Source organism: Macaca thibetana, chromosome 13 (assembly GCF_024542745.1).
Source record: "Macaca thibetana thibetana isolate TM-01 chromosome 13, ASM2454274v1, whole genome shotgun sequence".
In the NCBI taxonomy this organism is placed as follows: Eukaryota; Metazoa; Chordata; class Mammalia; order Primates; family Cercopithecidae; genus Macaca; species Macaca thibetana.
Genome location: NC_065590.1, coordinates 99,499,892 through 99,571,980, shown reverse-complemented (window position 1 = coordinate 99,571,980; position 72,089 = coordinate 99,499,892). Strand labels below are relative to the sequence as shown.

Below are 72,089 nucleotides of genomic sequence, written 5' to 3'. Positions count from 1 at the left end.
TGCCTGTTATAAAAGATCCAGGTTCTCTGAACTCAGAGTTTCTGGCCCATAATGCGTCTCATTGATTATTCAGATATCATATGGCCTTCTTTGCATCTCTCCGTGGGAATCGTTGCCTGGGTGACTGCCTAAAAAATGTTAATCTTTTGCTATTGCTACTGTTGTGAATAACGTACTGTCCTTCACCTCTGACCTTGGAGTAACATGCTGTTTTCTAGCACCCATGAAATCATGGGAGGCTAACACGTTGGTTTGTAAGTAAGGTTATTTCCAGGCTTCCACCAACAGCTCCTCATTACTCAGGCTATACTTAAATGTCACCTCCCTAGAGTGGCAATATCCCCTCATCCTCAGTCATCCTCTATCCCATGAACATTTTTCTTTTCCCTGTAGCCTTTGTTGTTTCCTTATATTAGTTCTTGGGTTTGCATTTATCTTCTGTCTCCAATTGAACGTATGCGTTGAGAGCGTAATGGCTATGAATACCTGTGAATGACTAGAATGACTATGTGTATTCTATTTTCCATGCCTAAAATAGTGCCTGGCATTAAGTAGGGACACAATATATATATTTGTTAAATTCATTGGGTTTTTTAAGGAAATCATAGTGATTTATAAAACAAAGATTTCATATGCTCTCCCTTTTATGTATGGCCGAACCATAGAAGACATATATCACATAGAGAAACATCTTCTGCTGCAGATATTTGCATATTTGTATTCAGTAACAGTTAACTTGCTACAGAAGGAGGCGTTTTTATTAAAGGAGGTTTAGCTGAAATATGGAACTTTTTTATATCATGCTATCATGGAATGTTTAAACAATTGTAAACAATCCGCTCATAAAAGAGATAATTATTCCATAACTTTATCTCCAATCCTACAAATCCACATGGATCACCAAGAACAACATAACTTTTCTATTATAATGACTTTTACTAGGAAAACATAAATTTTCATTGAAGTAAAAATCCCTATTGACAAAATAACTTGCTGGGATACAATTACATAGTGTAATCAGAAGCAGAGTTTTGGATCATTTCAATGGAAACAGTGGATAAAATCAGAGATCAATCCACCACATCAAAAACAAGTGAAACAAAATATTTGATCAAAATTAGATTTATAGTAAGCACATGAAACATAACAGTCAATAATATGATTAAATGCAAGAGGCAGAAATGCAGATAGAGTTTGGATACAGACCATTCTGATTTGATTGGCTCTATATTTCATTGTTTTTATCTCATTTTGACATTCTTAGCAATTGTCGTAGGATTGTACTTTGAAGAAGCAAAAAGTCACAGTAAAAATCACAAAGAGCTCATAATTAGGCATAATGCTAAAGTTTTAAGAAAGACCCAAATCATTATGCTTTTCTAACCAATAAAGAAGGTGACAGAGGCCCACCTTCCCATTCCCCAAAGGGACTCCCACAGGGTCACTTCAAACACTCTCAAAGAAACAATTATTATCATCAGGTTAATAATTCTTCAGGTCACTCACTGTTGTTTGATTTTTGTTTGTGTGTTGTTTTAGGGATTTACGTTATTTCTTAGAGTAGTTTTAGGCTTAGAGAAAAGTTAAATAGGAAAAACAGAGAGTTTTCATACACTCCATCCTCTCCTCTCCCCACAATTTTCCCTATTACTAACATCTTGTGTTGGCATGTTATATTTCTTACATTTGATGAACTAGTATCAATACATGATTATTAAAGTTTGTATTTTACATCAAGGCCTCCTTTTTGTGTTGCATATTCCATGTGTTTGCCGAATTCTATGATATAATGTGGCTAGCATTTCTGCATCTTACAGAGTATTTTCACTGCAAGAAAAAGGTCTTGCATTCATCCACTCAACCCTTGATGACAAACAATCTTTTTATACACTTTAGTTTTGCCTTTTCCAGAACGTCATACAATTGAAATCATACAGTATATAGCTTTTCAGACTGACTTCTTTCACTTAGTGATACAGATTTAAGGTTCCTTGACATCTTTTCATGGCTTAATTGCCATGATGGTCTTTTAACTTTTGTAATAGGGTTATTTGGTGCACAAAAGCTTTTGATTTTCATGAAATCCAAGTTATCTGTTTTTTTCTTTTGTTGCTCATGCTTTTGGTGTTATAGATAAGAATCCATTACCAAATCCAAGGTTATGAAGCTTTACCCTACATTTTCTTCTAAGAGTTTTATACTTTTAGCTCTTATACTTAGGTCACTGATCTACTTTGAGTTAATTTTGTATATGAAGGGAGGAGGGGGTTCAACTTTGTTCTTTGCATGGGAATTCCACTTGTTCTAATGCTTTATTCTTTCCGCATTGTATGGACTTGGCACCCTTATCAAAAATCAATTGGTCACAGATGTATGTATTTATTTATGGACTCTCAGTTATATTCCCATTGGTCTACATGTCTATCCATGTACCAGGACCACGTTGTTTTGATTATTGCAAATTCATAATAAGTCTTGCAATTGGAAAGTGTGAGTCCCCCCACTTGGTTCTTTTTCAAGATTGTTTGGCTGTTGGTAGTCTCTTAAGATTCCATATGAATTTGAGGATTGGCTTTCCTATTTCTGTAAAACAGACTTAGAATTTTCATAGGGATTCTGTTGAATTTTAGATCACTTTGGCTACTAACGACATCTTAAATATATATATATTTTTATGTTATATATATTATATATATTTATATTATTTTATATTATATATAATATATCATATATATAATTTTATATTATATATATTATTAATATATATTAATATATTTTATATATACATATATTATATTATATATAATATATACACATATATGTTATGTATATATAATTAATATATTATATATTATATATAATTAATTATTATTATTTATATATAATTAATATATTATATATAATATACACATATATAATATATATTATACTTTAAGTTTTTATATATATATTATACTTTAAGTTCTAGGGTACATGTGACAACATGCAGGTGTGTTACATATGTATACCAGCCAACAGACACATGAAAAAATGCTCGTCATCACTGGCCATCAGAAAAATGCAAATCAAAACCACAAGGAGATACCATCTCACACCAGTTAGAATGGAGATCATTAGCAAGAAGGAAACAACAGGTGCTGGAGAGGATGTGGAGCAATAGGAACACTTTTACACTGTTGGTGGGACCGTAAACTAGTTCAACCATTGTGGTGATTCCTTATGGATCTAGAACTAGAAATACCATCTTAACAATATTAAGTCTTCCAATACATGAATATGCATGTCTTTCCATTTATTTAGATCCTTAATTTCTTTCAGCAATGTTTTGTAATTTTCAATGTACAACTCTTCCACCTCCCTGGTTAAGGTTATTTCTAGGTATTTTATTCCTTTAGATGCTATTGTAAGTGGAATTTTTTTTTTTTGATTTTCTTTTCAATTGTTTGCTGGAATATAAAAATGTAGCTGATTTTTGCCTATTTATTTTGTATGCTGCAACTTTGGTATTTAATTAATACATGTATTAATTTTAACTGATTTCTTGTGGATTCCTCGGAGTTTTCTAAATGTAGGATCAAGTCCTTTGCAAACAGAGATATTTTTACCTCATCTGTTCTAATTCTAATGCCTTATATCTATGTTTTGTGTTTAATTGCTTCGACTAGAACTGAAGTACCACGTCGGATAGGAGTGATGAAAGCCTTCATCCTTGTCCTGTTCTCGTTGTGGGGAGCTTCAGTCTTTCACTCCTGAGTAAGGAGTTGTCTGCATTTTTCCACAAATGTATTTTATCTTATTGAGGAAGTTCACTTCTATTCCTACTTTTCTGACTGTTTTTCTAATATGGAAGGATATTAGATTTTATCAAATGACTTTTATGTGTCATTTGAAATAATCATGTTTCTCTTTTTGTTTCTTTGTTCTAATATTGCGATGTATTACATTGATTAATTTTCTTATGTTAAACCACATTTGCATTCCTGAAATAAAACCCACCTGATCATGATATACAACCCTTTTAATATACTATTGCATTTCATTTGCAAGTATTTTGTTAAGGATTTTTATATCTGTATTACTAGGGGGTAATGGTCTATACTTTTCTGGCCTATGATGTTTTTACCTGGCTTTGGTATCAGGGTAATTTTGTTCTCATAGAATGAGATTGGAAGTATTCATTCATTTTCTATATTTTGAAAGAGTTTGAGAATGATCAATGTTATTTGTATTTTAATGTCTGAAAGAACTTACCAATGAAGTCATTTTGTCTTGGACTTTTCTTTGTCAGGGTATTTTTGATCACTGATTCAATCTCCTTACTTGTTACGAGCCTGTGAGATTTTCTGTTTATTCTCGAGTTATTGTAGGTAATTTGTATGTTTTTTGGAATTTGTCCATCTTGTCTAGATGGTAGAATTTTTTGACACTCAATTGTTTATAGTATTCTTCCATCATCATTATTATTTCTGTAAGATCAGTAGTAATGTTTCCACTTTCTTTTACAATTTTGGTTATTTATGTCTTCTATTTTATTTTGTGTATTCTTTGTCAGTCTAGTTAGAGATTTTTCCCATTTTGTTGTGTTTTCAAGGATCCAGCTTTTAGTTTTGTTGATTTCTTTGTTGTTTTTCTATTCTCTATTTCATTTATTTCCACTTTCATCCTTATTATTTCATTTATTCTGCTATCTGTGGCTATGTTTTGCTTTTTGGTTTTTAGGTTCCTTAGGGTATAAAGTTAGGTTGCTGTTTTGAGGTATTTCATCTTTTACAGTATAGATGTGCATACTTACAGCTATGAGTTTCTGAGTACTTCCTTCACTACATCTTATAAAATTTAGTATGTTTTGGTTTTGTTTTCATTTATCTCTAATATTTTTCCATTTCTGTTGGGATTTCTTCTTTAATATTTTACTTAAGAGTGCACCATTTAATTTCCACATATTTGTGAAGTTTTAGTTTTTCTCCTATTATTAATACGCATACCTAGGTTTATTCAATTATAGTCAGGAAAGATATTTTATATCATTTTAATCTTTATACTTTTATTAAGAATTGTTTTATAGCCTAATAAATGGCCTACCCTAGAGAATGTTCCATGTCCACTTAAGAAAAATGTGTATTCTGCTGACATAGGATACAGTGTTATATTTCTGTTAGTTCTAGTTGGTTTATAGTCATCTATTTTCTTATTGATCTGTCTAGATGTTCTGTCTATCATTCAAAGTAGCTAACTGAAGTCTTCAACTATTATTGTAGAACGTATATAGGTTAGCATAACATTTTGCAACATCCTTCCCCTTGAGATGATACATTTGGCTACTGTAGGTTTTATCTGGGGCTTGGAGGCTAATAAACTGAGAAGAATGTATTATCTAAGCGTTTGGAAAATTGAGATGAGTCTTTTGCTGCCGCACAGCGGGAAAACAAAAGACTTGTATTGAGTACCATGGTAGCGAGAAGTTCCAAAACTATAGACCATAGGAAAATGAATCACTTTTAGTGAGTTTGATCTTCTATTATACTTTCTCCGTGAAAGCATTTGCTTCTAGATGTAGAAATTAATGGAAGAGAAACTAAGTTATTACTTGAGAATAGGACAGGTTAAATGACTTGGTAATTGCTTTGATGTAAAAACTGAGAGATTGGAGGAGTCAAGAGAGAATGCCTAATTTCTCTCTTAGGCATAGCAGACCAGATATTAAGTGAAAGAGACCAAAGGAGGAGCATGTTTGGTGATAAAAATATGTTTGTATATTTGGTGTATTGAGTTGAATTTTATGTGCATTTGATAGCTCCAGGTGAAAATGTCTAGCAGAGATGAATTTAATAATTTGAACTCTAGGGCTGAGACCTGTGCTGGATATATGCATTTGGGGATTATTAACATAGCCCCTAAGAGCCTGAGGCTAGATAAAATAACAAAAATAGGCATTGAAGCAAAAGGTCAGAAGGCCAACCTCTGAAGCCAAGGGAATACTGACATATAGGGCAACTCAGAGAGGAATCCATGAAGGATTCCACCACAAAAGATTCAAAATGAGACGAGAACCGTCTTAAAGCTCAAAAGCCAAGACACTAGAGCACTGCAAGAAGTGGCTGTATCTGTCATGCAAGCAGAATGAGCCGTCAATGATGGCAACCTCAGAGCAGAAAATCCCAGGTGAGAGCATGGAGTTTGGTAGGAAAGAGTGTTTAGCGAATTGTGGAAACAGCTGATCCCAGCTCCAGATAGATTGTAGAGGAAAGAGAATCTCACTGAAGGATGATGATGTCGCAGAGGTGAAAGGGTTTAGAATTATTGTGATAAAAACAGCAGATATGGTAAAAATGAGAAATGAGAGAAGTGAAAAATTAAAATATTCAGAGAAAAGACTTGAAGAGCTTAATTTTCAGATGTAAAGCAGCTGGATAGTAATGTTAAATTCATGATTAATAGTAACATAATTAACTTATAATTAATTTCAAAACTGGGAGAAACGTGTCACATCTCATATATGCCCATTAGATTGCTGATTTATTTTTTATCTTTTTATTTCAAATTTTTGTGGGTCATAGTAGAGTCGGTGTTTATATTTATGAGGCACATGAGATGTTTTGATATAGGCACACAATGTGAAATAAGCACATCATGGAGAATGGGATATCCATCTCCTCAAGCATTTATCTTTCGAATTACAAATAATTCAATTACGCTCTTTAAGTCATTTTAATATGTTCAACTAAGTTGGTATTGACCATAGTCACCCTGTTGTGCTATCAAATAGTAGGTCTCATTTATTCTTTCTAACTTTTTTTAACCCATTAACCATCTCCACCTCCTGACCCCGACAGTCCTTTCCCATCCTCTGATAACCATCCTTCCACTCTCTGTGGCCATGAATTCAACTGTTTTGAGGTTTAGATCCCACAAATAAGTGACAACAAGTGATGATTGTCTTTCCGTTTCTTAATTATGCTGTTTATATATTCTATTTCCCCACCTTAAAACGTCGTACTTACTTTAACTACTCCATTAGTATATAATCAAAAAAACATTTAAGGTATGTAATTTTTATATTTTCCATATATTAATATACTTGTGAAACCATCACCATAATCAGTATAATGAGTAGATCCATCATTTGAAAAAGTTTCCTTAAGCCTTTTTACAATTTATCCCCCACACCACTCCTCTTCAGCCCCCTCCCTCTCCAGGAAACTATGAATCTGAATTCTTTCATTAAGGATTAGTTTGCATTGTTTAGATGTTATACAATAGAAATATAGAATACCCCTCTTTCTTTGTCTGAATTCTTTCACTCAGAATACTAATTTTGAGATTCATCCATTTTGTCGCATCTATCACTAGTCATTTCCTTTTAATTTCTTAATATCATCACATTGTGTAAATATACCACAATTTGCTTAGCTATTCACTTGTTAATATAGCCATTGGCTTGTTTTCAGTTTTGGACTATGACAAATAAAACTGAATATCTACATACAAGTCTTTATGTGGACATGTTTTCATTTGTCTTGGATAAATACCTAGGAGTAGAATGACTCAGTCAAGTGGTGGGTATATATTTGGTTTTTAAAGAAACTGTTAACTGTTTCCCAGGGTTGTTAAGCCATTTTGTTTGCATCAGTGAATGAAAATTCCAGTTGCTCTGCATTTTCATCATTTGGTGTGTTCTTTTTCATGTAGATATATGAACATGTGTGTGTAAGTGTATTGTTATGATTTTAATTTGCATTTTCTTAACAATCAATTCTGTTTAACATCCTTGAATGTATTTGACATCTTTTTTTTTATTGTTATACTTTAAGTTCTAGGGTACATGTGTACAATGTGCACGTTTGTTACATATGCATACATGTGCCATATTGTTGTGCTGCACCTATTAACTCGTCATTTACATTAGGTGTATCTCCTAATGCTATCCCTCCTCCCTTCCCCCACCCCATGACAGGCCCCGGTGTGTGATGTTCCCCTTCTTGTGTCCTAGTGATCTCATTGTTCAATTCCCACCTATGAGGGAGAACATGCAGTGTTTGGTTTTTTGTCCTGGCGATAGTTTGCTGAGAATGACGGTTTACAGCTTCATTCGTGTCCCTACAAAGGACATGAACTCATACTTTTTTATGGCTGCATAGCATTCCATGGTGTATATGTGCCACATTTTCTTAATCCAGTCTGTCATTGATGGACATTTGGGTTGGTTCCAAGTCTTTGCTATTGTGAATAGTGCCACAATAAGCATACGTGTGCATTTGTCTTTATAACAGCATGATTTATAATCCTTTGGGTATATACCCAGTAATGAGATAGATGGCTGGGTCAAATGGTATTTCTAGTTCTAGATCCTTGAGGAATCATCATGCTGTCTTCCACAATGGTCGAACTAGTTTACAGTCCCACCAACAGTGTAAAAGTGTTCTTATTTCTCCACATCCTCTCCAGCACTTGTTGTTTTCTTCTTTTTAATGATTGCCATTCTAACTGGTGTGAGATGGTATCTCATTGTGGTTTTGATTTGCATTTCTCTGATGGCCAGTTATGATGAGAATTTTTTCATGTGTCTGTTGGCTGTATGCATGTCTTCTTTTGAGAAGTGTCTGTTCATATCCTTTGCCCACTTTTTGACGGGGTTGTTTGTTTTTTTCTCATAAATTTGTTTGACTTCCTTGTAGGTTCTGGATATTAGCCCTTTGTCAGATGAGTAGATTGCAAAAATTTTCTCCCATTCTGAAGGTTGCCTGTTCACTCTGATGGTAGTTTCTTTTGTTGTGCAGAAGCTCTTTAGTTTAATTAGATCCCATTTGTCAATTTTAGCTTCTGTTGCCATTGCTTTTGATGTTTTAGACATGAAGACCTTGCCCATGCCTATGTCCTCAATGGTATTGCCTAGGTTTTCTTCTAGGGTTTTTATGGTTTTAGGTCTAACGTTTAAGTCTTTAATCCATCTTGAATTAATTTTTGTATAAGGTGTAAGGAAGGGATCCAGTTTTAGCTTTCTACATATGGCTAGCCAGTTTTCCCAGCACCATTTATTAAATGGGGAATCCTTTCCCTATTTCTTGTTTTTGTCGGGTTTGTCAAAGATCAGATGGTTGTAAGTGTGTGGTATTATTTCTGAAGGCTCTGTTCTGTTCCATTGGTCTATATCTCTGTTTTGGTTACTGTAGCTTTGTAGTATAGTTTGAAGTCAGGTAACATGATGCCTCCAGCTTTGTTCTTTTTGCTTAGGATTTTCTTGGCAATGTGGACTCTTTTTTGGTTCCATATGAACTTTAAAGTACTTTTTCTAATCCTGTGAAGAAAGTCATTGTTAGGTTGATGAGGATGGCATTGAATCTATAAATTACCTTGGGCAATATGGCCATTTTCACGATATTAATTCTTCCTATCCATGAGCATGGAATATTCTTCCATTTATTTGTGTCCTCTTTTATTTCGTTGAGCAGTGGTTTCTAGTTCTCCTTGAAGAGGTCCTTCACATCCCTTGTAAGTTGGATTCCTAGGTATTTTATTCTCTTTGAAGCAATTGTGAATGGGAGTTCACTCATGATTTGGCTCTCTGTTTGTCTGTTATTGGTGTATAAGAATGCTTGTGATTTTTGCACATTGATTTTGTATCCTGAGACTTTGCTGAAGTTGCTTATCAGCTTAAGGAGATTTTGGGCTGAGACGATCAGGTTTTCTAAATATACAATCATGTCATCTGCAAACAGGGACAATTTGACTTCCTCTTTTCCTAATTGAATGCCTTTTATTTTTTTCTCCTGCCTGATTGCCCTGGCCAGAACTTCCAACACTATTTTGAATAGGAGTGGTGAGAGAGGGCATCCCTGTCTTGGGCCAGTTTTCAAAGGGAATGCTTCCAGTTTTTGCCCATTCAGTATGATATTGGCTGTGGGTTTGTCATAAATAGCTCTTATTATTTTGAGATACATCCCATCAATACTTAATTTATTGAGAGTTTTTATCATGAACGGCTGTTGAATTTTGTCAAAGGCCTTTTCTGCATCTATTGAGATAATCAAGTGGATTTTGTCTTTGGTTCTGTTTATATGCTGGATTACATTAATAGATTTGTGTATGTTGAACCACCTTGCATTCCAGGGATGAAGCCCACTTGATCATGGTGGATAAGCTTTTTGATGTGCTGCTGGATTTGGTTTACCAGTATTTTATTGAGGATTTTTGGATCGATGTTCATCAGGGATATTGTTCTAAAATTCTCTTTTTTTGTTGTGTCTCTGCCAGGCTTTGGTATCAGGATGATGCTAGCCTCATAAAAAGAGTTAGGGAGGACTCCCTCTTTTTCTATTGATTGGAATAGTTTCAGAAGGAATAGTGCCAGCTCCTCTTTGTACCTATGGTAGAATTCGGCTGTGAATCTGTCTGGTTCTGGACTTTTTTTGGTTGGTAGGCTATTAATTATTGCCTCAATTTCAGAGCCTGTTATTGGTCTATTCAGGGATTCAACTTCTTCCTCGTTTAGTCTTGGGAGGCTGTACATGTCCAGGAATTTATACATTTCTTCTAAATTTTCTAGTTTATTTGCATAGAGGTGTTTATAGTATTCTCTGGTGGTAGTTTGTATTTCTGTAGGATTGGTGATGATATCCCCTTTATCATTTTTGGTGTGTCTATTTGATTCTTCTCTCTTTTCTTCTTTATTAGTCTTGCTAGTGGTCTATCAATTTTGTTGATCTTTTCAGAAAACCAGTTCCTCGATTTATTGAGTTTTTGAAGGGTTTTTTGTGTCTCTGTCTCCTTCAGTTCTGCTTTGATCTTAGTTATTTCTTGCCTTCTGCTAGTTTTTGATTGTGTTTGCTTTTGCTTCTCTAGTTCTTTTAATTGTGATGTTAGGGTGTCAATTTTAGATCTTTCCTGCTTTCTCTTGTGGGCATTTAGTGCTATAAATTTCCCTCTACACGCTGCTTTAAATGTGTCCCAGAGATTCTGGTATGTTGTGTCTTTGTTCTCATTGATTTCAAAGAACATCTTTATTTCTGTCTTCATTTCATTATATACCCAGCAGTCACTCAGGAGCAGGTTGTTCAGTTTCCATGTAGTTGAGCAGTTTTGAGTGAGTTTCTTAATCCTGAGTTCTAGTTTGATTGCACTGTTGTCTGAGAGACAGTTTGTTATAATTTCTGTTCTTTTACATTTGCTGAAGAGAGCTTTACTTCCAACTATGTGGTCAATTTTGGAATAAGTGCAATGTGGTGCTGAGAAGAATGTATATTCTGTTGATTTGGGATGGAGAGTTCTTATGTCTTTGAACTAGGTCTTAAAATCTTTTTCCCATTTATTTTTATATTGTATTGCTTATCATTATTAAATTATATATCATTCTCTGTGTATCCTGGATACTTTTCCTGGATCTGATGCATGATTTACCAATATTTTTTCCTTAGTCTTTGCAGCTCTTAATTTACTAAAGCACTGTTTATCAATTTACTTTTATTTTTATGGATCATGCTTTTGGTGTCATATCCAAGAAAATTTTGCCTAACTAAGGTCACAAAATTTATCTATTTTTTCTTGATGTTTGATGGATTAAAGTTTGACGTTTATATGTATAATTCATTTGGAGTTATGTTTTTACATGCTGGAAAGTATAGATCAAGTTTTATTTTATTTAATGTGTTTTGTATGTAGATCTACAATTTCTCTAATATTGGTAATACATAATGATTTGCTTTTGCTGTGTCTTGTACTTTAGAAACATCATTAATTTTATGTTTTGAAATACCTAGTATATTTTTATTGAATGCTAGACATTGTGTATTTTTTAAAAAAATGGTAGAGGCTCCAGGTGATATAAACTCTCCACCACAAAAGAGTCACCACTTTTTTACACCAGACCCAAAAAGTCAGGACTGATCATGCTAACGCAATTACAGAACAGGCTAGGTCCATTTTTTGTAAGGATCTGTTTAGCTCCAGTTTGTACCTGCATTTTTAATGTATTATACAATATCTAAGACAAGACTCTTAATGCAAAGTTCTCCAGGACTTTCCATTCAGAATCTTTGAGTATCTGCCAGGGCCCTGACCATGGGTGGATGTTGAAGCCTAATACTTGCCTTATCAGCACTTAGAGAGCTTTCAAAAATCTTCCAGCTTAGTATCTTAGCTTCCTACCACAAGATGCTTCACAATTCAGTGACGAGCTTCATGGGAAAACTGACTGCATGTCTTTCTCACCTCTCAGTCACTTTCTTCTCATCACGATCTTTCACTTTCAGTCTTTAGTTTTTCTCTCCAACTCCATAAGATCACTTTATCCTCTTAATCCTATGTCCCTGAGCCCTACAGGACCACCAAGACTGCTCCTGATCTTGTATTCTGAGCAACTGTGATCCTCTGCTGGCCAGAACCTGGATTCCCAGCTCTTGTCCTGTGTCCAGGATCAGCAAAGAAATTCCCTCAGAAACAAAGTGGCTTTAGGATGTCAATTTACTGCTTTGGGCTTATCCTTCTGAAATTTTTCTTCCTCTCCCTTGTCTTTTTTCTTCAGTAGTTATCTGATGCCTCTAAATAGTTTTATTTTATTTTTTTAATAAACTTGGACTTCTTTAGTGTTTTCCCACGGGAGTATTGGCCTCCAAGCTACTATGTTCTGTTGAAAAGCAAAAGTTTGATACAGCCTCTTCCCGTTGGCTTAGTAATTAATCTTAGCATTCGCTTGTCTGTTCTCCCTGTTGTCTCCATTTGTATTTGTCACTGTTGTTTTACTTGTTAGGCGTCCTCTCTATTATCTTCCATTGAGACTGAAATATGTGTGTATGTTATTTCTTATTCTTTCTTGTTTAAAGTTTAAATATCAGCCACCTCTAAATTTGTGGATGCAGAAAATTCACTTCTCATGGATGCAATATATCACTTTTTCCTCTGAGAAGATGATGGGGCCATTTCTGACCTATGACACTTTCTCTTGCCTCCAGATTCTATGGACTCAGAGTGACACTTCCACCTCTCATTGATGAATGTCCTGTGTTTCAGGCAGTAGAGCAGTTTCTAGGGGGGTAAACTTACAATGATGACTTAGATAAACATCTCTTTATTTTATTTTAAATCAACCCAGTCTCATCAGCTTTTTCATTTTCTTTTCTTTTTGTTTTTGGTTATGAGGGGAAGGCTAGAAAGAAAATTTTTATCATTACAACAGGAGCCTCAGTAACCAAGTACACAGACCTCCATTAGAGATTTGAGAAAGAACAGAAGAAAACACACGGATGTATATTTATTAGTTTTTTTCTGACATATCACATGTTTATCTCCAGGATTTCCCTGTATAAGATCATCAAAGGGCCTTAGGGGTCTTTGCATACCACATACCCAGGCAAATGAACTTGCATATTAGTAGGAGTTCAAAGAAAGCACGGTCGGTTGAACTGCTGCTAGAATCATGGGGCGACAAGCAGCCTATGGAGAAGCTGCCAAGAGGGTCATTGGAAACTTCTGCCAGCAGCTGAAGCACATGCAGCATAGCAGCTAACGTTGAATGAGAAGCAAGTAGGCTTTAAGAAATCAAGTTCTGCATGAAGGTGGGGAATTTTGTTATTTCACTGAACCATCTTAACTTTTCCATATAAATAAGAAATTGAAAAGTTAATGAAAATGACTCTCAGGCAGGAGTGGTAATGACTCCTGTCAGATTCGTGCAGCTCATTGTTCCTCACTAATGAGCTAGGGTGAGCTGATTCTCCCCTCTTCCTTTGGCTCTCTCTTTAATTGGTGTGATGTATTCTTGCACTGCCTTTGTGGTTTTTGTGTGGACAAGATGTTGTCGAGCTGATTTTGAATATAAAAAGGGGATAGGACAAGGACAGGAGCATGTCACTGCTTAATGTTGCATTAGTATTTCAGGTTATTCCAGCTCCTTAATTTTATGACTTTATTTGCTAATTATTAGAAAGAAAAAGCAATCAGAATCAAATTGCCTTGCCTGCACCTGCATGGGCCCAAAGTGATTTATGGCATCACTGCTACCAGGCTGTTCCCTGGGACACACCCTGCACTTTGGCAGTCTCCACCTGGCTGGGCTTCATTTGGTAGCCCGCCTGCACATCGGCCTGGGGCTGCCAGGAGGAACCGGCCACACAGAGACCTGCTTCAGCCCATGGCTGAGTTGGAGGCTGTCTTCCTTGGTAATGACCATTCAAAAGCTACTATAAGTTTTTCAATGTTGTAAACCCCCATCTATTTCAGATCCTATGCTTACTTCCAATTAATCTGAATAAGAGTTGCATAGTTCCAGTGAAATTTATTCTTATGTTATGTTTTCATGGCTTTATTTCCCCTGTAAATTCAGAGTAGAGGTTGAGACATGGCAATTTTTCACCATAATTGCAATTCTCTTGGTCTTCCAAAAACATGGAAGGGTGTGAAGAGCTTGAATAATTATCATAATTTCCTTCTTCTTTAAAATGTATTATTTACTGTCCTAAAGACATGGTGAAAGTAAATTTCTTACATGCATTTTTCAACATACAACATGTATTTACTGAGTGCCTACTCTAGGCCAAGCACTGTTCTAAGAGTAGAAAATACAGTGGTGTATTAGGTAGAATATGTTCCTCCTCTCATGAAGCATTCATTTTAATGAAGTCAGTCAATACAGAATCTTTCATAAAATAAGTATTTCCTGATACTAGAATATTATCAAAAAGAAAATAAAACACTGTAAGAGTAAGGGCTAATATTTTAGAAAGAAGTGAAACCTTTTACCTGAAATCTTAGGAATTGAAGACTTTTGGAAAGGACATCACCCAGAGATTATAGCAAGTGCATAGTGAGTCAGGAGACAGGGTGTTTAAAGATGATAAACAAGACAAACGTGGCTCAAGTATGTTAAAAAAAGAAAAGGGAGGGAGTGCATGGAATTCAGGGTCGAGATGTAAGCAAAGGTCACACCATATAGTTTCTTGTATTAGTCCATTCTCATGCTGCTAATAAAGACATACCCAAGGCTGGGTAATTTGTAAAGGAAAGAGGTTTAATGGACTCACAGTTCCACATGGTTGGGGAGGCCTCACAGTCATGATGGAAGACAAATGAGGAGCAAACTCACATCTTACATGGCAGCAAGCAAGAGAGCTTGTGCAGGAGGACATTGATAAAACCACCAGATCTCCTGAGACTTACTCACTACCACGAGAATAGTATGAGGGAAACCATCCCCATGATTCAGTTATTTCCACATGGCCCCACCCTTGACATGTGGGGATTATTACAATTCAAGGTGAGATTTGGGTGGGGACACAGCCAAACCATATCAGTCCTTGTGGTACATTGTAGGAAAAACAGACAAACATGTATACATATATATATATATGAATTATTTTTAGCAGGAAAGTGTTTTGATCTAATTCCCTCTTATAAAGATCATTGGCTGTTGGCAAGGATGTGAAGAAATCAGAACAAGGATTTATGCACTATTGGTAGGAATGTAAAATGATGCAGCTACTATGGAAAACAAAAAGCAATTTCTCAAAAAAATTAAAATAGAATTACCACATGATCCAGCAATCCACTTCTGGATATATACACAAAAGAATGAAAAAGAATGTCTCAAAGAGATATTTGTACATGTTCATAGCAGCATGACTCACTATAGTCAAAAGGTGGAAGAAGCTTAGTGTCCACTGGTGAATTAATGGATAAGAAAATGTCATATCTGCATACAATGAAATATTTAGCCTTACAAGAGAGGAAAATTCTGACATGTGCTGAGACAGGAATGAGGACATTGTGTTAAGTAAAAAACAGGAAAACCGTCACACAAAGACAAACTGTGTTTCCACTTACACGGTGTCCCTGGAATAGTAAATTTCCTAGAGACATAGGTAGACAAGAGCTGGGGGAAGAGAAAACGGAGAGTTGTTTAAAGGTTGCACAGTGTCAGTTCAGGGTGGTGAAAAAGGAGAGATGTATGGTAGTGATGTTGCACAACAATGTGAATGTACTTAATGCAACTAAACTGCACACTTAAAAGGCTAAGATAGTGAATTTTATGTTAGGCATATTGTACCAAAATTCAGAACTTTTAAAAAGGAAAAGATCATTTACTGCTCTTTAGAGTACAGACTTCAGAAGCACAAGCATAAAATCATGGAGACCTGTAGGAAGTTGTTGCCTATGTCCAGCCCCAGACATGATAGTAGCTTGGACTATTAGTCACTTGTAGCCTTTACTAGGATGGTTTCTGTGTAGGTGGAAAATACAGAGAGTTTATACACAGCCCATTCCAGGAATTTCATTGTAAAGGTAAGTAGAGAATTGCAAAGGCATCTTAGCTAGAAAAAGTGTTGGGTAATGTAAGGGGTGTGTGTGTGTGTGTGTGTGTGTGTGTCTGTGTGCATGGGTGCACACTTAGCACTAAGAATGTTGATGGCAATATCCATTAGAGAGGGAAATACTGATGAAGAAGAGAAGGAAATAGTGATTGGATAAGAGAGGGAGAGGAATAAAAAAGCAAAGCTTTGAGGTACTTTTGAATCAGATCTAGTGAAAATTTGTAAGTGTTGTCTCCAATAGGGGTAAGAAAAGGTCATTCATGGTAAAATCCATGGTAAAAAGTGGGACAGTAAAAACATGGGGGGCAGTGCCTGTACACTGGTACTCTAAATGTCAGAAAAAAGATACTATTCTCATTTAATTATTTCAGCTTCATCAGTGAAATGAGAAGTGAGATTATTACTTGGGTGTGAAGAGGGTACAAATAATTGCTGAAGGTTACAGTAGAGAGTAGAAGGGTGAAATTGTTGTCTTGGTGAGTGACAAAGCTAATTACTTAAGGGCAATGCAGTAGGATAGCATAGTAGGACTTACAATCCACTTGGGATTTGTGAAAAATGTACATATGTCATTTATTCCTCAAAGCATTCCTACAAGATAGGTATCATTTTACTAGATTTATATGTCTAAACCTGGGGCTGAGAAGGCAGAGTAAGCAGGGGACCATGTTCCTTTTGTTTGTACAAGGCCACACCTCCAGGTGCAGGATCTACTTAGGATCTGCCAATTGCTCAGCACCTGACATTTCTGTTAATCTTATCACGGCAGTAGCTTAGCTTCCGCTAACAGAGAGGATCAAAGCAAAGTTTAGGCAACTTCCCAAAGTCACATGAAGCAGAAGTAAGTTTCAAATAATTCTGGCTCCAAACCATTGTCTTCCATCTACCCACACACTCCACACAGAGCAATGTCCTGTGGCAGGGGTGGAGGTAAGCTGAGGGATAGCCCATAACCAAGTCTCTTCATTCTCCCAGGCCACAAAAAATGTATGTTGCTTTCTGTGTGTATTTAAAATGATCTAAAATATAAATTTGGGAAAGTCCACAGATTCAGATGCCAGGTACTCTTAGGTGTTTACCTCTTTGTTGAGAAATAAAATAATCTGAGGTCTAACGTTAAACAAAGTCAAAACTACTGCTGAGTTTCCAAACTTCTAGTTCCACATGATCTATCGTTGAAGTTGCCGGCAGAAGGCATTTTATGGAAATACACTGAGTTATTTGGAAATGTCCATCTTAATGTGCTCAAAGATGATGTTTTCCCAGACAAAGGGCAAAGTGCCCAAGTACAGTTAAGGGTCAGGAAAATTTGGAGTAACTGGATTTATTGCCTTTTCAATCCGGAGTTGAGGGCATAACCTTGAATAAGCTTTGTTGTTCGGTATGGTCTTTCTCGCTATTTTACCTTTTTACGAGCACCTTCAAATCAATACACCTTGTCACAGGTTGACATATGAAAATGGTTAAAGATTTTATCCAAAATAAAATATTTCATAATTCTTCCCTGCTGTAGCTTTTTCTATCATTGAATCTAAAATTAAATTGATTTATCATTTGTAAACATAACACCAAATGCAGAGTGATAGAACTGATTACATTTTTAAAAATTCATCTGTATGTCAAAAATACTATAAACAAAGTTAAATAGCAAGCTGTGAACAAAATTGCAAAGTGCCGATCAAAAAATCCAAAATGTATGATGGAAAACAGAAATACAATAATATAAATATAGACAAATCATATACAAATATAATTCACAATGAGAAATACAAATGCTCAACAGATATAAAAAAAAGTTCTTCAAATAGATAAATAGGATTACATCAAGCTAAAATGCTTCTGCACAGCAAATAAAATAATCTACAAATAGAAGAGACAATGTATGGAATGGGAGGAAATAATTAAAAACTATTCATATGACAAGAGATTAATTGCCAGAATATATAAGGAACTCAAACAACTCAATAGCACACACACACACAAATGATTTTAACATGGGCAAGAGACCTGAATAGACATTTTTAAAAAACACACACACCCATACAAATGACCAACAGGCATATGAAAAAAGGCTCAACACCTCTAATCATCAGGGAAATGCAAATAAAAACCACAATGAGATATTATCTCACACATGTTAAAATGGTTGTTATAAGAAGTACAAAAAATAACGAATGTTGGCAAGAATATGGAGAAAGGGGAATGCTCATACACTGTTAATGGAAGTTGAAAGTGCAGACACTATGTTGAGCGGAGCAGAAGTTCCTCAAAAAACTAAAAATAGAACTACCATATAATATAGCAATCCCACTCCTGGATATATATCCAAAAAAGAAAAAAGAGGAAATCAGTATATCAAAAAGATATGAACACTGTCCTATTTATTGCAACACTACACAATAGCCAAGACGAGAAACCAACCTAAGTGTCCCTCAACAAATGAATAGATAAAGAAAGTGAGTATATATACACAACAGGACATTATTCAGCCATTAAAAACAATGAAATCCTGCCATTTGTGACAACATGGATGGAACTCAAAGTCATTAGGGTAAACAAAATAAGCCAAGCAAGAAAGACAATCATGGCATGCTCTCACTCATATGTAGGAGCTAAAAAATGGGTCTCATGGAAGTAGAGAGTAGAAAGATGGTTACCAGAGGTGGAAAGGGTAGCGTGGAGGGGGAAATTAAGAAAAGTGGGTTAAGGTGTACAAAATATAGTTAGATAGAAGGAATACGTTCTAGTATCAATAGTACAGTAGGGTGACTATAGTTAACAATAATTTATTGTGCATTTCAAAACCTCCAGAATAGAAAAATTGGAATAGTCCCAACACAAAGAAAAGGTAAATGTTTGAAGTAATGACTACCCCAATCACCCCGATTTGGTCATTACACATCGTATTCAGATAGCTATTCCACTGTAGCATGTATCCCCCAGATATGTACAACTAGTATATGTCAATTTTTAAAAACTAAAAGATTCTTCAACTTACAAGCATAAAAATACGATGACTTATAATCATTAGCCACTGATTAGAAAATAATCATCTCAAGCTAATCATAAATTTACCATTATCATTAAACTTTGAAAATGCTAACAGTTTGTGAGTGTACAGAAACTTGTTATCCACTTGGTGTGGGTAAAAGTTTTATGGAGGACCACTTCAATTGATATATAAAAATTTTAAAATGTTCGTACTTTTTAGAAAGAAGTTTCACTTCCAGAAATGGTTGTAGTAACCACAGCAATAATTAGCTAAATGAGCAAACATATAATTAGAGAGTGGCAACCTTGTAGACTTGCTCACACTGCTGGGACCATTATTCTGGAAACCTCAGAATAAAACACATGGCCACACTGAGTCCTAACAAACATATGACCATTTCCTTATCTCCCTCAGGGACTCAATGTAGTGTTGCTTATATTGAGCATTTAGTCAACATCTATTTAACGGTTATGTAGTTTAACTGTAAAAGACCTATACAGGAGCTGATAGAAATGAAAAGACATATAGTAACCAACTTATTACTCGGTCCTCAAAACTTCTCTGCCAGTTGAGTTAGACAGAGTCCTTAAGTTTTATGAAAAGTATATGGAGATGTAAATGTTCAACTTACAAATATTTTAAGAGATATGTGTGTAGTGAATGGGATAATACTTGCAAAATTTCTGGAACAGTGCCTGGCACACAGCAGGGGTTCAGAACCTAATAGGTAGTGTAATAAAATTACACCAATGAGTGTGTTATTATCAAAGATTCATGGCACGTTTCCTCTATAAATGGTTTTCCCTTTCCTCTCTTCCCTCCATTTTTCTCTATTCCTCCCTTCTTTCTTTCATCCTTCTTTCATTTCTTTCTTCTAACATTTTTGAATGTCTAAGATGAGCCATGCATTTTACTAGGCACTGAAATAAGTAAAAAACAAATACCATGTTGTCGGTGTTGTTTTTCTCATAGAATTGATAACATAATTGATACAACTAGCTTTGAAAGAAGCAACGTCATACACGACAAGCAAAAGCTCTAGCATCTGAAGCTGATTCTACTTGGATAAAATTTTAAGACTTTTGTTTGAAGTGGATTTTGAAGACCAAATGGTAACACACAAGACAGAGAAGGCGGAGACGCCTGTTCTTGCCTATGACATAATTTTGCATTTGGAAGGATATAAGGGTTTTGGAGACCACAGGGACTGGAGAAATAATAGGTGGAGCTTCAGGCAAAGCAGGTGAGAATAAGTCACAGTAAGTGTGGAAAAGATATTGAAAAAGATGAAAAGGAGTTTGTGTGTGATCCTATATAAACGATTTCAAGAAAAACGATGGCCTGATCCATTCTGTTTGTGAGACTAACATGCTGACAATGATAAGGACAAATTAACTATGATAGCACCTGATTTAATATACACTTTCTTTTGAGAACATCTACCATAGACCTCGACTGGGCCTGTGTTACTCAGTGCCAAGGGTGTGCATGTATTTCCTAAAGCAGAATGAGGAATGTGTTCGTTTCTCCTGTGAGCCTTTCTTTCCTCAAGTATCTAATGGCTCAGGGATGGGCTGCTTCCTTCATTATTTATTCAATAAACATTGTATTACTCTAAGTTGAACTAGAAGAAAGAGACACAAAGAATATAAAGGCATGGTTTCTTCTCTCCCAAGTATTACAGGCAAACAGGACAGGAAGGAGTTTAACTGTCTAGCAACGGGGCATGATCAATGCTACCATAGACACGTACAGTAGAAGGAAAACGGAGGGGACATTGACTATTCTCAGAAGAAACATTTTCCCAGTGTAGGAAACACTCAAGGCAGGGCAGGTTTTGAAAGATGAAATTGGACTTTACACGGAGCTGAAGGGAAGAAATGCCTTCCAAGCCCATCTGTTTTTGTGATGCTCTTTTTCTTTTCCTGGTGCTTTATTTTGACCCAATAGGAAGGGAGGGTTGCTGTCTCCTCCAGACTCCTGTAACATATGGCCATTTTCAGTATGGCCTGGGCCTTTGAATGTGCCTGAATTTCAGGTAGGCAATCTTATTGTATCATTAGACAAGCTCTTTGAAGTGAGTAAAATAATCTTAATTTTATAAACAAGGTAAACCCTAGGAAATCTAAGTCAGTGGTCACGACGACTATATCACATATGCCTCTGTATTGACAGTTATCTCCAAGTACTACCACGTGATCTCAAGTAAGAGCAGGAGTCCCACTTATCTATGCTGCATCCCAGTGTAGCGGTGTTGAGTGTAGCCTTGGACCTGGCAGGTGTCCTAAAATATTCAAGGAATGAACAAATAAATGAATGTGCAAGCCCTAGAAATAGCTCTTGAGACTTAGCTACTTCTACGAGATACGAAGATCTTTAGTTTTACATGCTTTGTCTTCTGAACTAAATTATTTCCCTCTTGAGGGCAGAACATCGACCTTAATCTTTGTAAACCCCCATAGCACCTAATGCAGAGCCCTATCCAATGTAGGAGACCTTGACAGATATTTTTTAAAGTAAACTACCCATTTCTGATAGCTTTTGGAAAAACTTCAGTCCACCGCTTAGTTTTGTAAAACCATATCTAATCCCATTAGGTAGGATTTTGCCTTCCTGCTGTTCTGGAAGGAATTGAAATCATTGCCGCCCTCCACCCCTCTTTTTTCCCCAAGATTTTTTTTAGCTCTGGAGTTTTAAAATACCTTCACACATCCTAACCTCTGTGGCTTATATAACCCATGCAGAGACCTTCTTTCCTCTAGGGAAATTAATTTAAAACGTGGCTTTTACTGGAGCAAATTCTTAGATCCTAACAGGTTTCATTCTTATAAGAAATCTTAGCAAATTATAATTAAAGGAAAAAATTAGGGGGTAAAAAAAGGAAAAAAACTACCATCTTAAACCTTGACTGCAGTTCTAACCTACACTATCATATTGTTGTTTCTTGAGCCAAGTTAAATTGTTTTTGGAAGTAAATTTTGAAGACCACCTTCCATACCATTTAAAACTCCAAATTTCTGCCCCCCATTTTAACTTTGAGACACTAGTATCTCTGGTGAGCTTGAAACATAGTTCTCTAAGAAGAGAGCTGCCATTTTCCATGCAGCTGTTAAACTACTGTGAGTTGGCACCAAACTTGCTGGAGTAAACCTTGAGGTCCACGTGTGTCTGTGTCATGGTGAGAGCTCGGAGCCTCCCCACCTACTGTGTCCGTTAATGGTCACTCTGTCCTGAATGAAGAATTTGAGCATGTGGATTTCAAAGTGACTGCCAACTCTATCTTTATTGAAATCTTCCATTCCTGTGGGAAGACAGGTAAACAGAGATGCTGGTCAGAAATCAGTAAAGAAACCTGTAAAGAACTATTTACCAGCTGGCTGCACTAATGTGGAATCTCTGTTACTCCCACTCCCACGAAGGCTTCTGTGTCCAATGGCTAGTGAACAATTCCAAAACCGTGGTGACATCTTCTACTTCTTTTGGGGGGTTCTACCAATTTCATCACTATAAACTATGTTCAATCATTATGGCTCTTATGGATTTTTCAAATCTATCCTTCTCTCATCTGTACTATGCCAATACTTTCATTCAGGCTTTCCACAACATTTCCGTGAAAATTGTTAAAAGCATCTTAGGCTGGGCACAATGGCTCATACCAATAATCTCGACATTTTGGGAGGCCGAGGTGGGAGGACTGCTTGAGGCCAGAAGTTTAAGATCAGCCTAGGCCACATAGTAAAACCCCATTTCTACCAAAAAAAAAAAAAAAAAAAAAAAACAACACACACACACACACACACACACACACACACACACACAAAAAAAAAAAACCCCAAAAAACCAAACCAAACGAAATCAAACAAAAAACTAGTGTGCATGTTGGTGGGCACCTGTAGTCCCAGCAATGCAGGAGGCTGAGGTGGGCAGACTGCTTGAGCCCAGGAGGTTGAGGCTGTAGTGAAACATAATTGTACCACTGTACCCCAGCCTGGATGACAGAAGAAAGAAGACCCTGTCTTAAAAATAAATGGATAAATAAACGAAGAAGCAAAATCCTCTTTGCTGGTCTTCTTGGGGCACATACAACAGAGAGGAGCGAGAAAGTCATCATGTGTAGAGCTGAATGCCATGAGAAAGGAGATGTTATTACTTCTAACATCACCATAAGGTTCAATATGTTTCCAGTGTTTTACTCACCATCTCTGTGAAATCATCATAACTGTCCACTGCTTTGTGGTTTACAGTGACCTCCCCACCACACTTTCCCCATGGGAAGAAGGTTCTTTCCCATCCTGTTCGCATGGGCTCAGCCACAGGGCATGCTTCAACTAGATAAATGTGCAAAAGTGTCTAGAGCCATGTAGAAGCTGTGATAGCCATCAAGTGGTCTGGCCATGCCATTTTCCCTCTGCCAGGGGACGGGCATATTCTAGATAAGAACTGCTCCTTCAGCCAGGGTCTTGGAAAGAAAATTAGCTGGCAGAGCAGCAGCCGACCTCAGCCAACGTATAACCTTTGCAAAAGGTAAACCTTTGTTGTTTCAGCCTCTGAACTTTGGGGATTACTTCTTTTTCTTGCTGTATCACCCAGGCTGAACTCAAACTCCTGGGCTCAAGCGATACACCTGACATAGCTTCCTAAGTAACAGGGACTTGGGGGTTTTTACTCTAACAGTAGGACAAAACCATGATAATACAATGAAACTTTCATTTTTAGGCTATTTAACTCCTTGTAATTCATGATTGTGTAGCAGCTGGTATCACCTTGGCATAAGCTTTCATTGGATTTATGAAATAATGTCTTGTCTTGCTAGCATGAACTGCTGTAACAAACACCACAGATGAGATGGCTTCAAGAACATTTACCTCTCCTAGTTCTAGAGGCTAGAAGTCTGGAGTCAGGGTGCCAGCCTTGTTGGGTTCTGGTGAGGCCTCATCCTGGTTTACAGAAGGCCACCTTCTTGCTGTGTCCTCCTTGGTGGAGAGCTCATCTCTGTTGTGCTTCTTTTTGAGGACACTAGTCTCATTCATGAGGACTGCAAACTCAGGGTCTGATCACCACTCTCAGGCCCCACCTCCTAAGACCATCACGTTAGGGATTAAGGCTTCAACCTATGAATTTTGAGAGGATGCTGACATTCAGTCAGTAGCATGTCTCTTTTGCAGAACATCTGAAGATTAATGATTATGTGAGATCATACCTGGAAGGCAACATGCTGAACGTAAACTCAGTAATTTACAAATATAATCTGTATCTCTGCCCATGTCTGCTCTTTATTAATTTTCAGTGACTCAGCCATGTGTATTTAATGTCTTAGCTCATGTCAAAAAACAATGTATTCCAAAAGTCTTTCTCTTTAAAAACGATTGATTAAAAAGGAGAAATATTTCTGATGTTGAGCCTTTTCTTCACTTCTGGCTTCCGAGCAGTGAACTGTCCTCTTTTGGTGGCTCTATTAACAATTAACCATCACATAAATGGCAGCCAACCTTCCCTCTGACACTGTAATTGTTCCGTAATTCTGGCTTGAAAAAGACTATTTCATCATCAGCAGCAAACATTTGTTAAACCTCCATTAAGCACCAAGTTGAGAAACAATAAAAATGTACAATTCAGAGCCTGCCCCAGGGAAGCACATGCTGGAGGCTTGGAGGCAGAGCAGCCTGGGTGCCAAAGGGAGAAGCTCAGATGAGGCCCCAGGGCCAGGAGCAATTTCACTGCTTTCAAAATGGGCTCCACAAGGGCTTCCTGGCAAAGCAAAAAGGGAAGAAACAGCCCCAAGAATGGTGGATGGAGGAGACAGGACTGGAACGTGAAAGGAAGGTAAAAAGGAAGCAGGAAAAGAGAAGAAAAAAGACACTTTTTGAGCACCTGTTACATGATGTTAGGATTTACATTTTTTTCCTAATGTCATCTTTAAAGCAAGTCTTATGAAGTGGGCATCCTGATGCCCATTCTAAAGACAGAGAAATTGAGGCTGATCACTTACTCAATGCCTCATGGCTAGTAAGTGCCCAGGCTATGAGTTCCTGTTCTCTTTGCCTTTCAAGCAGTGGCTTTTGCAACGTGTGATTTTTCTGATCCTTGACCTCTTAAACTACATTGTCTACATATCCCTTACAACCTCCCTTGACTGTTGTAAGCCTAAAATGAGAAGTAAGTGTGTGTAACCTCTCAGCTGTAGAGTCCCCACACTGGGCACTCCTTTCTGTCCTTGCACATGCTCTTCCCTCTGCTTAGAATGCTCCTGTACCTGTTGGCAGTACATGCCAGTTCGTGCAGGCTGCAGACACTCTCGGCAATAACATTTGCATGGAAGGGAAGGGACTCTTTGAAAGTTGTGTGCCACCTTAGATACATTCCTGGCTGTCATCACAGAATGAGGTAAAGCATCTCAGCATCTGTAACTCAGCAATACATGCTTTCGTATACTTTGAATGAGAATTTACCATATCTTGTAAAAAGAATCCAATATACATTCTGATGTATCATCTGCCATTACCCGTTTATCTTATCTCCCTTTCTGAAATATCCTTTCAAGATGGAAAGTACAGCTGATTACAGAAGGTGTGTTTATAACTTGGTGACAGAGAAAGGAAAGTCAGGCGAGCACTACTGAATCAGATAGTTAGGGGTTTTATTGTGTTCTCTGAGCTACTTTTAATAAACTTTCTTGATACTCAGTAAAAGGATGTGGTCTCCATCAAAAGCTCTTTTCGGTAACCAAATCAACAAGAGGAGAAAAACACACCTACACAGTCCCAGGTGCAGCCGAACTGTGGAGAACTTTGCGAGGGTGCAGGGTGCCTCTGCTCTCACCAGCTCTGAGGGGCTCCCTGGGACCGGCAGCTCACATCTCACACAAAGTCACAGGTGTGTGGCAGCAGCGAGCTTCTTTCAGCTACAAGTTCAGAAGAAAGAGAGTGCACTGCCCTGTGCTCTCCCAACTTAGAATTGCAGCTGTCTTCCAGCTAACACTTTTCTACGCTCACCTCAATCTCAAAGCACTGGCCAAAGTCCAAGTATACTGAGCAGCCCTAACTTCATCTGCTAAATGCCCACCCATCCTCTTAGCCAGTCAAGCATTCGTAGGGTACAGGGGTGTAGAGAGGAGGCTGGTCTGGAGAATGAGGCATCAGCTTGAGGTGATGGAGGAGAAGCACATACGACTCTTGTCCCAGGATGGTCAGGATCCCCTTTGCTTGGGGCCATTGCCAGCATTCTCTCATTGAGGTTAAAGAGAAGACACATGTCCTCCTGCCAGAGTCCATGGTCAGTAAATAAAAGATGGCTGAGAGACAGTGTGTGGCTCATGGGAGACTGCTGCTCATTTCTCTTTGGAAAACCCCCCACTGCCGACAACTTTTCTTTCTGCCTCAGAATTCTTCATGCATATTTTGATGCCTCTTTAATTCTATACATGTTATAGTCAAGGTACTTTGATAGACTTCATGACGTGCCAAAATATTGTTTGTGTTTGGCTTAAAGTTGTTAGACCTCAGTTTCTTTACCATATAAGAGTGAGCATTTATCTTTATTTATTTTAAGGACTCATTAAAAGTTATTACATAGATGAAAAGTCAGCCAAACAGGGAGCATATCTGTTTGGTTGACCTCTGCTTCATCAGTTCCTAGCTCAGTGCTGTGCCAGAAAATACACAGCTAATAGATAACTACTCTCTGGTCTGCAGTAACAGTGATTTAAAAAAAAAAAAAGTCTACTCTAATGTGACGTGTCAACTCTAACACATTCATTGGCGCACTCTGGGTGCTTTCACATACACCATCTCCTCTAGGCTTCAGGGTCACTCTGAGAAATAGGTCTTACGATACTTGTTTGACAATTAGAGAAACTGGGGCTAAAAGAGTTTAAGTGAGTCCACAAAACGCTCAACATTTGTGTTGCAGCCAAAGTTTCAACCCAGACCCTTAAATCTGAGCCCAAAGCTGTTCCACCAAGCCACAGTTCTCTTCAAATAGTGAGAAATATACTCTAGTCGACAAGGTGCGGTGGCTCATGCCTGTAATCCCAGCACTTTGGGAGACTGAAGCAGGTGGATCACCCGAGGCTGGGAGTTTGAGTCCAGCCTGACCAATATGGAGAAATCCCGACTCTACTGAAAAGACACAATTAGCCAGGCGTGGTGGCACATGCCTATAATCTCAGCTAATTGGGAGGCTGAGGCAGGAGAATTGCTTGAACCTGGGAGGCGGAGGTTTCGGTGAACCGAGATTGCGCCATTACATTCCAGCCTGGGCAGCAAAAGCGAAACTCTGTTTCAAAAAAAAAAAAAAAAAAAAAGAATAAAAGAAATATACACTAGTCCACAGGAGCTAAGCACTGCTGCTAGGTTATTCTCTTCACTCTCAGCCAACATGCCTGGTGGAATTCCACTGAGCTGGGGCCTGGCCAATTTGTCCCACACTTATGAGCGATGCTGCCATGCTAGGGGCTATACCTGCATTGTTTCATTCTTCTTCAAAATAACTCTTCAAGGTGCCATCACAGCTGGGGCCATCAAAGCTGAACTGCAGGGAAGATCAGCCACGTCCCAGCATCACCCAGCTTTGCCACCAAAGCTGCTCTCTGAATCACTGTGCTCCACACACAGCCGCTGACATGTCAGCTGGTATTCAGGCACTGTGCCAAAGAGCAGGGGCTTCTCAAGCTTTGCAAGGCCCTCGGGAGGCACTCCCAAACCAGATTTACACATACAACAATGTAGTGCTCATGAGCCAATAGTACCATCACTTCTACAGCACTCATCACGTGTTGGCTGTCATTCTGAGTGCTGTAATGCTTTCTAGCACATGCGTTCCTTTTCTTTTTTTAACTGAGCCATGTTGGTGAATCTCTAGAATTATCACTTTTTTGTCATCAAAACATGAGCAATATCACAAGTAAACATTACTTTGTTCAGCATTTTATAATCACCTCTTAATATGGCCAGCATGGGACTAAATGCATGAATAAGGGGACTGCCCATGGCGATCTCACAGCTTGGAAAGCAGCAGAGTACACTGGCACGCAACCAGACACCCCGTGCACACTGTACTAAGTGCTCTATAAATGTTCCTTCAACTAAGGGCACCCAGAGAAGGAAGGATCCACTGGCCTGGTCTTTTCAAAAGGGATGCATGTAGCACCGTTTTGTCATTGATAGGTGCTCAACTGGTAGAGAAATTTACCAGTGGGGATTTCAGGATAAGGCAGAGAGGTGTCAAAGATGAGGGAGGAGCTCCATGAGACTGAGCAGGTCACAGATGTTGACAATTGGCAGGACTCTATATTCAAAGAGGAGATTTGAGCTAGATCATAATGTCATGCTAAAATAGAGCTTTTTTTTTTTTTTGAGACGGAGTCTCGATCCGTCACCCAGGCTGGAGTGCAGTGGCGCGATCTCGCCTCACTGCAAGCTCCGCCTCCCGGGTTTACGCCGTTCTCGTGCCTCAGCCTCCTGAGTAGCTGGGACTACAGGCGCCCGCCACGTCCAGCTAATTTTTTGTATTTTTTAGTAGAGACAGGTTTCACCGCGTTAGCAGGATGGTCTCGATCTCCTGACCTTGTGATCCGTCTGCCTCGGCCTCCCAAAGTTCTGGGATTATAGGTGTGAGCCACTGTGCCCGGCCTAAAATAGAGCTTTGAATCCAACAAAAACATTTACCCAGTTTCTTCTGAGGGGATAACGTGCTCTCTGGAGGCGAGGGGCAGCCTCCAAACCAATTCGGTGCACAGAGTTTCATCATCACCATGCAGGGCAGGCAGCGGCAAGAAGGTTGGACTAGAAAGGAGTTTTACACATTTCTTGTAGCAGTTGAAAGTAAAACTTCCATTTTCAATGTGTTAAAACTACATTATTTGTTTTTTTTTCTTGGTTTATAAAACATTATAAACATTTTGTAAGAATAGAGAGTAAGGCCAGGCACAATGGCTCATGCATATAATTCCAACATTTTGGTAGGCTGAGGCGGGCAGATCATGAGGTCACGAGTTCGAGACCAGCCTGACTAACATGGTGAAACCCCGTTTCTACTAAAACTACAAAAATTAGCCAGGTGTGGTGGCACATGCCTATAATCTCAGCTACTCAGGAGGCTGAGGCAGGAGAATTACTAGAACCTGGGAGGCAGAGGTTGCAGAGAGCCAAGATGGCGCCATTGCATTCCAGCCTGGGCGACAGAGTGAGACTCCCTCTCAAAAACAACAACAAAAAGCAAATAGAGACTAAAATAGTGAGTATCTAGGTACCACTCCCAACTTTATCAAATTCCAATCCGTGCCATGTTACGTTTGCTGCAGATGACTTTGGGGGAAGTTATGACATAGCTGGTGTGTCCCCTGCATACTGCACGAAATCCTTCTCCCGGCCGGGCGCGGTGGCTCAAGCCTGTAATCCCAGCACTTTGGGAGGCCGAGACGGGCGGATCACGAGGTCAGGAGATCGAGACCATCCTGGCTAACACCGTGAAACCCCGTCTCTACTAAAAATACAAAAAACTAGCTGGGCGAGGTGGCCGGGCGAGGTGGTGGGCGCCTGTAGTCCCAGCTACTCGGGAGGCTGAGGCAGGAGAATGGCCTAAACCCGGGAGGCGGGGCTTGCAGTGAGCTGAGATCCGGCCACTGCACTCCAGTCCGGGCTACAGAGCAAGACTCCGTCTCAAAAAAAAAAACAAAAAAAAAAAAAACCAAAAAACAAACAAACAAAAAAAAAAGAAATCCTTCTCCCCTGATTCTCTCATGAAGATAATCATTAGCATGCATTTGGTGTTCTTACACTTACGCAAGTGTTTAAAATCGTTTCTAGTTACCGCGAGAAAATTTTAAACGGTTTTTAGATTTGAAAACTTTTTATAAATGATATCACATTGCATACATATTTTCTTCCACTGTCTTTTTTTCTAAAGCAATGTGTTTTTGACATTTTGGTGTTGATTCACACAGTGCTACTTTGTTCATTTTAATTGTTGACTAGTAGTGTTCACAATTTTTTATTCATCTGTTGAGGGGCACTGTTTATTTGGAGGGAGGTAGGGGGTTGGCAAGGAAAAATGCAACTGTGTGGAACTTGATGTCAAAATCGGAACCAGAAGATGCAAAGTATGTGTTACAGTGTCCGTGAAACCAAAGCACTTGTTGGGTTTACTGTCAGCTTCCATGGGTCATCTCTCCAATCCTGTGATCTGTTGCTTAAATTTCTCTTCACAAAGTTGTACCAAGCAGTTGCGTGAAATACAGAGATCAGGAAAATAGTAGTTTCACTGAAGAATTTTGCAAACTTGCTAGTAAGACTTTAAATTCTATGAGGGTGTTAGGCTTACATGGTGGCATATCTGCTTGTTTGGTTTTTGTGACTAAGTTTCTGTAGCTCTATCCTGGTATATCTCTGTTATTTCTGTCTAAATTATTTTTCAGGATTATCTTCAACAATAAGCGTTAATTGCTGCATTTGATGACCAACCGAGGGTGGAAAACATTGATTGTATCAGTGTTGAATACATTATTTTCAACTTTCCTATAATCTCTGCCCTGGTGTGCTTTAGGCTGTTTCAGAGAAATCTAACCTAAGCCATTTGTTCTTTATATTACTTTTAAGTGACAGGGATCTCATTATTTATTCAGGTAAAAGTTCTGCAAAATGCAGGAGAAAGCTCCATTCTTTGGGAACTGCTGCATGTCAGACACAAGGTAGATTTTCCTTCTCTCCTCTCTCCATCTAATGGCTTTGAAACAGACAAGTCATTCCCATTTGCATGTGGGAGAAGTGACCGGGAAGGAGATTAAATTACTTGTACAATGTCATGTAGGTCGAGCAATGTGAAATAAGTACAGTTTCATCTGAATTTAAAATTATATTTTTAGTTAAATAACATTGATTTCTTTTCCCTGAATGTCATCCTAGTATGTTTTGTGGTCTGTGGCCCAGTCTGGCACCCTCTTTACACAATGGTAAGGACAGGAGAGGACTGATTGTTTGCCTTTGAACACTTTTATTCAAACACAGTTTTTCTTGAACTTGACAGGCATATTCCATGCAACAAAGCATGTTCTTTTTGAAAATTATTATTCAAAAAAATAGTAGTGGGATGACATAACTCGGAGGCTGTGTGCTTAGAAGGGCTACCCTGCCACAGCCAAACTCTTCTGCAGACATAAAAGCCAGCAGCCTGGCACTCTTCTTTGCCCATTTCCCCCACATCGCAGTCAGCCAGCTTCAGATCTAAGCAAGCCTGCCTCGCAGCCGTAGGTCCCAGGGAGAAGTGGTGTTTGCAGTTGGTTGCCACTGAAAGGCAGCGTGATGGTTAGTGAACCAGATGTCTTGACACGTAGGAGGCTTCCGGGGCAGATACCCACCCACAGATTCTCAATTAGGAAAATCTACAATTAGCATGACAGCGAGGAGAAGGATCTGGTGTGCAATTAAAATATTTTGGCTAATTCTTATTTTGCTGAGATATCAGTTATTAGCCTTCAAAATACATATGAAATCCAGTTATTTGCTAAAATATGAAAAACTGTTATAAAGAAGAGATCAGTAGAGTAATGTGATAAACTTGTGCTGGATTTGTAAAAAAAAATCTGCTTCAAGGCTAAAAATCATAGATTCTAGGATATGGTTTAGATAACACAAAGCATAATCCTCATGGATCCGAGCAGACTTGAGAAGTGAACTGGAGGTGAAAAATTCCAATCACAATGAAAAAAGATCCTTCTAATGGCTTCAGCAATTCCAATGTGTCTTGAGCCCCAGAAGATTTTGGAGTTTGCAGCTGCAGATGACAATTCCTTTTCTTTTCATTCTTTCTTTCGTTTTTTTTTTTCTTCTCAAACTGAATTTCAACAATGAAGCAAGTGATTGCAGTGTGGCAATAGACAAAAACTGTTTTCAAAGGGTTGCCTGCTTGCAGAGGCCTGGGAAATCCATGCTACCAAGTCACAAACAATAGGTCTTTTAACCTAATGCTTTGCCCTAAACTGGGTGATAAACAAGTTTCCCAAAATTGTCATGGTCCAACATATTAGGAAACCTACAATAAGAAAAGCTTAGCATAGTTTTCTGTGCTCCAATTAAGAAGAATCTTTTTAGAAGAGCTTTCACAAGCTGGAGAGCAGCTTCCTCCAATCTGCAATTGAAGTATGAGTCTCACTTTCACATGTATCCTCAGGCAACAGCATCATTACCACAACATAAAGACGAATGCATGACTCTACTGTGTGGGGCACACTGCGGGGGCGATGGCTGGGATCTGTATGGATGAAGAAACATTCCCCAGGGAACAAAGAAATTCACTTGGATTATTATTTCTCTGCTTACCCAATCCTCCAATTAAGCTGTATTTTGAAGGAAAGAAATGATTAATTTCCTTCTGCCCTGAATATCTTGTATGTTTTAATGCTACTTTAAATGTATTCAAAGAGATGGGAATGACCCTTGGCAGACAGACAAGGACATTCATCCATTCTGTCAGCCAACTGACTGAAAATGCAAAGTCACAGGATTACTGTCCTATTTTTTGCAGATACAGAAATAAATATGGGGGCTGGGGGGCTTTCCCTTGTTGTTTATCAGGGAAGGCATATATTTTAGCATTCTTACACTGGAGGGGGTTAAATGGTTGAGAAAACTGGATTTAAAATACCAAATGGTGGGAATGATCACTAGGCTGCTCAGAGAAGGCAAGAGTTGAACAGATAGTAGTTGAATAGAAACAAAGAGTGGGAGTTTTCTAGATGAGCAAGGATAGGAAGGACATTCTAAGCAGAAGGAATTGCATGAAGACACAACAGCATGAGATAATAATAAAAACTCGTATTTATTCAGCATTTACTATATGCCTGGGCTAGGTTGAGCACTTTTCAAGCACAATTTCAATTACTCATTGAAATCACCTTATGACACAAGTACTATTACTCTGCCTGCTTAATATATGATAAATTGAGGCTTTGAGAATTAAATAATGTGTTCAAGTCAAATAGTTAATAAGTAATGGAGGTGGGACTCAAACTCAGGTCTTATTTTTTATTTCTTTTCCTGAAACTGAGCTCCTGATGCCATATTGCTACATGGCACATGACCCGGAGGTGTGGAGTCAGGATAAAAAGAAGCTCCACATCAGGCAGGGATCCTCCGGCTGCATACACAGATAAGTGGAGTGTTTACTGCACTGTGAGCAAGGGAGTGAGATGACCATAGGAATGTTTTCAAAAGATTCCTTTTGTAGCAGTTGTGCAGACAGGATTGGTGAAGAAGACCTTGGAGGAAGGGAAAGCTGAAAGAATAGGTGGAATTTTCTCTCCTGATGATAAGTAATGAGAGCTAAATAAAGGCAACTGTATGGAGATGGATGTGGAGGATTGATTTGCAAAATATGTAGCATTAACGAGCTATGTGACTTGGGCAGAGGAGAGAGGACTCAGAGAAATGCCAGTGTCTTGCTTGGCTGGGAGACTTGGTGAATTGAATGACCTATAGCCAAGATTCTGTAAACAGAACAGCTAACAATGAATACCAATGATCTGCTGTCTCTCAGCACCAATCAGCTGTTCCCAGGTCCCAACGTTATGAGAGGAGGTGAGCAAATGCAGAACAACACAGCTAACTTCAGGGCTGCAGAAGCCTCCAAACAGGTCAGGAGAGAGCAAAGCAACACAAACAACCCTACAACCACACCTGGGTCCTACTTTATGAGGGGATTGAAGGGAGAACACAGGCAATGAGTACTACAGGAGATCAGGACAGAAATGCTCACTAGGGGCTAGATCTATGCAGGAGATGGAAGGGCCTTCAGCTTAGAAGATGGGAGGACACCTGAGGCATTCAGTGTGTTCATGCAGTAAGGATTGGAGTTTACCTTCCCTGTAGAATCTGTCTGCAGCATACAGATCAAATGGTACATTTCACTTGGATTGCAGAAACCCTTGAAGGAGGTCATATTGAGTGATTTGTTGTTGTGTATTTTCTGCATATGTTTATGCGTTTAAATTGCTTCTCTAGGCATTCATGTGCATCAGGATTCCATGGGGGTACACATTAAAATTGAAATAATCAGATTCCACCCCAGGGATTCCGGGACAGGTCAGGAGAGATGGGGCAGAAGCAGGTGGATCTGACCCATTAACAATAGTTGTCAAAGTGGTTCTGCTGCAAGTGTGTGAAGACCATACTTCGAGAAACACTGCTCCGGGACAGGTTTGATCAGGATAGTGACACCTGGGAAATTGCATATTAGAAAGTGTGACCAGTTAGCCTTGTGCTTTTTTTTTTTTAATTGCAATGGTCACTAGATACTATAATGTGAAATAAAAACAAAAGTCCTTCTAGATATTCAGATCAGAGCCTTCAAATCCTTTGGATGCCTTTTTAATTCCCTTAGTCTTCATCTTTCTCCCTTCTCCCTGCCTCATTGTCTCTCCTAAACTCCCATATTTTTTCTCTTTGCTTTTTCTTTGCTCCTTGCACAACTCCTGGATCTCCCTTATCTTCTCTGCATCCCTTTCATAGCTCTCACCCCCTCACTATCCTGGGTTCACCTTACATTTTCTTTCTTTTTTTGTTTTTCCTTCCATCTTCTTTTATTATTGCAGCATCCATCTTATGTGGTGATTTTTCCATTTATTCCTTTATTGCTTTCTATTGGTATTGGATTGTGTCAACTACTTTTTTGCATCTATTGAGATGACCATATGCCTTTTCTCTTAATTCTGTTGACATGGTAAATTGCACTGATTGATTTTTGACTGCTAAATCAACTTTGCATTTACTTGCTAAATCTTTGCATTTCCTTAGCCATGTCATGGCATTTTATATACCTACATATATACAGACACATGCACACACTGAATTAGCTTGTAAGTTTTAAAGTATGTAATATGTGGTATGTGTCCTTGAAGCATATTTGTCTACACTTCTTAGTTTTTGTAAAGCCTTGGTCTAGTTTTGATAGAGGGTAATTCTGGCTTCATAAAATTAGTTGAGAAGTGTTTCTTACTCCTCTATTTTCTGAACTAATTTTTGTAGCATAGCAATTATTTCTTTCTTAAATGTTGGATAGAATTCACCAGTGATGCCATCTGGGCCAGGAGTTTTCTTTTTCAGAAGGTTTTTAATTAGGAATATGATTTTTTTTAATTGACAGAAGTCTATTTTGTTTCTATTTCTTCCTAGGTTAGTTTTTTAAATTAGTGTTCTTTAAGAAATTTTTCCACTTTATATAATTTTAAAAATGTATTGGAATAGAATTGCTCATAATATTTTCCTATTATCATTTTTAATTTCTGTAGTATTTTTCATGATTTCCTCTCTTCATTGCAGATTACTAATTTACATCTTATATTTAATTTCTTCATCAGTTTAGCTGGGGGAGACTATTCTAGGTATTATGATTAATGAGTTGTGAAAATTCTGATTTCTGTGTCATACGAAAGGAGAGAAGGTTAGCACTCCCCTTGACAATGCTGGAAGGGGCCCTCGGCCTGACAACATGCATATGGTTAAGACGTTGCCACCTACTTCATGACAATGCCTTAAAGTTAAATGTTGTTGGCCAGGCACGGTGGCTCGTGCCTGTAATTCCAGCACTTTAGGAGGCCTAGGTGGGAGGATTACCTGAGGTTGGGAGTTCAAGACCAACCTGGCCAACATGGTAAAACCACGTTTCCATTAAAAATACAAAAATTAGCTATGTGTGGTGATGGGCATCTGTAATCCCAGCTACTGGGGAGGCTGAGACAGGAGAATCGCTTGAACCCGGGCGGTGGAGGTTGCAGTGAGCCGAGATCACACCATTGCACTCCAGCCTGGGTGACAGAGCAAGACTCTGTCTTAAAAAAAAATATATATACACACACACACACACACACACACACCCGCACACACACACACATGTTTTGTATGATATGTATATGATTTATAAGATATATATATGATTTGTAAGATATATATATGATTTATAAGATATATATTATATATAATATATAATACATATATTATAAGATATATATATATGTAAGTTTTTTTTTTAAAAGAATTCTGATTTTTGTTGTCTTTTCCCCCTCAATATGTCATGTTTGTTCCAGCAAAAAATTTTCTCATCTGGACTCATGTTGAAAACTATGTTTTGTTTTGTTGTTTTTAGCTCTGATCCCAGTTGAGATATTCTTTTTCTTTGGCTGAGCTGCTTTGGGTGTTTCAGCCAGAGATATGGGCAGACACAATGTGGGGAATTTCTAACCGACTCCTTTTCTTCTGTGTCTCTTTTCTCCTCTCTTTTCTTCTTCTCATTTTCCATTTGCATATGATTTCCCCATGGTCCATGGTAAAAACTGTAATCATGGCAACTCTCCATTATAATTCTCTCCACTGGTTGTGCACTACCCCTCCTACTCTGAGTGCTTCTGTGAATTCTCCAGTGCCTTCAGGTATATGTGCTTTTGTGTTATGTTCACAGTTTATAGTTGGCAGTTACAGGAAAGGTGGTCATGTATGATGCTACTTGGCCATTACCAAAAACAGATCTACGTGTTTCTCTGCCCTCATTTTTTAAAGAAGTTTTTGCTGAAAGGAGAATTTTAGCTTTGTTTTGTTTTGCTTGGGTTGGGGTGGGTTTTGCTTTCATTTGATTCTTTAAATGTCTTGGTCCATTGTATATTATCTTGCATTGCTTCTGACAAGAAGTCTGCAGTCATTCTTATATATCCGACCCTCTGTTTATAATGTGTCCTCCTTCTCTTGCTTTTTAAAAATGCTCTGTTTCACAAACTGTTCTATAGGAATATGATTATAATGTGCTTCTGCGTGGCTGTCTCTAGGCTTATCCTGCTTGGGTTTTCTTAAGTTTCTTGGCTTTGTGAATTGCAATAAAGGGTTTGGCTTTATTTTTTGAAGTTTTAGTGCTGACAGCTTTTCATCCCTTGGATTCCCTCTTCTCCTTCTGCCTGCCTCTAGTAAAACTGATAAGAAAGCCCAAGTGCTCCCTTTTTTGGTGAACCTTCACCCCTCCCCATTTCTTAACCACAATTAAAACCCAAGTCAGCTTCCTTTTCTTCCCTCTTCTCCCAAACCATTTCCAGACCAGCTTTGGAAATCTACCTTACTCTTCCCAGGTGCCTTGTTCTGTGAGTAATAAACCTTTTCACGACCTCATAGTATGTGTGAGGCATGATCAGTCTTAACATTGAAACAAAATTTTGAGTTGGGATCCATCCTATATCTTCAGATGTCTAAGATACAAGTTGATGATTCTCATCAAATTTTGAAAATGTGTGTCATTATTTCTTAAAATATTTTTCTCTTCTACTTCTGTACACAAAATAGATGTACATAATATTGTCCTACAGGACACTGAGCTTATTAAAACTTTTTTTGGTAGTTTTTATATCTGTGTCTGTGCTTTGATTTCTATAATTTCTCTTGCCTGACTTCAAGTTCTTTGATATTTTAATTCATTGTATTTAATCTTGAATTAAGATCGCTTAGTAAGTTTTTCATTTTGGATAACTTTTAGCTTTAGAAGTTCCATGAGGTTCTTTTCCAAGGAGGTTCCATAAACATCCTTATGTTCATATTTTCCTTTACATCCTTTAGCATATTTGTACTAACAGCTTTACAGTCTTGGTTAACTAGTTCCATAATTTCTGTAACTACTAGTTTCATTTGCATTGGCTAACTTTTTTTTGGTCTGGTATGTGCCACAGTTTCCTCTTTTGTAAGCTAGTGATATTTGATTGAAGTCTCGATGTATGACATTGTTATTCAGAATTTAATGTTACACTTTGTTGTTTTCTTTAAAGACTATCTAAAAACTTTGTTTTGAGAGAGATTTAAGTGATTTGTGGATCACCATGATTATTTGAAACTTGATTTTAAGTTTTTTGGGGAAGGTCTGGATAAGCCTTTACTTAAGGGTTAATTTAATCCATGCATAAAATGTGATTTTTCTGGAGCCTCTAATGAATAATCTGGGTGCTCAATAAAGTCTTTTTTACTCTGGTTGATTTGCCTTCCATTCCAAGCATGTATGTGCTCTGGGAATTGATTAGCTTATAGTTTCTCTTTTTTTATTTTTTTGGCCAATTTTGTAAAATTTTACTTTATGCATGCAAAACTTAGACTTCAGCAACAGACTCAGTGGGACTCATACATACATATATAGAATCTCTTTGTCTAAAATGCTCTTTTCTCTTTGGTACTCTGTTTTTCAAATTTTATTCACTTGAGCTGTCATAAACTACCATTTCTGCATTCTCAGCTCAACAGTTTTTCCATTCCCTGCCTGAGTTCTTCCTCTCTGCAACAAGATCCGTAAAATGCCTCCAGAAGAAAACCAAAAACCAAAGCAAAACAAAACACAAACACAGAGTAATCATAGGGCTCAACTTATTTGTTTTCCTGATCTCAAGGATCACAGCTTTAATTTTTTCCATTGACCAATATCTGAAAGAACTTTGCCATATATTTGTTCATTTATCTGCTTGTTTCTGGTGGAAGGATAAAACTAACACCAAGAACTCCTTCGCTGTTGAAAAATGAAGGTTCTTAGATCGTTTATTTTAATGCTTTTAAAAATTGTTTTAGACAAATAGAGATTTAGGTTCATCTTAAATTTTAACCATATTTGACACTTCCAATGAGAACTCAGCTGAGATGGCAGTAAAATAAACAGGAATCTTGACACATGGCTGAGTCCACAGTGCCCTGGCTAGGATAAGTCATAGCCTGTTTATCTAGCCTACAAAAAGGTTTGTTTATTGTTTGTAAAACAATTGTAAGATCTGTTTCATCAATATTAAAATTTGTATTTTGGCATGTTATAATTGAAGAGATGGTATTATTATAGGAGAGAAGGAGACAGGATAACACGAAAACAAGATACACTTACACACATACTCACAAAATAAACTTCAGTAAAATGGTAACTACTACAGAGTGATGAGTTTCCACATATCTTTTTCTTTCTTTTCAAATTTTTCTTGAATGAATGTCTTACTTGCATAACTAAATGTTGTTTTAGCAAATGGTTCTGGAACCTCTAGATACTTACATGGGAAAAAAAGTAACTTCACCCCAACCTGGTACTATGTACAAAAATTAATTTAAATTTGATAATATATTTAAGGGTGGCCAGATCTCACTACTTTTGATATCGAATTTCAGCTAGATTTTATTAAATTATTTAAATCTTCACTGAGAAATAGAGTTATTAAAGTATGATAGGGTGATAAGCAACAAATAATTATAAAGAACACAGTGTTTTGACCACTAGAGTGGCAAGAAGGTATGCACGTTGGAAAGGTCTGTCTGAGTGTATTGAAGACTGGGCCTGAAGAAGTCAGAGGTGGTTTCTTAGAGTAGATTCTGAGTAAGTGAAGGAATTAGCCAGGTGGATAATGGAGGAGAAGAGCATTGTAAACAACAAACACCATGGGCAAGCGTACTGAGACATAGTATTGCCCAGCGACTTCTTTGTCCTGAGGTTTAGCGTGTGTTTCTTTGGCCTGTTACTGGGAGTTTACTCTGGCTGAGCACTGTGGTAAGATGCTCTCATATACCCCGTCTTCTGACCATAAAAATAGTATTTTTTCTAGGTTATTCCTTTAGCATCTGACCACCTCAAGCATCCTATAAGAAAGTCTGGAGACTGATGGCAATTCCTGAAAAGTCTTTATCACATTTTCTTTAAAAGATTTTACAAGCTTTTTAATATTGTCATATGTTGGTACACAGAACATTCTTAGATTATGATTTTATATGGTGAAGAGGGAATGACATCAGTAATGGCAAGTCCTAGGAAAGTAGTTATGTTTCTGATTTCATTCTGTTATTTGTTTTAATATCCTGTAATAGGGCCCCTCCTTCTATGATCAGGAATCAGATTTTCAAAAAAGCAAACGTGGTCTCTCAGATCTTTTTAATGTGATTAATGGGAAAAGAAGTGCTGAAGCAGAAAGCAAGTCTAGCATGTGTTTCTGCCAAAGAAACAGAAGCTGTCTTGCCCCCAGCCATGCCTACCAGACTCAGCCAACGCACAGCCTACTGGAATACGACCGTTCCATCCAAGTCGGCCCCAGGTCTTACCTGAAGGTCACGATGCCAGGCTCAGACACCTCCCCCATCCATAACCCCAAGTACCTGCTATCAAAATTCCTCCAACAGAGAGATGCTTGAGGTGCATTGCAGGAAAGCCCCGAGGAAGTCCTGGCAAAGAGAATTTTCACCTAGGTGCAGGTTCTGGCTTCACCTTGGGGCCAGTACTTCAGACCATCTGTCTCAAGTTGTCAATCCCTCTGATCTTCAGGGATCAGAGAAATGGGCTGGTTTCATTCTGATCCCCGTGCCAAGGTGCATCCTGACATACTGATTACAGTGTAATCTTCACAATGGATAACCCCCAGTGATGGGGTTTGACAGATTTTATTTTCTAAATTACTTTCTGTATTTTCTAAATGTTTACAAGCATTATTTACAATTAGAAAAAAAGTTAAAGATACTTTAAACAATGAATATAGTACTGACGTTATTCCCTTTTCTTTTACTTCATTATTATTTATTTGTTATTGTATATATTTATCATATTATGTATTATTTTATTTAAAACATTTCAATATTTTCTCCATAATTTTGTTTCAAAATTTTAGAAGAAAATGTTGTAACTAGACATTGGGGAATTCGGTACTATCCACACAACTTTTAAAACTCTGTGATCTCCTTGTTAGGAGCAGTTTCACTCATCTGTAGCTTTTTTGTTTGTTTATTTTTACATTAAAAGTTGTTTTAAGTAAATATTCTACACTAGAGAAATTCATTTGCCAACTGATATTTCACAATTATTTTATATCCATGAATGAAGAAATGATATTAAGGGAATCATTTTCTCCCCTGGTTATGGATGGAAGGTAATGTTGGGCCATACCATGTTGCTGTACTAATTCAGATAAAAAAAACATGATTTTAATCACTGTAAACATGTATTTCATTATAATATTCAATTTAAAACTAACTTTGGCATCAATTCTATGACCAATTCTACACTAAAAGATGAAAAGTAAATATAGTATGTTTTCTATCTTCAAGAAATATATAATTAATTTTATAAGTAATATGATAGGCAACCCTCCTAAAGCAACATATATATAATGATATGTGACCTGACAGGATTGTGAGGTAATCTAATCATTTCTGTGTCTGTTTTTATTTTAGCAAATTTGTTACTTTAACCTTTGATGTTGTTGTTTGTACTTTTGTTGTATAAACAAAGAAATTTAGCTTCAAGCATTTTACCTCAATAGGTCTGATTTCTGAAACAAAACCTACCTCATCATATGGTAACTGCTGTTCAGTAAGGTTAAATATTTGAACCCACCTTTCTGTTCTTGGTGCTTCCTAATTTTCCTAAACAGATTTCCAAGGATGGAAGATGGAGAGAGAGAGACAGAGAGAGAGAGAGGGGGAGGGAGAGAGAGAGAGAGAGAGAAAGAGAGAGAGAGAGAGACTCTCAGTTCATTCCTGCTGCTGTAGCAAAATAGATGCCAATTTATAAAGAAAAGAGATGTATTTCTTGCAGTTGTAGAGAATGAAAGTCAGTGTCTGGTGAGGGTCTGTTCCTCACTGACTGTGCTTTCTCTGCATCCTCACATGGTGGGAGGAATGAAGGAAATGAAATGTTGTGATCTTACATGGGGGAACAGATGGAAGGGCAAAAGGGTCTCGCTGTTCTCTCTAGTACTTTTATGGGGACACTAATCCCACCCACCAAGGTGGAGCCTTCATGACCTAATCACCTCCCAAAGACCCCACCTCCTAATACCATCTCTTTGGTTTTTGACTTTTTACATATGAATTCTGGAAGGACACACATTTAAATGATAGCAGAGAGAGAGAGTGGGAGAGTGAGAGAAAGTGGGGATACTTGTGGCATAAGAAACAGGAGAAAGAATGGGAGGAAGGAAGGAAGGAAGAAAGGAAGGAAGGAAGGAGGGAGTGAGTGAGAGAGGGAGGGAAAGGAAAAAGAAGGGAAAGGCAGGGCTGGGCTCGGAAGGGGTGCAATGAGGTAACCAGTGATAAAGATGTTTCAAGCATTGACTAATTTACAGCGTATTTGTTTATTGGTTTTTGTCTACAGCCTGAACTATAATGAGGCAAACAATAAGTGATTAATTTGTATAGTATCCTAGAAATAAAGGCAGATCTCTTCAATGTTCTCCAATCTATTCAATCTCTATAATTTGCTCTTTCCAAAAATGCCTGATCCTTCAAATCACTTCACTAATCAACTCCACACGAGACTAAAACTATTTCTAGCACCAAAAGACCATCATCCCGGGTATTAACGAAGACCAGAGAAACTAACTTTCCATCATCCTAATGTGCTAAAGGACAGCAAATGTATGGCCAATGGAATTAACAGAAGATATAGGTTGGTATCACTCCCTGAAGATGAACGAGGAAGAGAACACGATGTTGCACATTGGAGTGACTGAAACTGACAGTGGTCCTCACTGATTCTGGTGATTCTGACCACAACACATGATTGGAGTTTTATTTGAAACTCTCATCTGTGTGTTTTCTTTATAATGTGGATTACATTTGAAAGAGGAGGAAAGAGGCTAAACATATTTTGCTACTGTTAGGTGTCAGTACTTTAGAGTCTGTCCCTGCTTCTTCGTGCAAAATGAACCAACATCTCCTTTTGGAGCAAATGAAAGCTCTGCTCTTAGCTCTCATCACCTAAGTCTAGAAACTTCCACACAGCCACTAAATCACAGAAATAAGTCAAAGGGAGAATTAGGCAAATGCCTCTTTCCCTCGGTTCTCTGTTTTGCCTATTTTTACCAACTATCATACAGACAAGAAAGAATGTCCTAGAATGAATTACTTCATTCAAAAGTATTCATTGATTAACTTTCTCTACCTGGGTTCTCTCAGACAGCACCATGCATTTATCATCAGGGTCAGTACAAAAGGACAGAAAAAAACATTTGCCTTCTGTGCCCGGCTCTGTACTAAACACGGGAGATAAAGACGTGAGTAAAACGGGAAAGACGCTTGATGGTTTGGCTGTGTCCCCACCCGAATCTCACCTTGAATAGTATTAATCCCCACATGTTAAGGGTGGGGCCAGGTGGAGATAATTGAATCATGGGGAGAGGTTCCCCCATGCTGTTCTCGTAGTAGTGAGTGAGTCTCACGAGATCTGATGGCTTTATAAACGGGAGTTCCCCTGTGCAAACTCTCTTGCTTGCCACTATGTGAGATATCTCCCTTTGCTCTTCCTTTGCCTTCTGCCATGATCGCGAGGCCTTCCCAGCCATGTAGAACTGTGAGTCCACTAAACCTCTTTCCTTTATAAATTACCCAGTCTTGGGTATGTCTTTATTAGCAGCGTGAGAACGAACTAATACAACCCTACCCTCCTGAGGCATAGAGTTTAGTGAAGGTTACAGACAATTAGAGTAATTATCCCACAATATTCCAGTATTTCAAATACATAATTGTAAACTGTTAACTGTTAAGGAAAAAATTAGAAGTTATGAGAGATCTTGGCTGAGAGTGAGAAAAGTCTCCTGTAATGTGCTGTTTCATATGCAATCTGACCAGTGGAGGAGCCTTAGTTCAACTGTAAGGGTATAGAACCCTCTAGAAAGAGTCAAGCCTCTGTAATAACCCTGCAACAAAAAAAGATCCTCTAAGCAAATGAAAGACTGCTTTGGTTAGAACAAAGATGAGAAAGTTGCACAAAATGCAGAAGTCATGAGAGGCCAGATGACAGAAGCTGTGTCAACAATTTAGGTTTAGAATCCTAAAAGCAAAGAGGTTTATACAGAGCAATGAAATAATCAGATTTTATCCCTTTAAAAAGTCACCCTCCTGCTGGGTGCAGAAAAATGGGAGAAGGAGGAATGGACTTCAATTTGATCCCAAGGTTGGACCCAGCATCATCTAAAGGTGTAGGCTTTATTGCCCTGTCCCTCACCTCAATGCTTGGGCAGACCACCTAGCATCGTCCCATTGCTTCCTCACTTGCAAAATCTGGTGCAATTTACAAATAATACATAGCAAATGGCTCTACTAGTTTCATGCTACTTTTTGGCAGCCTAGTCCCAAACAACCCAATGTCTGGGTATATGAGATTGCTGCTTCCATTGAAGCCAAACGCCACTGACTCTTATGCTGGGTCTTTGCTTTTTGTATGTCTGAATCTGCCTGGTTGTCCTGGGATCATCCAATGCCTTCATATTTTCTGAGTTATTTTATTGTGAGTTTATCCGTTGTAATTCGGGCTTTTAGTTTTTTGAGCCCACGTAAAGTCTTTTTTACAGTTGTTAATTTTTTCTATTTGCACTTCTGTTTAGAAGTGATGTGCCTTGTCTTCCAACATTTCCTCTTCTTTTGTTCTTATTTTTCTATGCTGCTTGTAATTTCTTTGTTTATCCTTTGTTACGTATTTTCAGTTTTCCAATTTTTACCATCTGGCTAATTCTAAGGTATATATTTTGTTTTAAAAATATTATTTCTATGCTGAAGACTTCTAAATATGTATCTCCAGCCAAGAATTTTCTTCTGAACTCCAGAATCACAGCTTCTCCATTGCTCTTTTCACTGGAACCAGTTCATGCATTTCAAAATTAACATACGTGGAACTGAATTCCTGCTCTGGTGCCTCACCTTCTCCCCTCTGTTCTTCTGGATGTGAAGAAACATTCTTTCCATGCATCAAGTTCCTCAGGCCAAGATATCTGGACATCTCTTTCCTTCTCATGCCCACATCTGATCCATCATCAACCTCTGTGAGCTCACCCTCCAAATCTCTCCAGTAGCCGCTGCCACAAGCCCAGCTCAAATCATCAGTATCTTTTGCCAGCTGCAGCTTCTTAGATCATCTTGTTGAACCTACTGTTGGCCTCTTCCAACTGATTTTCCACATGGAAGCCAGATCAATTTGAAGCGTAAATTAGGATTTTTAAAACAATTTATTTTAAATAATGACTTCATTAAGTTCCAAAATTACCAAGTTGAGAGTATATACCCTTCCTGGAGTGAGAAAATGAGAAATGAGGAGCATGATTGTGAAGGGGAGGGGCGGACCCTTAAATGTTGCTTAATTTGCCCACTTCTGGCCACTTTTTGGCAAACTTGCATTTTATAAATACCTTGTGTAGTGCACTGCTTGATAATTCGGACAGCATACTTTTGGGGTTTATTTTACAGCATTTCAAAGAGCAAACAGTCTGAATGCATGCCACCATATTTCCTGGAATATGGGTCACACATTTAAGCTAAACCTCTTTGCCATATGTTACCTCCGTGTGTCAATTTGTTATCATGAGCTTCTTCATCATGGTCCTATGGTTTCCTCCAAAGTGAAGGCAGCAATTATCTCTTTTAATTACCATTCATTCATTGTTGATTGAGCATCTACTGGTATGACAAACTGTGCTTTTTGTATGTATAGGAGATACAGAGATAAGTAAAGTTCAGTCACAGCCTTTAAGGAATTTAGAATTCAGTGGGGGAGATGAAACTTGTAAAAGTACCATATGTGATGGTGTATGCAAAGTTGAACTGAAGTTCACAGGAAGGAATGGCCACTTCTAAAGCTGTTAGAAATGAGAGCTGGGAACTCCACGACATGGTATTGATTATAGATTCCAATCTCGCTCTTGGCTTATTTCTATTGTTCTTCAAATTACTTTACAAATGTTTGGAAAATAGCTCAGCATATGTCCCCACCCAAAAGTTCACCCACGATATTCCATCTTTTGAAAGTTTTATCTTCTAAAATAGGCCACAGTCATAACTGCTTAATCCAAATTGCAATTACTCCTTAATGAAATCAGCTTTCTTAATTTGTAAAGAAACTCAAGATCCAAGAGTTTGAATTTACTCCTGCCTTCCAGAAAGAAGATATTTTGAAAAATATTTCTCTGAAAATAAAAATATTAATGTTTAACACGAGTTTTTCCATCTTCCCTCCTCCAATGTTTTTTTTTTTTTAATTTCAAAGATCTTCGAAGGTCCTTGAAGTACATGAATCATAAAGGGGTCAATGCAACTTCCATCTAGAAGATAGAATATTCTACTTTAACCCATGATGTGAAACCACAGGACAAATGCATTTATTATTATTTTTTGAACTTTTTCCTTTCATTTTAGGTGGCACATAATAATTGCACATATTGATGAGATATACAGTGATATTTCAATGTGTGTCTACAATTTGCATATGAAGCCCCATCTCTAAACCATATACAAAAATCAACTCAAAATAGATTAGAGACTTAAATGTAAGATCTGAAACTATAAAACCATTAGAAGAAAACAGAGTGTAAATGCTTCAGGACATTGATCTAGGCACGGTATGGCTAAGACTTCAAAAGCCCAGATAAGAAAAACAAAAATAGACAGATGGGACTATATTAAGCTAAAAAGCTTCTGCACAGCCCAGGAAACAATCGACAGAACGAAGAGACAACCTGTAGAATGGGAGAAAACATTTGCATAGGATTCATCCAAATTTCTTTTTAAAATATTGTGCAAGTTTAGTGACTCATACATATGAAAGTGTCGTGTAAACTGTGAAGAACCAAATCAACTGTGTGAAAAGTCCATAAGCCAACAGGATGACAATGCACAGAAGCAATTCTTTAAAGCCAGTGGAACCAAAGATAAACGGATGAGGAAATAGTGTCCTCAGTGTCATAATCACAAAGACATCGTTGATACTGTATTTTCAGCCTTCTTTAGGCTAATGTTTTCCTCTTGTAGGATAAGATTTATTGGACTATTTCATCCCTAGCAAAGTTTAAAAATGGGAAAATGGGAATCATTCTTTGGGGTAGAAGGTAGATGCATAGGAGTATCTCACTTATGGATCTTACCAACTCCAGCATGAACCATTTGGAATAACTTGCCTGTAGATTCTAAAGGTGTTGCTGAGAAATGCGGACAAGAGAGCAGTCAGGCCTAGTTGAGACCAAGTGCAAGGTTAAGACACAAATGTAGACTCCTGAACAGTGGCAATCTCATTCCAAAAATGCTCCTGAACAGTGGCAATCTCATTCCAGTAATTCATTTTTGTATACTATCTCAAGACTTAAGAGGCTGCACATAATTGGATTTGACCTCTCTGTTTCTGGATTTATTTATAAAATTTGGAAGTTGGACTATGTACCCAGTAACCAGCACAATCGTGAGATGCTGATTCTGAGAAATACTGGCAGTTAAGCCGTTCTCTCTTTTCCTATCTTGGTATTCTTAAATGCAGCATCTATGGATGGAAACAGTTGTGGATATATAAACAGATGCCCAAACAGGACATTTATATGGTGTAAACCTCAGGTAAGCTAGATTAATTCCTTAGGTAAAACTTTTTTTTCCCCAGAGAGGTGTCCTTCAATAATTGCCACTAGCTGCATTTCAGTGGAGGAGCATTAGCCATAGTTCAATAACTAAATCCTTGGTAGTGTCCTCCACATCTATAGTTATGACTGGTCCTTCTGATGAGCAACTAATCCCACAGCTCTTCCTGTTGTCCCAGAGAGTGACTGCCTATACACCCAGAAGTTTCCTAAGTGAAGTTCACAGATGATTGACATATAACCTATATTTTAAATCAGACTACAGAAATGTTTATTTAAAACTGTTGAGAAAACTGTTAAGACTTTTTTTCATGATGTATTAACAGACTACTTTTCTTTTAACTCTGTTCATAGTCACTTCGGAGAAACATGTGAAGTATATGTCAGGTGCTTCTAGGAAGTGACTATGTACTGTCACTAACATTTTGTCAAATAACGATCATGATGATGAAAAATGAGCATCTGTGTGGGGTTTTACAGGGGTTTTACCATACTTTATTATTATTTCATTCATTTGATTACAAAATCCCTGAGTGCATTGACCACACTTGTTTTGTTCACCAACTTGTAACCAAGTCCCACATCAAGGCCAGTAAATGTTTCTTCACTAAATAAGTTAATAGTGGCCTCCTGACCTTGGAAAAGAGATGAAAATTACTTCCATGGTAATTAGGAGGCAACTCTAACTCAGAGATACTAAATGACTTTCCCCTAAAGCCTGGTAAATGTGGGAGTTGGGAATGTGTTTGGTAGCATGGCCAACCCTTGAGACACTTGGGCAGATTCAGCAGGATGTCCATGCCAAGCACCACAATCTATCCAAATCTGCTCACTTGACTCAGTTATTTCTACTTATACCCATTAGTTGTTTTGTCATCTCAGTCTGGAAGAGGTACCAGTCTTGTCCTGCTTATATAAGACCAGGATAGTTTTAGAATTGCATACCTATAAGAGTCAAACACACCTGCCACATGAGCTGAGGGCACCAGAGGCCCTGGTTCTCCACAAATTGTCCACTACAGCAGCCTAAGGGGACACAAATCTCCACATCAATTTACCCTAGAATCACCTTGCACCAAAGCCAGAGGGGATTTCTCATGAACGGAGGTCAAAAAGCTGCTTGTCTGAGGCTCCAATATTTTGCATACACAATATTTGTTTTTATTTATATCAAATGACAACATTTACAGATTGGCAAACTGCATTTACACTTGGATTTCCAGCTTTTATTCAAAAATCAAAATGTATGTCAAGTTTGGGTTCATTTTCTTTCAGAAGTTAAGTAGCAATCACCCCTCCATTATCCATTCTCCCCATTTTCTATGGTCCTATTCTAGGACCCTTTATTCAATTTCATTTAAGGTCGGGGCTCTTAACGTTGGAGTCTGCGGCCTTGTTTCTAGAACTCTCTGATAAAAAGCTGCATTAACTTCTGAGTCTTCAATTGCTCTCAGTTAGCATATAAGTAATTCAGCCTGGATAATAATTTTGACTCAAAAGACTGAGCTGGCAACAGTTAGTAGGTTCATGAAATTTATATCTCAGTATCCTGTTTTTGAGTCTGCCATTATCTACAAGGTTTTAGGCAGTTTCTGCTTTCTTATCAGAAAGACTGGGGACTGGCCGTCTTTACGCAGCCTGGTACCCTGCTAGAAGATCAAAGGAAAATGCAGACGAACGTACTCTTCAGCGTTGTTCTTTTTCCCACTTCTTTACATTCCACCTGGCTTCAGAAAATAGCGAGCGTATTATATGTTTTGCGTCTGTTAGGTTGGGCTTTCTCAAAACGTGGGCTAGTGACCACCTCTATCAGAGTCACTTGGAATAATCACTTAAAAATTCCATAATCAAAATCTAGGAATTTTGAGCTTCAGAATCCACATTAACAAGGTTTCAGGTTGGGTCTAATGCAAATGAACGTTGAAAAGTGTGGCCATAGAGTATTATCCTTTCAAGTCAGGGCAGTCTCATCACACGTCAACACCGTGGGCCTCTAGACACCATCTACTCCCCTCCGTCCAGCCCAGCTGATGTAGGTCTTGCTCAGGTAGCTCTGCATTGCCGCACCAGCTTCCTAATGAGTTTCAATGGCTCCTCTTACTCTCACTACTTTATGGAACCCTCACAACACTGAATCACTTCAGTTTTCCACAGGGATGCTTCCAGAGTGAAAAGCTCATCCCTTTGCTAGCTTGATTAAAACCATTCATCAATGCCTCTCTAATACCCTGTGGATGAGAAGAGTCAAACTCTGTAAAATATTTTAAGAGATTTATTCTGAGCCAAATATGAGCGACCATGGCCCATGATCCAACCCTCAGGAGGTCCTGAGAACACGTGCCCAAGGTGGTCGGGGTACAGAGCTTGGTTTTATACATTTTAGAGAGGCATGAGACATCAATCAAATACATTTCAGAAATACATTGGTTTCTTTCAGAAAGGTGGGACAACTCAAAGTGGCGGGGGCGGGAGGCTTTCAGGCTATAGGTAAATCTAAACATCTTCTGTTGACAATTGGTTGAGTTTATCTGTAGACCTGGGATCAAAGGAAATGTTGAGGTGAGGATAAAGGATTATGGAGACCAAATTTTATTGTGCAGAGGAAGCTCTCAGCAGGCTTCAGAGAGAGCAGGTTGTAAAATGTTTCTTATGGGACTTTAAAGGGTGCCTGCCTCTGAGTTGATTATCTCCTAGATTTGGAAAGGAAGGAAGGAAAACAAAGGGGAAAGGGGATTCTCTCTAGAATGTGGATTTTGTTCCACAAGAGACTTTGCAGGACAATTCTAAGGTATGCCAAGGAAATATATTTTGGTGTAAAACATTTTGATTTTTTCCCTTGTTATGCCAGAGTCAGAATGGAAAGTAAGTCAGGATATACAGGGATAAATAAAACCCATCTGATGAGAATTTATGGTTTTTAGGGTATGATTCCCGAGATCCTTTAGAAAGGAATTTGGGCAAGATAAAAAAAAAAATCAGAGCTTAGTCCTCAGCCCTGAGCATAAAATCTAAACATTTTAACAAAGTCGGCTTCTAACCCACCTCTCTCCTTCATCTGCTGCTACACAGCACCAGCCTTACCCTTCCTTCTACTGACTGGAAGCAACTCTGGACCCTCAATTGCAGGCCTTTGGGTAGGTCTTTTCAAGGAGTGTGACTCCCTCTGTCCCATTCCCTGACACAAAAGAAAACCTGAACCAAAACAACACAAATGAGAAAGGCTTTGAAGGAATTAAGTGAGCGTTGCTTGACTTGAAGTCTCATTTTAGGGTATCAGTGCCTAAATCCTCCTCACCTCCCACACGCAGGGCATCAGCTGGGTCAGGTCACCGGCCCCGTCCACCTCAATTGCCCTCTCAGAGTTCATGCAGCCTTGAAATCAGGTTTTGCTTGCAAGTATAGTACTGTGCAGCCTGGGGTTCTTTTAATTTTATAGTCTGCTCTTTCTGCAGTGCCAAGCAGAGTTCTTGCGACATTAATGAGAGAGCAGGTAAGTGAATCAGGATCTGCAAATGGGCCAGTGAACAAGAGAAGAAGCTGGCAGTAGGGAGCTGAAGAAATAAACGCGGTAGCAGCACAAAGAAGAACACACCTCGACTCTGGGACCGATCGATACTCAGAACAAGAAAGACACAGGAAGCAGGACCAAGTAGTCTGGTAGCAAGGACTGGGTGGGAGGATTGCAGGTCAGGGGCATGCTGGGGGATGCACAGAAGGCAAGTGAGCCTCCATTTCGGAGTCAAAGTGCTTTCCATGTTTTTTATGTCAACTGAAGATGATTCATGTTTAGATCTTCTTCCTGTTTATGCCCTTAATCTTCAGTTACTGGTTTCAGCTGAATTCTAAAATTACTTAAATTGGTTTAGCTTTTAGATGGAGATGTTAGGGTTGACAGATACCCTACAGTCATGGTTCTCAAATCTGAGCGTGCATCACCATTCCCTGCAGAGCTTGGTAAACACACACACACACACACACACACACACAAATTTCTGGACCTATCCCTGAAGTTTCTGACTCAGTGGCTCCAAGTCAAGGTCTGAGAATTTGCATTTTTAACTGGTTTCCCAATGAACCTGACACTGGTGACTTGCAGATCCCAGTTTGAGAAACACTGCACTACAGTGCAAATTCTTTACTTTTCCAGCAATATTAAGTAAGCCAAGCAATATTTATTTTGGAAAGAAGTATGTGGAATTCTACTAATGGCTCAAAAGCAGATGCAGATTTCCCAAGGAACTCAGTTTAAGCTTCATGGCCATCATTTGCATGGGCCACTGCCAAGACTCTGTACCTAATTTTGAGCTCATACAATTGTATTTTCTTACTTATAGATCCCTGCTCCCCAGCCCCCACCACCAATTATTTGTATAAGCTTCAGGCTCCACATACTGCCGGCCTGCCCTTACTCCAATACTATATATACATATTTTTTAAATTTAACTCTGGAGTGACTGGGTTTTTTATGTAGCCAAAGTCCTTGCCTATCTGTCCTTCCTTGAAATCATATCAATTTCACAATACTTTCAGCTGCCATCTACTTTAGAACACCCTCTCTCTAGAATAGCTCACAGCCTGGCTCCCACTGTCTCCCCTCTCCCGCTGTTCTCTCATCTCTCCTCTAGCCTTTGTTATTGAACAAGTTGTCGCCACTGAATTCCTGATTTTTCTATAGGGTAGTAGCACATTGTGCCCTTGTGCCTCCATTAATTTGTCGGCATTGTTATCGGTTCTGCAGCCTAGCTTATTTAAGCATAGGAGTAGTAATAGTTTAAGCCACCGTTAACATGAACGCCATCTATTTATACATGAATAGCTACCTTCCCACAATGGTATGTATGCTCATTTTGTATAGGTTGATTTTGCTGATATTCCTGGAGTTTTGCTAATGTATTAGGCGTTGGTTCAATACATTATGATAAAAGAAACTCAGAGCTCAACAGGGATACCATGGCCTGTAATGGAGAAAGCAGAACAACATTCTCGTAAAGGCTGAGAAATATCTTCTAAAGGAGTGTGCTCTAGGAGCAATAGGAATATCTGTATTATTGTCTGACGAATTCTGTGGAGCACTTTGTCAAGAACAACAGCACAGAATAGGATCAATTTAAAACATGCAATTATACAATATGAGTATAAGACCCCAAAGTTCTTAAATGATATGAGCACATGCAAGCCTTCAAGACAGTTTTGCATTGTCAGCCAAAGGATGCTCCAAGGCCAGCATCAGCATTATTAACAGAGCTACGTAAAGATGCCTTCCCAGATCCAATGTGCGAGGATTTTTACGCATTTCTTTGTTTCACTCTTCATCTCCATTTGTTCCTAATTTTTGCATCTAAGCACAAGGTAGGGGGATCTGAGATGAAACTTTGTTTCTGATCAACTACAAAGAAGTTTTCTAGCATCTGTTGAGCTCAGCTAGTAAGCACAATTTATAAACCAGGGAATGACTAACCCCTGTAACCATTTTAATGACCCTAAAATAAAGTGCTTAGAGCAACATCTGTCCCAGCAGCTGGGTTCTCTGCATGAGTGGGCAGAGCGACACATTGGGACAAATTCTGTTCTCCCTTTTGACAGAAACAATTGCAGCAGATCATTTTTATCGTAATCAATTTAGGTACAGTTTCTTGGAAACCATCTGTGTAGTGTTCATAGATTGTGCTTAAGAATTTAAATGTGTATATTTTTGGTCGCTTGATGTAGCATCTGCTAATGGCCACATAAGTTCCACTTTTTATGCAGAAAGCTGTTTCCTTGTAAAGGGATTAGTAGAATGACTACTTGATTTTATCCTTTTAACTACCCAATAAGCTTCTGCAGTTTGAATGACATCCGCCACAGAGTGTGAGTTGTAGAATTAATTGCTTAAAAAAATAAAAACTGGAATTTGAATTATATGACCAACAAAGGCTCAGTGAAACATTTTAATATATTCCTATCTCTAGCTCATAATCTTACATTAATATGGTTGTGTATGGGCAATTGAAACTAAAGAAAAGCATAGCTTTTGAAAACAACTCTTTTTCTTCCATTTTTCCAGTATTCATTTGTGGCTTTACAGCTATTAGTTAAATAACTCTATGAAGAAATCAAACGGCTAAATCAGCCAACATTGACTTTAGCTTTGAGAATAATTTTAGAATCATATTAAAATATAATTGCTCTTAAAATACAAGATAATGAAAACTGAGGGGCGTCAGTGCAGATATAAAGAATTTACCTAAAAAAATGCTGTCAGCTATATTTTGGGGATGAAATGAATTCTATAATGTACCTGAGTCTTGACAACACATTTCGAACAGAGAGATTCCGAGTCTTGCTTGAGAACACTCATGAAAATATGTCACTATCCAGAAAATCTAGAATAATGTAGGATTTCCATGGTTTGGAAAAAAAAATGTTTTTTTCTCTGATAACAGGCATGCTTGGCCTCTTCTCTACTCAAAAGTATTTGAAACCACTAAACCACAAAACTAACTAGATTACCAACTGGCTAAATAATTAAATAAACAAAATAATGCCAGAATTCAAATTCTATGACAGTATACAAGCCTTAAGCTTGCATAATTTTTATTTTCATAGAATACAAAGCAGAAATTTAGGAGGAGTATATGTAGTTTTATATTCAACCCTACAAACACATATTAAGTGCCTATTACGTATGTGTGAAGTGCTGGAGTTACAAGATGAGTGAGAAGCAGTTCCAGTGGTGAGGTGTTCCCCAGAGAATGTAGAGGAAAAAGCAATCTGCAACTGGAGTGGTTTCCTCTGTGTTCTCAAGGTTCTATTATGGATGTACCTCAATTTGGCACAAACTTTGACTAGTTAGTGCAGCAATCAACCTGATCGTATTCATCTATTTTCCATTTACTCCCCTGTGGTAAACAGTCTTGGTTTTCAAAAGAGTAAATAGTGAATTGATTGTGATTGTATGCAGGTGATCCTAATAATCAATTATTATTTGCTAAGTTGGTTGTATGTCTTTGCATTAGGTAATTGAACCACTAATAGAATGTGAAATCAGGACTGCTAATAAAAAATGTTTCTTTGTTAATTTCTGTCCCTGAGGTTTGAAAATTGTGTACTCACCAAAGCATGAAGAAAGAAAGAGAAAGATGTTGGTTACACAGGGTTGAGTTCACAATAAGCACAATAAAGGGGATGGATCAAATTTTCCAAGGAAGTTTTTGCTATAGATAATTTGAGTGTATTTCAGGAAACATATTAGCAGAAGTAATTTATGGTAAGTTCTGAATATGGCAGGAGGTGAGATTACTTCAAGCATGTGCCATTTTTGGCTCCCTGGTCTAGAGAAGTTCTTTCTACCCAAACTATCAATCAGCTAAATTATTTTCAAACTTAATTAGATGAAAGAATTTGGTCCTATGATTTGAATGTGCTGGAAGGTGTCCAGGCTACTAGAAACGTCATTTCAATAATACCCTTCTACGCCATCTGTAAGAATCACACCAAACAGACTTAATGCAGATGAACATAACACAAAACAGAACCTACAGCAGAGGAGGGAAACAGAGTTCATGCAGAAATACACAGGCACACATGGACACACACGAACACGCACACACCTCAGATCCTGTGGTAACACAAAACTCTATGTAGGGGCCACAGAAAAGTGAACAGCAGCAGGCAGGAAAGAAACTTAAAGAAGAAGCTTCCTCCATTTTGAGATCAACATTCCTCCAAAAATAGTTTTGTATTTAAAGCTTCCAATTAGTCCTTTCTCAGATTGTCTTTTGGGATGTGGTCCTTCGGAAAAGTACATTTTTTTTTTCATTTTGATGGATGTGTGTGTGTTTGTGTTTCTAAGTGTGTGATGTCGATATTCAGTCATAGTTTAAAGCAGTGTTTCTTTTTTCAGGAATAGAAATCAAAGGTTGTCTGGTGCTTTTGTAAAAAGACTTATGCCTAGTTACCAGCTTAGACTTGATTACCCAGCATCTTCTGGGGCATGTAAGGTGGGAGACTTGATACATATAATATGTCTACACAGAACAAATACTCCCAGATAGACAGAGACGGGCATTGTGAGAATGCCTGCTGTGGCTCTTTATGGGGGGAAAGACACCTCTCAGTTGGAAGATTTAGGAAGTCTTTGCATAAGAGAGATGACATTTTGGGAAATCTTTCCTTGAAGGAGGGGTATTCTATTTGAGATGTACAAGATAGGTAGATTTGGACTTTCAGGTGATGAGAACAAAAGAAGCAAAAGTTAATAATTGCTGTATCTTCTTGCCTGACTTTCAGGCAATAAGCTGTATTAGTAAATTTTATTTATTATTATTATTATTATTGAGAAAGAGTCTCGCTCTGTTGCCCAGACTGGAGTGCAGTGGTGTGATCTCCACTCACTGCAGCCTCCATCTCCCGGGTTCAAGCGATTTCCGGGTTCAGCCTCCCAAGTAGCTGGGACTACAGGCATGCACCACCACACCCAGTTAATTTTTGTACTTTTAGTAGAGACCGGGTTTCACTATGTTGGTCAGGCTGGTCTCAAACTCCTGACCTCAAGTGATCCACCTGCCTCGACCGCCCAAAGTGCTGAGATTACAGGTGTGAGCCACTGTGAGTGGCCCGTATTAGTAATTGTTAATAGCTGAGGGCTGAAAACACCACAGGTCCTGGGGAGATTTAGCTCAATTAGAGGCTCACTATTGTGTAAAGCATTGGTTTTCACACAGTGCAGTTTCTTGGACAAGCAACACCAGCATCACCTGGACGTTTCTTAGAAATGTAAATTCTTGGTCCCTACTCAAAACAAAACAGAAACTCAAGGCATAGGGGCCAGCAACCTAGGGTTTAACAAGCCCTACAGGTGTTTTTAGTACTCTCTAAACTTTGAGAAACGTAGTATGAAAAAATGTCCCTTCTGTTACCAAAACTTATTGATCCTTACCTTTCTTCCTTATAAAGTAAGGGCCTAGTTATCCAGCTTTTCCTGTGCCTTCACAGAGAACGCTGATAAGAGCTCATCACTGACTGTACATTTAGGGGGCTTTTGGTAGTTAATCTTACTGATTATGTTTGCTGCTTTGATTTACAAAACAAAATATGGCAATTCAATGAGCCAGTACCATAAGGTCAAAAATCATATCATCACCCTGCAGAGCTCATGACATCCCCTAACTCCAAGGGCCTTGGTGTTAGGGAAGGGGGAGTCCAGTAGGTGCTCAGGTGCATGTGACACACAGGTTAATTCCAGAATATGCACGGTGCTCAAGCTCTTTGCAGGCTCATCCCTTCAGTTACTACAGGACCCTCAAGGGACCGTCACATTCCTTGTGCAGTGTGGGTAGATGAGGTCAGTAGCTCTTCCAGTCATGGCAGACTAAAGAAGTTTGTGCAGATGAACATTGACCCAAAGCCGTGTTGCATTGGGTTTTGTTTCACAGTGGTGAACTTGAGTTGAATGGCCTTCTGTGCTTCTCCCTTCTGATGCACTTCGGGCTGGCTCTATCAATTAGGTTGGTGCAAAAGCAATTGCCGCTTTCACCACTACTTTTAATGGCAAAAACTCCAATGACCTTTGCACCAACCTAACATACACCAAGGCAAGTTGCCAGTGGAATTGAGCTACCTCCAGTTGGAGTCAGAGAATCTCAGTGTTCAGAGTGCCCTTGGAGAGTGTGCGCTTCTACCCGCCCTCCTTGTTCCGATTGCCAGACCGAAGGCCAGAAGGTGAGGGAGCTCGCCAAGGGCATTTGGATGGGAGGCTGCAAGGATGGCGGCGGGTCGGCAGCTCAGTGTCGTTTCCCTGCAACGTCCGCCTCCTCGCACACAGACTGTGCCAAACGGCCAGGAGTGAGAAGCTCGGCTGTCTCCGTGAACAAGTAGGTGACACAGTGCCCAGAGCACACGGCGGGCGAGAGGGAGGCGATCCCCACGCCCCACCCAAAGGAAGCCGCTGCAGCCGGCCGTGGCTACGTGAAGACATCGGCCCGGGGTTGGCAGAGCTTACTTTTTTTTTTTTTTTATGTGAAAGCTCCTGGTTATTAAATGTTGTCTCAAATGAAAAATGATTGGTGTGGGATAAACAAACATGTTTATAGGTCTGATGGGGGCCATGGGCCACCAGTTTGAAAACGCCACCGTTTCAAGTGAAGTTATGCCCCACACTGTCTTTTCTCATTTTTTTTCTCCGTTCACTTAGTTTGAAGCCATCCCTTTTCCAGCCCTCCTGCCTAGAGCAACATCTGCTCTTATCTCTATGACCTACTTTTGTTAGCACCATTCTTTTTGCCTGTTATGTAGACTGTTTCTTCCATATCTGGTCCGACTGAACTCTCTTTTGAGATCCAAGTCACACCGCCACCGTGCAGCCTTACTTGGCAGCCTAAACTGGTTAGGGACCCTGGCATTCTCGGCAAACACCACTTCTGGTGCTCAGCAAGCAATCTATGGCAGGGGTGGGTCTACACAGCAGATGAGAGTCACCTGGAGAAATCTAAGAGACCCTGAAGTTCCAGTCTTACCTCCAGCAGTTTGAGTTTAATTGGCCTTAGGTGGGATGTGGAGTTTTGTTTGTTTGTTTTCTTTAGTTAGTTTTTTTTTTCTCCCAAAAAATTTTATTTTGCTAGAGTTGAAAAATATTGAGATGTATAATGATGAGTTACTCATGGACATATCTTGATTAATCAGGTAGATCATAATTACCAAAAAAATCCCCACAAAGAGCAGGGAGGAAGTTTTATATTTATGTTTTTCCCATGAAGAAAGTGATCCAGTGTTTTACCTATAATAGATGTTCCATTCATGCACATACCAGCTGGCAGTTTATATTCCACACATGGCCAATGAGCATGTATTTTGCCTGAGTTGTTTATACTCTGTAACTTCCTATGTTAAGGATTCTTGGGTTTTGACGTTGCAAAGCGTAGTCCATTCATGAAATGGTCCAGGACAAGGAACTAGGATCATTATATCCAAAGCTGTTGCTTCTTTTCTTCTTTCTGTATTCTGGTCTTAGCTGATGACCCTGGTCACAACAGCCTCAAATAAACACTATTGGAAGAAGAAAGGGCTGCGTATTCTGTGGGGGCAATGGGACAGGAGAAGAGTCATGTTCTCTACTGAATCCTTAGAATGTTGGTTACTGAGTCTTTAGAGTGCTGTCCCCCTTTTTGAGCCAGTAATTTTGGTCCCAAGAATGAATACTAACAGCAGATATAAAATACCAAATTAACTCTGGGTGTGCATAAATATTTATTGCAATGTTACCTGTGATAACTAAAATTAAATACCCCAAACGTCCAAATCTGCATGGTAAAATATTATGTATGTAGCCATTAAAAACATTTAAAAAATTCTCACTGGACTAGTATGCAGGTTGAATTGATTTTATAATGTATTTATGTGTCTATTCAATCAAACACATATGTATTGAAATCTACCATGTACAAGGCACAAAGCTATGGTACTCATAATCTAGATGGCATATTTCTAAATGTAGTAAAATGTTGCTGCTTTTATGAAAACATCTCAAGTTTTTTCATCATATTTTCTGAGTGGATTTGAGGAAAGCCACTGAATGTCTATGTGTATTTTCTTATTTTCTATTTACTTTTAATAATTTCACAGTAGCTAAAATAGCTTTTATTTTCTTTTAGGTTTCTTTCTTTAGGCTTATTTTCTGGGTAAGTTCCTCTGCAAGAAATATTTTGGTTTCCTGGATTGTAAAAAGTTATATTTACTAATTCTATTTAATGTTTTTGTTGATAGCTTGGACAGCTTAGAGATGAGAAAAAAAGGTAGGAAACAACTATCACCACCAGGTTTCCATCTTGAGCAACTGGCTAAATGGTGAAGACGTTTAAAGAGACGGGAAAGCCTGTAGGTAAGCAGGATAGGGGATGAGAGTGTGGTGTCGTGGGTTCTACCTGAGACATTTAATGTTTGAGATTTCTATGAGACACCCAAGCTGAAATATAAAGGAGGCAGCTGACTTTGTAAGTACAAAGGCAAGAACTGTTAATTGGAATCTCCAGTCTAGATCTGGTGTTTAAAACTCAAGTCATATGTGAGATCACACCTGTAAAGCATGGGACAGAAGCTATTAGAGGAGAAAAGTACTTAAGAAAGAGCTCTGAAGTGTTCCAATGTTTAGTATTTATGAAGAATGGAAGAAAATACAACATTTCATATGTATGTTTGTATACATATACATATGTGTTTATATATGTTTATATATTTCTCTCTCTCGTTTTATACATTGTTCTTTTAGAGTACCTGACCCATTATTTTGTGTGTTTTCTCTGTTTATGTGTCTGTGTCTGCACTAGAATGTAACTCAGTGGCAAGCATCTTTCTCACTCACCTCTGTATCCACATTGTTATTTGGTTGGACGCCAAGTAACAGATGGACAAATAAGTGACTCAGTGAATGAAAGACAGGAAGATGCCATATAAAATACTGGCAAGTATGATCCAGGAACATATACAGACATTGTATCCTTTGACATAGAAGTTCTTATCCTCTTATCCCAGTAATACAGTTATCATTCAGCATTAGAATGACTTTCGGGGCATATTATAATCGTATTACAGATGAAGTGATAAAAGCAATATGACCATCGTGGTGGAAGAAAAAACATTTGAAAAAATGTACTTGTTTAAAGGACCATTGATAGCAATCTAGGAATACAAGTCTGATAAAATGTAACTACTCAAAATACAAAGAAAATATTACATGTAATGGCAAAATTTTAGAAGCATTTGTGTTTAAATTAGGAGCCAGAGAGATGTACCTGGTACCATAATTTTCATTCAGTAATCTTATCCAATGCAATAAAACAAGAAAAAAAAAACTACTGGAAGAGACAGTAGAATAATAATTTATAGGTAATTTTTTTATGTGGAAAACCCAAGACGATGAACAAACTATTAGAACTCAAAAAGATAGTTTAGTAAGTATATGGATTATAATCATATCTAAAACCCAGTAGTGCTTTTAATTCATAATTCATAATTAATTAGCTGATGAACTTGGTCACAATTCATAACTAATTAGAATGTATAATAAAGTAAAAGTATCTCTTACAATATCAATTGATATTCATGAAAAATAAATGTAAGAAAAATGTGTATTGACTTTATGAAAAAAATACAAAATGCTATTGAAAAAGACAAAAGATCTGAATAAACAGTGAGATACCAAGTGTCAAGAAAATGTCAATTCTTTTCAAAATTGGCTATAAACTCAATAGCATTCCAATAATCATCACAAGAGTCTTCATGGAATTAAAAAAGATATGTAACCGAATCTAAAATTCACAGATGAAATTGAAGGTACAGATAAGCAAAAAACAACAACAACAACAAAAAATCAGGAATTAAAAAAGCAAGGCCATAAATTATTCAATAAAAGATTCCTCAAGAATTTTTAATAAAACTAATGTAACATAAATAGTATTGTGTTGATGAAGAGATAGACAAATAGATTAGCAAAACTAAACAGAGGTTTTGGAAACTAACCAAAAGCAAAGGTGAGAACTTGGTGTGTTTTGGAGATCCAGGGAAAGGATATATTATTCAATAAATGGCTTTGGAAAATTGGCTTTCCTTTTGGCTAAAAAGATGAAAATTAGACTCTCAAATTTATATGCATACATCTTCCACACATATATATTCCAAATGGATTAAATATGTAAACATGAAGACAAAATATTTATTGTGTTAGAAGAAAACAGAGGAGACTACATTTATCACCCCTGAGTTTAAAAAAATAGAAGTCTTGAAAAAGAAATAAAATGCACAACTCATTAAGGAAATGATTAATCAATCAGACTACTAAACATTAATTATGTCTATATAATAAAAGGAACCACAAGTTATACAATAAGCCAAAGCATGGAAGAAGTTATCTGCAGAACCCCTAACAGCCAAAAGATCAATAAACATGTAATTGTACAAATGCCTATACATCAATAAGAAAAAGAAACTAATAAAAATGACCAAAGACATGAATCTGTGTAGGAAATTAATTTTAAATTAAGATATACAATAATGCTCAGTCTTATTTGTAATCAGAAAAAATTCAAATTAAAGCAAGAAGACGATGTCAATTTTAGAACCATTAGACTGGCCATTATTTAAATATGTGAAAATATGAAACACTGGTAAAGATATGAGGGAGAAGAAAACTCACAGACACTGATGAAAGTACAAATTTGTAAAACCGCTATCAAGTAATTCAATCACTTGATCCAGTCATTCAATTTTAAATTTACACCTTAGGGAAAAACTCCCATCTATGTGGGCCAGGAATCATGTACAAGGATACTCATTGAATCACTGTTGATTCAACTATCTAAATGCCCCTTAATAATGGAATTCATATGTATATTGTTTTATTATCTTTGTCATATTACTCTACACACCTAAAAGGAATGAAATGAAGTAACATTGATAGGTCTTGAAAACACAGCTTATGGAACAAGCAAGTAGCAGGGCGTTGCATAGAGTACGATTCCATGTATGCAAAATCTAAAACTAAGCAAAGAATTCCTCTTATTTATGATGACCAAAAGGGTGTGGCAAAGTGTGAAAACATGAACTGGAGAGATAGACATCAAATTTTCAGTAGACATTGCATCTGGGGAAGGAGGAAGGTGAATGGGGAATTGTGTGAAATACAACTTTATCTGTAAAATTCTATTTCTAATTAAAGTAATCTGAGCTAAAATTAGCATTATTATTTTGGTGTTGCATATGTGACATTTTGTTATGTATTCTCTATAATTTATTTTAAACACAGAGAAAGAAGGGGGGGCAGAGCGAGGGCTGTAGTGCAGGCTCAGTTCAAATACACAGGGACTGAGGACACAGCTCAGCTGTGGCTGAGACCCACTGTGCTTATTCAACAAAGCAAGGCAGCTGTCCAGCTGAGTGGACTTGAGAAACTGAGCTGTGTCCTGGGGCAGCAGTCCCCAACCTTTTTGGCACCAGGGATTGGTTTCGTGAAAGACAATTTTCCCACGGACCTGGCAGTCAGTGTGACAGTGGGGTGGGGGCATTCAAATGCATTACATTTATTGTGCACTTTATTTCTAGGATTATTATATTATAATACAAAATAATTATACAACTCACCATCATGTAGAATCAATGGGAGTCCTGAGCTTGTTTTCCTGCAACTAGACGGTCCCACTGGGAGGTGATGGGAGACGGTGACAGATCATCAGGCATTAGATGCTCAGCAAAAGTGCGCAACCTAGATCCCTTATATGCGCAGTTCACTGTTGGGTTTGCACTGCTATGGGAATCTAATGCTGTCGATGATCTTCAGGAGGCAGCGCTCAAGTGGTGATGCGAAAGATGGGGAGTGGCTGTAAATACAGATGGAAGCTTCGCTCTCCTGCTGCTCACCTGCTGTGAAGCCCGGTTCCTAGCAGGCCATGGACTGCTACCAATCCACCGCTACCAATCCATGGCCCAGGGGTTGGGGACCCCTGTCCTAAGGGACAGGTGGGCTTGTATATGCCTACTGGTTGGGAGAAAGGTCCCTACAAAAGGCTCTTCTGAGATGTATTTGATGCTGGCCATGCAGTGGAACCAAATGACCTGCCCTAGGATGGGTATTGACTGCCTAGTTCAACAGCTGAGTGGAGGAGATTCTGCAGAAATAGGACACCAGTGATTCTATCTTATAACAAAACAAACAGCTTCTCTATTTCTAAGGATGATTACTATAAGTTTCATTCCACATTTCTAACACAGAAAAAAAAATCCTTTGGAAATTCTTACCAGAAATATTTGAGAGGGGCCATCAGGAAGCTGTCTGCACGACTTTAAGGGTTCTGAGTTGATAACCCAATTCTTAGTATTTATTGATACTTGGGTTGGTGCCATACCTCCCAAGCAATAAGTATTCTTGATTAGCTCTGAGCCACAGCAGATGGCGAGTAGTTTAGAAATCTGATTTGTCTCTAACGCTCTGTTTTAGGGTAGTGTGGTAGATTGCATTGTCTGGCTTTGACAGGTCAAGTGTGACGTTCAGGTTTGATACAGAGCTTGTCACTGAGAGGCAGGATCTCTGGGTGGCAATCATTCATGTGTGTAGAGGGGGAGAAACTGGGTTGTTCTTGCCCCTCACACTGTCCTTTTGCTTAATCTGACTTTCCAAAGACTTTGAACAGCACATTTCAAATTAGAAAATGGGATAGTTTTGTAATTTATTGAAATGTTTAAAAATCTGTTTGTTCCTGGAGAATTTATCCTGTAGCCTCCATGTCTAGTAATATTTGAAATATCCAGGTGGATTAAGTTGTGCCCACAAAACAAAGTAAGTGAACACTGATATGTCCTTGGCTTTCAGTAAAAGATATTAGTACCTGCAGTGCTAGTGTCGAAGACATTGTTCACTGTGAGATTTCATCTTCTCTCCATACAGATATATGTTTGATTTTTTTTTTTTTTTCAAATTCAAATGCCAGAAAATGTGTTGTTTTTCCTGAAGAACTTTTTTTTGCTTCTCTTTCATGGTTCTGTGCAAAACATAGGATTGATCTCTAGAGTCAGGGTGCATAATTTGGAATTGCCAACATCAACTTTTATGTGTTGCATGTTCTTAAACAAATTACTTAACTCCTTCTGCCTCAGTTTCCTCATTTGTATAATGGCATTGCTAACAGTCTCTTTTTGTACAGAGTATTGTTAAGGATCGAATGAGTTAAGACACGAGAAACGATTAGAATAGAACCTAGCTTAGAGTGTCCATTCAATAAATAGCCAGCACTATTAGAAACTGATTAATGTAATGAACATATAACCTGTTTTTGGATTGGTGACTGCGTGGGCTCCATGGCCTGAGTGTTTATGTGCTGGCCTCCCCAGCCACCTTGTACTTTCCAAGGCATTGCTTAGAAGATTTTACTTTTAGTTTTCCATTAAAAAATTAATTTAGGTCCCTTAAGTTTTCTGAACATAAAGGATTAGAACAGAGTGTGTACTTGTGTGTGTGTGTGTGTGTGTGTGTGTGTGTATGTTCCTATGTGCTGGAATTGCCCAGAAACAAAGCGTGGGTAAACAACACAGCCATTTCCCAACACTTGATGCAAATGCACAAGGAAATCCTACTGAGGATAGCCCCCAGAACACTTCCCGGGACGCGGACGCCAGCTGCCCAAAAGCGGGGTCTTGTAGGCCCATAGCAACCTTGTTTTTGGTGAAAAATGCATGTTAAGAGTTAAAAAATCAAAAACAACAACTGTAGATTAGGCAAGACGGTGAGGGGCATGAGTGAAGAGTTGAGGATGGAAAGAAGTCACTGTCTCTGAAATACTACATAAAAACTGATCACAGTGAAATTCTCATGGATAGATCGCAGGGTTAGGCTGTGATAATATCAGGGGGAAATGCATTTGGTGAAAACCTGGAGCCTAAAATTAACCTAAATCTTTCCTAGAATTTAGACCTTCACCCATCACAACTTTCTAAGCCCCAGTTCTCTAAAATACTAACACCAGGGCTCCCTCTCCAAAGGTGACTAGGATTTAAAGGAGGCCATAGATGTGATTCCTAAACTCGGAAAAGCATTCACATAGAGGAGGTATCATCATTAGGATCATTCATGTTTCTATTACCAATTTCTTTATTGCGGTTGTTTTCCAGAGAGTGGTATCTTCTCAGCTGAGGACAAGCTGAGCCTGTAACTTCTCCCCAGAATGCAGGTAGAGCCTTCTCCGTGCTCTCGGGCCAGAGAAATAAAGGAGAGGGAGAAAAGAACACTCAGGGAAGGAAATTGTGCAGTGGGAAGCTCTGCAATTGTCCCTGCCTGTGTTCGCTAGCAGCCAGCCTGGCTTAGGGTCATTAGCTTAATGAGCTATTGTATTTTTTCTCTTTCTCTCTAAAAAGTCTGCTGAAACATCCTCCCAGGAGCCAAATGAGGAGGCGAAGAAATAAACAGCAGCTGATAGCTGAGGGAGCTTAGCCAGAGAGCCCGTCAACTCAGGATGTCTGTCCCCAAGTGTGTGGGTGTGTGTGTGTATGTGTATGTGTGTGTGTGTGTGTGTGCACAGGAGTGGGGTGATTTAGAGGCGGATGGACAGAGAGAGAGACCTGTAGAAGAAGAGGTTCTCACACTGCAAGTGGGAGCAGCCTTCCAGAAGTTCTAGGGGCCTGCCCTAGAGGTGGCTCTGGCTTTCAAGGAAGTAAAGCGGGAGCACAGCTAAAGTGAGGATGTGAGGTGATTTCCCGACCACGGTGATCAAGAAAGCATGGCACATTCACCCATGGATGAGTCTTATCTTTAGATATGACGTTGGCCATTACAATGTTGGCTTATTTAGTTTAAAATGAGAAATAAGTTACTTGACACATGCAATGGTAGGTTTCTAGGGCTTCTTGAAAGAATATATGAGCTACTCAGTGGCCTACTGTATTATTTCGTTTTCATACTGCTATAAAGAACTGCCCAAGGCTGGGTAATTTATAAAGGAAAGAGATTTAATTGACTCACAGTTCTGCATGTCTGGAGAGACCTGAGGAAACTTACAATCATGGCAGAAGGCAAAGGGGGAGCAAGGCAACTTCTTCACAAGGTGGCAGGAAGGAGAAGTGCTGAGAGGGGAAATTGAGCCTTAAAAACCCATGGGATGCCATGAGAACTCACTCACTATCAGGAGAACAACATGGGAGAAACGGACCCCGTGATTCAATTACCTCCACCTGGTCTCTCCTTTGATACATGGAGATTATGGGGATTATAATTTGAGATGAGATTTGGGTGGAGACACAAAACTATATCAACTATGGAGGCAACGGGGCCAGAAGGAATCCAGAAGGACAGAGCTTGGCCCTCACCAGGGGCCAATCCCAATCCTATCACAGACATCGACTCTGTATCCCCATCCAAGACCAAGCCACAACATTTGGGGAGTTTCTATTCCAGTTGTCTTCATAATGCTTCTTTACACGATGTTAATAGCAGAGCTTCACTGTAGGAGATTTGAAAATTGAGAAAAATGTGAAAAGGATGGAAACTACATTTAATCTTACAATCCTAAAAGATTATTAACATCTTGATATGTTTATCTTGGATGCACATTCTCATAGACTTTGCAGTTTGCATTTCCCCCCCACAGGATATTTTAGCAATAAATTTCCACCAAATTATTTAAAATGAAGTTTAAATAATCTGCTCTGCTACAAATGTACCATAACACGTTTAATCATTGCTCTATTGTTGAACATGGATAGTCTCCATTATTTTATCATACACATCATGGAGTGAATCTCTTTGCATCCTAGAATATACATCTTTGCCAATAATGCTAACTATTTCTTTGTCATTGATTACTAGAGGTGGGATTATGGGGTTAAAGAACGTACATTCTCAAAATATGCGCACAAACACATGCACACACACTCCACCTGCTTTCTGGAAAAGCCGTACCATTTTTATCCCCTTCTGAAGTGTATGAAAGCACCAGTCTTTCAGCCTGCCTTTCCAATTATGAATATTATAACTTAAGCATAATGTTTTCATTTTTAAAGGCACAAAATGACATTTCACTGTTTGAATGGGAACCTGTATTTCTCAGGAACAGGCCTTTGAGCTGGATGATGAACCAGGATCAACTAGTGAAAAGGGGTCTCCAGGGAGAAGCCCCAGAGAGTGCCTGGGGAACTTCTGTCCCTGTGCCCCCCAGGCCCCACCAGGATTGTGCCAGGCAAGAGCAGCCACTCCAGGGGCAGCCACAGGAAGAAGCCTCCTGAGGTCTTCAAGAACCCTGGGCAAGGGGAAGTCTTGTGGCTTTAGAGGGAAAGTGAGAGATGGTTCCTGATCAGGAAAAGCTTCAGAGCCTGTGGAGCCTGGGAAGAAAGGCACTTGCTGGTTTGGCCAGGAGCGCTGACCCTGGGTTGAGCACTCTCTCCCCTACCTCGGAGTGGCTCCCCTCTTGCTCATCCTGACCCAAAGATAGGAGAGGAGGCTTGATTTTGAGTTTCTCTTCTGCTTCGTGTGCCCCGTATGTGTCCATCGGGCTGGGGTTCTCCTCCCTGGGGCATCTTCTCTGAACTCTTATGTCTACAAAGCCACCTCCTCTTGGAGCTCCCGAAGCACAGGCTTCTTGCCTCGACCTGTCACATGGCTGTGATTTTCGGCTCACTGCATCTCTTTCAAATATCACTAAATGCCTCGAGGGGCAAACATGTCTTACTTTTCACTTTTCCCTAGCACAGTGTCTGGCACATAGTATGTGATGAATAAATGAACACAGCTAGGATCTTCTGCATCCCACCCAGATGGGACATTTCACCACAGTGTGGCCTGCTCACCACCTTCAGCACAAGGTTGCCTGTGGCTCAGAAGCAAGTGCTCTGGATGCAGGCGGTGCAGGGCAGCTTGTTTCCCTAGGCAACCTGCTTTCTCTTTCAGAAAGCATTTCTCATTTGCAGTTCTGGGGCCTGCAACTTTTGCCATATGTCGGTTGTCGCTGCCTTCATGATCCCAGCCATATTAATGTTATAATTAGAGCCAGTATTTATACAGACTTTCTTCTGAGCAGCTCCTCGCGCTTTGCAGGAATGATTTACTTTCTCTTCTCTGCATTGCTGGTTCAGGGATATTATTACATTTTAGATTTAGGGACAGATTGAGAGAGAGAAACATGCCAGAGACAGAAAAGCGAGAGGAGTAGATACCCACCAAGAAGTCACCCTCTGGCTCCATGAGGCCAGCGCCGCTCTTGCCTGTGGACGGCTGATTCCAGGGTGAAATTCTCAGCCCACAGTTGTCACTGTGATTTCTGGGCATGTTTTGTTTTGTTTTGTTTTGTTTTTGAGACAGAGACTTACTGTGCTGCCCAGGCTGGAGTGCAGTGGCATGATCTTGGCTCACTGCAACCTCCACCTCCTGAGCTCAAGTGATTCTCCTGCCTCAGCCTCCCGACTAGCTGGGATTACAGGCACGCGCCACCATGCCCACATAATTTTGCTGTGCCCGGCCGCAGGCATGATTGTTTACACTACACTCATTGATTTCTACTGGGATATCTTCTTGAACCTCTACTTTTTCTTGATTGTGTTATTGAACAATATTAACAGAAGGATCTGAAAGATATTAATATGTTGTAGTTTGGTGAGTTTGGGCTAAATTATCAATAGTGAACAATCCCCAATCACCATGCCTTTGTGACTTATAGCAACCAAGGCTCATTCCTTGTTCTAGTTGCAGGTTGAGTCAAGGTCAGCCATGTTGCCAGCTCTGTTCCTGGTCACTCCTCCCAACCCCTGGAATGAAGGAGCAGCCCCTGTCTGCTCTGCTCATCTGGCAGAGGGAAAGGGCACCTGCTGGGGAAGGGGGCACAGTTCCTTCAGTCTGTGGGTGGGCATGCATGTGGGAGTGTGCAGGCCACACAGTCATGGGTAGGAGCATATTATTTTACATGGCAGACACACCTAACAGGGAGCTGGACGGCCACTGCTCTTCTACCCTGTGCTGGCTGCTGCCTCTCCGTTCCTGTGAATTGTCTCATGCTTTGTTTCCAATTCTGCATTTGCTCTCTTTCCCACCTTGACTTCTTGTTTTAATCTGGTTCTGGAGCCCCGTATGCACTCTTTCTCTCTCTCTCTGTCTCTCTCTGTCTCTCTGTCTCTCTGTCTCTCTCTCTCTCTCTCTCTCACACACACACACACACACACACACACACACACACAGTCATACTGAGCCTCCTCCCACTGAATCCAGGCCTTGCATTAGCTCTTTGCATACTTTGGAGATTCTTTCTTTAACAGCTTTCTACACTGCTCCTGCGAAAGTAAACCACCCCACTTTTTTATCTTGCAACTAATCCAAATAATCACTTTTTAAAAAAAACTCAGTATCCTTTTTCTAATTGTATGAAATTAAAAGCAACAGAAATGCCCTTTGGTGAATCTGCTTTCTGTGAATAGCTCACCACGGAGACCGCGCTGTGTCAATGCCTCGGGGTGGATGCACTTGTTGGTGCCTGACTTTCCTCGAAGCCCGCTCACCCCTACCTTGATCCCAGCGCAGCTTTCCAATCTTCATCACCAACAAGAAAGCATTTCTAACTGCTCCTATAGGCAGGCTTCTGCTCTGGAAACAAAGAGTCAATCAGGCACTAAATTCTCAGATTGATGTGGCAGCTGGAATTAGTAGCTGAGAGTCAAATAAGTTATGCAGGGACTCTTGTGTTGGCTCAAACCTGGGCCCTAGGGGCCTGAGTGTCTTCAACTGTCAAATTAGGTGACCTCAAGACACCTTTGAGCACTGGGGTTCTTCTCAAGACTATAACATGTAGAAAAGTGGAAGTAACCCACTATTCTTACAGGTTGTAGCATAAATCAGTTGAAAGTATGGACTTGCATGGTGGCTCACACCTGTAATCCCAGCACTTTGGTAGGCTGAGGCAGTTGGATCACGAGGTCAGGAGTTTGAGATCAGCCTGACCAACATGGTGAAATCCTGTGTCTACTAAAAATACAAAAAAATTAACTGAGTGTAGTGGCACGTGCTGGTAATTCCAGCTACTCGGGAGGCTGAGGCAGGAGAATCGCTTGAACCTGGGAGGCAGAGGTTGTAGTGAGCCAAGATCACACCCAGGCATTTCAGCCCAGTGACAGAGTGAGACTCCATCCAAAGAAAAAAAAAAAAAGAGAGATGGTTACTACCAAGGAGCTAACATGTAAAACACTCAGCCAATAAAGACATCACAATGATATTCACAGTGAACAATCAAATAACAAAGCCACAGATTCCTTCTATTTTTTGGCTTTGCTCTTTTGCCTCTGTGGCTTTTGTCCTCATAGTCACAAGATGGCTGCCACACCGCCAGGCACTGAAGGTGGAAGAAGAATTTAAAACCCTTCTTCTTCCAGGGCTTTGCATTCTACTTAGAGAAGGAGCCTTTCTCAGCAGATGTCCACTCATCTCTCAGAGGACACAGTTGTCCTATGTGGCTCTTGCTAGCTCAAAACTACAAATGAAAATCAAGCATCAGATATGTGCCTTTCCTTTTTTTCCTTTTTCTTTTTTTTTGAGACAGGGTCTTTCTCTGTCACTCAGGCCAGAGTGCAGTTGTGCAATCACAGCTCACAGCAGCTTTGGGCTCAAGAGATCCTCCTGCCTCAGCCTCCTGGGCAGCTGAGACTACAGGTATGTGCCACCAATTCTGGCTATTTAAAAAAAATTTTTTTTTGTAGAGACAGGTCTCACCATATTGTCCAGTCTAGTCTCAAACTCCTGGGCTGAAGCGATCTTTCCTCCTTGGCCTCCCTAAGTGCTGGGATTACAGGCATGAGCTACTGTGCCTGCTGCTTTTCTGACTTTATAAAAGAAGAAAGCAAGGGTAAAGAAGAACAGGAATGAGTGCTTGAGTGAGTCACCCTATGGTAATCTGCTACAAATATTTGTCTCAAGTTTTCATCTGAAATTCTTCAGTTAGGCAGCATGGTATCGTGCAAAGACCCTGAGGTCTGTCATCAGACAGAGCTGTTACGACCATGCCTGTTACTTTAGTTATTATCTTTGAAACCTTGGGCAAGGTCTTAGAGTCTTTGGGCTTCAAGTTTCCTTATCTCGGAAAAAGGATAATAATACCAGTCTCTGTTTCTTGTGATAATTAAACGAGATAACAGATAATAAGCTTATGACAATGCTTGCATTTAGCATGAATTCATAAAAATTAGTAACTCTGAGTTACGTTTTGTTCCTAAGTAGGATGTGTCAATATCACACACACGTGTGCATGCATCACACAGAAAATCAGTTACATTTGAGCAAAACTCAAGGTCCAAATGATCAAATTCCTCCTCTGAGGACCACATGCTATGTTCTGGATTTTTACATATTCTCTTGATCTTGATCCCTGTGTGATGTGCAGACCTCAAGGACCACGTGGAATGTCCCAGTGGCTGTGGTGACGAGGGCCTTGTGCATATAATGCAGGCGTGTTGATTTCAACGGGTGCGAAGTCTTTCAAAGCAGACCAAGAGCTGGGTCAACAGCTCTTTCAAAGGACATCCTGTGCCAGTAAACCCTTAGCCTGTCCTACCGTCGCTGGCCCCTGGACTGTTGTAATGGGCTCCTTGCTGACCTCCCCGCCTCAGTTGCCCTGGTCCTCCTTCTACAGATGAGAGTGAGCGGTTGATAATTAAATTAGGTCACAAAGTTCTTCTAGTGAAGACCACCCTACAATGGCTTCTTCTCTCAGTTAAAACTCACGGCCTCACCAGTACCATGAGCCCCTCCCGCAGCCTGCCATGCACCCTGCCCTGAGCCCTACCACGCCGCCTCCTGCCTGCTGTTCTGCAGACTTTCTTCCTGATCCTCAAACAAACCCAGCAAAGCCCTGCCCTAGACACTTGGTCTTGCTCTGCCCACCGCCTTGCTGTGCACATGGGCTCGTGTGCCCATTGTTCAGGACTCTGCTCAATCCCCTCCTCAGAAATCTCCACCATACCT

General features: G+C 39.0%; 1 non-coding gene across 1 annotated transcript; it reads left to right on the top strand.

Moving 5' to 3' along the window:
- Positions 1–35,699: 35,699 nt before the first annotated feature.
- On the top strand, positions 35,700–35,822 carry LOC126934560 (U6atac minor spliceosomal RNA). Its single transcript, XR_007719023.1, has one exon. It is a non-coding gene; the product is annotated as a U6atac minor spliceosomal RNA (small nuclear RNA).
- The last annotated feature ends 36,267 nt before the right edge of the window (positions 35,823–72,089 follow it).